Source organism: Topomyia yanbarensis, chromosome 3 (assembly GCF_030247195.1).
Source record: "Topomyia yanbarensis strain Yona2022 chromosome 3, ASM3024719v1, whole genome shotgun sequence".
Taxonomy (NCBI): Eukaryota; Metazoa; Arthropoda; class Insecta; order Diptera; family Culicidae; genus Topomyia; species Topomyia yanbarensis.
In genome coordinates this window covers 400,636,911-400,708,999 of record NC_080672.1, presented here as the reverse complement: position 1 = coordinate 400,708,999, position 72,089 = coordinate 400,636,911, and the positions used below count along the sequence as shown (strand labels likewise).

Sequence of the window (72,089 nt, the reverse complement as noted above, 5' to 3'; positions counted from 1 at the left end):
GTGATTGAAGAAAGGATCAACAGCGTATTTTTGTAGCTGCTATGCTCCCCCGAGATGGACACCAGAGCAGTACAATCGGGTGCTGGACGCACTAACCGACTCGTTAGTCGGACGAACGCCGGTTGTTATAGGAGGAGACTTTAACGCTTGAGCCGTGGAGAGGGGTAGCAGGTTGACCAACAAGGTCCCGCTACCACATTCTGTAAAGACACTCGAGAATCCATCATCGACATAACATTCTGCAGCTCTTCGCTGATGGATAAAATGAATTGGCGAGTTAGTGAGCAGTACACACATAGTGACCACCAAGCGATCCACTACATCATTGGTCGGCAAAATTGTACAGTAACGCAGCGAGTGAGGACTGGCGAGCGGAAGTGGAAAATAATGGAGCTCGACAAGAACCTTTTTGTGGAAGCACTTCGTGCTGACAGCGTCACTCCAATACCGATTGCCGATGAGTTGTCGCAAACAGTAGCGAGGGCATGTGATGTAACAATGGCGAGGAAAATGGAGCCGAGGAACTACCGGCGTCCGGCGTACTAGTGGAGCGATAGGTTCAGCATCCTCCGGGCTGCCTGCCTAAAAGCCAGAATACGCGTTCAGAGAGCAAGGTCTGAAGCAGTCAGAGAAGAGTATAAGGTAACATTCCGGGCGGCCAGGGCCGCTTTTAACCTCGAGATAGTGTTAAGCAAGTCCATCTGCTACAAGGAGCTGTGCAGAGAGGTAGACGCCAACTCCTGGGCCAATGCTTACCGTGTCGTTATGGCCAGGATCAAGGGTCCAGTGACGCCAGTCGAAATGTGCGCCGACAAACTGAAAATTATTGGGGGGGGGGGTGTGTTTTCCCGAAGCACGATCCAACCGCATGACCGCCTACACCGTACGTTGATGCAGAGGGTGGAAATGCTGGTGACAATCGAGTTTCCAACGACGAGGATGATGTCTCTAACGTGGCGCTGAAGACTGCGATCCTGGCGTTTCCGGAAATGTTCAAGATAGTCCTACAGAAATGCCTGGACGATCGCTATTTCCCGGATAGATGGAAGATCCAGAAGCTGGTGTTGCTGCCAAAACCAGGGAAACCACCAGGAGATCCAGCATCGTATCGGCCTATATGCCTGCTGGATACTCTTGGTAAGCTCCTGGAAAGGGTCATCCTCAACAGTCTGACGGCCTACGCTGAAAGTGAGAACGGACTATCGCAGAGGCAGTTCGGGTTCCGGAAAGGGATATCGACGGTAGACACCATCTGCACCGTCATCGCGAGCGCGGAGAAAGCATTGTAGCAAAAGAGAAGAGGTAATCGCTACTGCGCCGTGGTAACGATAGACGTGAAGAACGCGTTCAACAGTGCTAGCTGGGGAGCCATCGCCGTAGCGCTGCATAGAATGCGGGTTCCGGACTATCTGTGCAAGGTTCTGAAAAGTTACTTTCAGAACCGAGTACTGGTCTACGAAACGAACACGGGGCAGAGGTCGATTAGGGTAACGGCGGGAGTACCTCAGGGCTAACGTTAAGTTGCAGCTGCCTCACCGTAAGACCGAGGTAGTGCTGGTCAGCAACCGTAAAAAGATCCAGCGTGTCGAGATCAGCATCGCGGGACAATCCATCCAATCGATGCGTGTGCTGAAGCACCTGGGTGTGATGGTCGACGATCGGTTAAATTACAACAGCCATGTCGGCTATGTATGTGAGAAGGCTGCGAAGACAACTAACGCATTGGCAAGGATCATGCCGAATCACGGAGCAGCAAGAGGCAGCAAGAGACGTCTCCTGGCGGGTGTCTCATCCTCAATACTGAGATATGGCGTACCGGCCTGGGCTGCTGTACTGAACTCAAAGCGGAACCGGACGAAGTTAACAAGCACGTTTCGCTTAATGGCTGTTCGTGTAGCGAGTGCGTACAGATGATATCGTCGGAGGCGGTATGCGTAATTGCCGGGATGATTCCCATCTGCATCACTCTGGCTGTGGATGTGGAATGCTACCACCGGAGAAATGCACGCAATGCAAGGAGACTGGTCCGAGCGGACTCGTTGGCTAAGTGGCAGCAAGAGTGGGAAAACGCCGAGAAAGGAAGGTAGACCCACCGACTCATCCCAAATGAATCTGCTTGGGTACATAGGAATCATGGAGAAGTGAACTTCCATTTGACGCAGTTTTTTTCCGGGCACGGATGTTTCCGGAATTACCTGGATCGGTTTGGACATACTTCGTCACCCCTTTGCCCGGAGTGTGTGGACGTGCAAGAGACACCGGAACACGTGGTATTAGAATGCCCTAGGTTCGAAGAAGTTCGTAGGAGTGTGCCTGGCGTGACAGTGGACAATATCATCGAAGAGATGTGCCACGTCGAGCATATCTGGGACGCTGTCAACATGGTGGTTACGAGTATACTCTCCGAGCTGCAAAGGAAGTGGCGAAGGGACCAACAAAGTAGCGCCATTGCCTAGAACGCCGCCGGCAAACCACTAATCGGGTTTCGAGAGAAATTCCGCCGCCGGGAAACTCTCCGACGGTGTAGATCGGAATCGACGGATCGACCTCCACCCTACCGGGTAACTCGTGAGTAGGCTAGGTCCACCGCCGGGTATTAGACCGAGTAGACCGTTTCGAATAGCTAACAGTGGGTCGTTGGGGCGCCAGTGAACCGGAAGCTATGCTCCAATCGGAGACGCTGGACGGACCTCAGCAGGTTAGAGTAGGCTAGGTCCACCGCCAGGAACTAGACCGAGTAGTCGGAGCTGGGTGCTCAATGGCTCACAGAAAAGTACATCGGTACTCGAGCGCAATCTACCGCCTGGGAATTCACAGTAGGGTAGATTCGCCGCCGTGGACTACCCGACAGAATCAGGACGAAAAGGGGAGCTAATTGGCTCACGCAACAAACACCGGTATCAAGAGAAATCCCGTTGTCGGAGAACTCTCAGTCGGAGTAGGATAATATCCGAGTTGATCTCGACAAAGCTGGGAGCTAAATAGCTCAAGGAAGCGGGTATCCGAGTCGGGGGAAATTCCTCCGTCGAGGAACTATCGGTCGGACACTCCATGTAGATCGTGATAAGGCCGGGAGCTAAATGAGTCACGGAAACTCGAGCGAAATGGCGTAAAAAATAGGGATTGTTTTTATTGGTTAGGCACGAACGTGAGTCGTGAGTCCCACACAAAGCCAATACACTACAAGCCAGGCTTTTGAAGCTTTTTAAACCTTACTATAAAAAAAAAACTTTTTTCCTATATCGACGAACTGAATCGAATTGTATAAGAGATTTGGAAATATTATTTGATTTAAAGATTTTTAGAAACTTGGTAGCGTCGCCCAGAATTTCATTGTTGGCAGATTTTTCATAAACAATTATAACCTAACGAAAGCGTTTTATTATCATTATCAATTATTTTCTCAAAAAGCATATATTGCATCTAAAAATTATTTATTGGATTTTCATTAAACTTTTAATGTACGGAAAGAATTTTGGTAATCTCGTGTGTTCGTCTGGGAGTCATCAAATCCCTCTGGTAGTCGCGCCAACAGTTCTCGAAATTATGCTGAACCTTAAAGCAGATTTCACTATAGATTCTGAAGCTGTTCTAAATACAATGGCGCAAATGCTGAAAGGTCAATGTCATCCACCTTGTCGTACACGTCCATGCTCTCACGGTTAATGCTGCCTTCATGTTCTTCTTTGATACTTGCACTTACAGGTCATGGCACAAATCCCCGACTATGTACGGGGAACGTGCCATTTGAGCCAATATATTCTGATTCCTGATTCCTGACAGGTCATGAGTGTGAAACCCTAATCTTTCGCACTTGCTGATGGTGCTGGCTGTTGATTTTTGAGGTACTGGGCGCAGCTTTTTCAGTTTTCATATGGCCTGAACAGTAGCCACAAATTTGGAAAGCGTTTGGAGTTTAGTTGATGAAACTGTAGACTGCATTTTGGATTTGATTTCCGTGGATGAGTTTTCCCCCCTCTTTCTAAGCATGGTTTTCCATATTGTGCCAATCACAACACTGGCACGAATTTTTTATTTCGTGTGTAAATGTGTGTTACGTTTTCTATTACAGGCCAGATTGATCCAACCGCAAAAAAAATGAGTTTCATGCATTTAAGAGTTAAAAAACTAACCAAGAATGTTCTTTTGATTCGTCTACGCCGAAGTTGAAAGAATCACCTCAGTCGAGGTCGAACTAAGTTTCTGCGCTAGTGCGTTTTATTATCATTTGAAATTCTTCGGATAAATAAATTACAAATTTCGTACCCCCGTTCTAGCGGGGGCTTTTATCATAATTATAAACAATTAGCACTTCCATTTACTGCATCCACATCCTTCGCAATACTTTCAGTGTGCGGTAAACCGAGATCCACCCGTTCACTTGCTGTGCTCAGCAGCAGTCTCCAGACCTGGGGCGTCCTTCTTAGCGATACCGGACAGTAGTTTCTTGATCTCGGCAATCGCCTTACCCGGGTTCAATCCCTTCGGACAGGTCTTGGTACAGTTCATGATCGTGTGGCATCGGTACACACTGAACGGATCCTTCAATTTGTTCAACCGAGCAGCGGTCGATTCGTCACGCGAATCAATGATCCAGCGATAGGCCTGCATCAACACCGCCGGGCCAAGATATTTATCCCCGTTCCACCAATACGATGGACAGGAAGTCGAACAGCAAGCGCACAAGATGCACTCGTACAGACCGTCCAACTTGGCGCGGTCATTCACCGACTGAAGATACTGGGCATCACCCTTCTTCTCCGTTGCTTCATTGCTGTGTTGGAAAAAGTAAAAATGAATTATCAGTGGGTGACCATGGCATGTTGCGAGCAGTATCGAATTAGCAAGGTCTTATCTAAATTGCTCATGTTATCGGCTGATAAATTCTTGAAAATTTTAAAAATATTCAAAGCTTTTGCGATGCACTCTGCTAAATGAAACAAAACAAAAACACTCACTTGCGCTGTAACCACGGCTGAATAGACCGATACTGGTTGTAGAAATTGGTCATATCCGGCACCAAATCCTTAACCACGTACATATGTGGCAATGGATAAATCTTAGTCGGCTTCTCCGGATGATCGGCATCAATCTTACTGATACACGCCAATGTGTTAATTCCTCCGATATTCATGGCACACGAACCACAAATTCCTTCACGGCAAGAGCGCCGGAACGTCAGGGTCGGATCAATTTCGCTCTTGATCTTAATCAGGGCATCCAGCACCATCGGTCCGCATTTACTCAGGTCAACCTCGTACGTCTGAAGAAAAAAGTAGATTCAGTCTTTGTTCCCCTTAAACAAAATAAATATACTTACTTGATTGTAAGGCTTCTCTTCGGGCTTATCCGGGTTCCAGCGGTAAATTTGAAACTTCTTAAGCTTACTAGCAGCTGCATTGTTGGCGACAGCCAGATGAATGTTCCTGATCTAAAAGCAATTAAATGTTTGAGTCTGTCCAATGACGTCGAACAGGTCCGTTGATTTCATGAACGATTAAATGTTTGAAAACAAACGCTGGCATAGTGCCAACTGCGAACCTGGGCCTCAGCTAGATCAACATTAAGGAACTAGCTAGATAAACATTATATAATAAGAAATTTTCAGCCTCTATAATTTGAAAGTAACCAAGGTAGCAAAATTGCACTCACATAATTGCAGAACTGGATTGACTACTCACCTGACCGAATACTCCGCGACAAGCAAGCAACATTTTGAGGTCGCAGTTATTTCGCTACAAATCAATCCTAGCACTGGTGGAGGTATTTCGTTCCGGTCGAACCGAAAAAGCAGCAGCACATACAAAAATCTGACAGTAGGCGATTCACGCGAAACGAAGTGAACGGCACACAACGTCACGCGAGAGAAAATATGCTTTTTTGGGAGAAAGAACGGTGCTCGCTCTTTGATGTAGTGACTGCAGTCACTGCATCGAGCATAGAAAAATATGCTTGCGATTATGCTACACGATGGCAGGTTTGATTGTTTCGAGGGGATGAATACCCGAGTAGGAATATACCAATATACCAATTATACCGTTCAACCAACGTTGGTCTAACCCCAATATTTTTTTAATTCGACCGAACGTTTTATTGATTCTAATAATGGTCACATTTCCATATCAACATTAGAATAGGGCTAATAAGATTTGTAAACAAACTTTTGTTTTGCTGATTTCTCTTAATTTGTTATATTTTCAACACAGAAGACATTTGAAATTGATTCTACCAAGGGTAAAGATGTTGATTCATGTATATCTTTCATGAAATTCAACTCGACAGCATTAGCCCTTTTGAAGAATTGTTATTGATTTGATTATTGAAACAACCAACTTCTTTGTTTGCATTGATCGTATCAACAATATTTATGTATAACAATTACACCAATTTTAAGCAATTAAACAAAATCGCAAATGATGTGTGTTTCAAATTTTATCATCACTGTTATAACATTAAAAAATTCTTTCGATCCAACAAAACAGAATTTGTTAACTAATCCTTTTCTTAAAATATAACAGAATCTTGTTTTAATTGGATAATGTGGAATTTTAAGCAAAAGTCGCCGAATGCGGATATTAGAAAACTTAAGTTGGAAATACCAACATTCGAACAATGTTTCCTATTTAAGATTTGCAGATTGCGAAGTTTGTAGACAAAACTTATTTTAGTTTTAAATCCTCAAAGTCTGAAACTCAGGATAATTTGAAGAACTTCGAATATTTTGTAATTTCATTTAGGCGTCTTACGCACTATAGAAGTTTCGTGAATCCAGTACAGCAAAATTGGTAGGTCGTAGAAATCTAATGTCGTTTTTGCTTGAAGCGGAACGCAATTAGTTTCTAACCCCAACTGCTGTCAAAATATATGAACTGACAGCGGTTGGGGTTAGAACCTGACTCAGTTTCGGGGTAATTGGAAAACGCCATAGGTGATCCAATATAATTTCAAATTACAAACTTCTAGATGTAAAAATAATAAAATTGTTATTAGAAGAAAACTCGACGAAATAGGGTGATAAGTCACCAATCGTGTAGAGGTGTGCGCGGCGAACACCTCTACATTCGTGAAGCTAGCTAGAGCATTTAAAATTTTAAGCCGTCACATGTTTTCGATATGTATATCAGGGCCTTGTGGAGCGTGCAGCTTACAATGAATTTTGTTATTTGAATGGCTGGCGTCCAAAAGGAGCAACCCACATTTTGAATTTTTTACAGGAAATGAAAAAAACTTCCAAATTACCATTGTTGTTGTTGTAAAAATATATTATTTACCCATGTTGCCTAGAAAAAATAAGATCATTACATGTATTACTTTTAAATTCACGAGCATTTTCGTAATTCGGGGGCCTAACCCATGGTCAACTTTGACTGCAAAAATCTAAAAAATATTTTCAAAATTGCGGATTGAGCCATCGCCGTAACATTGTAAGACGAGGATTTTTGATCATGTTAAACTACTGGTTTTTGGAACTGGGTAAACTAAAGTGACCATATGTTTTTGGAATGAATGCGGGACACTCTTAACAAAACCATGTGATATAAAACAAGATCAATTTTTTTCGGTGTGAATGCGGGACAACGAAAATATGGAGTTGAAGTAAAAGTGGTTTTTAGCAAGTTTGTAATAATATATTTAAATTGAAAGAAGAAATTGACCATTTTTTATAATTAATCATATTTCTCAGATGAGTGTATTTTCTTCAGTAACTCTTCGTTTGCAGAAAGCTTCGTATAAAATTTTTCGCATGATTCAGAGAAATTTTGCTTGACTTGTAAAATTACTTTTAATGTGTGAATACTTAATTGGGTTTTTTTCAGAAGTCCAAATTTTGTTAACTAATGAAAAAACACATTCTGTAACTGCATTAGTCCCGGGTAGGCACAGGGCGAAATCGACAATTCGCTTAATTCTACTGAAAGGGATATTATTTGTATGCAAATGTTTGAAAATTTCTAACCATTTATCTGCTGTGTTCACATTCATTTCTTTCCAATGCTTGATCTTACTTTCATCTGCATACCTTTTAACATACGATACCTCGCCGAAAAGATTTCCTTCGTCTGCATCCGCTTCAAGTAAATTATTATTGTTCACGAACTTTGAAATTAGCTCATAACTAGCTTGCACATCCTACCATTCTATGTTAATGTTTAGACAAACCCACTTGAAGCAATCAACGCTGTCGAAATGCATTGTACGAGTTTCCAAATAATTTATACATTTCTGGTAAAAATCATTTACATTTGACTTAAAGTTTGCTGTTCTGGACCATCCATTTTCTTGAAGATTTCTTTTTTGAGCGCGTACAGTTAATGGAAGATATTCCATTTTCAATCTTTCTTCGAGCTTAAATTTAAGGTCTTTGATTTCCGATACAACTTCTGTCATTGTCGAATTATCACCTTTATGGAATATTGCAGCTTGATTGTGTATGAAATAGAGCCACATTTCTGAGCTTTCGTCTTCGAAGAAATTCTGTAATATTCTTGGGCAGTTATCAATGGAAAGAAAATACGACTTCAGTGGCGCAAACAGCTTCAAAACGCGTTCTATCGCTGGTGTTAACGCCAACCACCTAGTTTTGCTATACCCCAACAACTTCATGTATTCGACATCAACTGCTTCGCAAAATTCCTTTAGCAGTTCTACTCTGACCGTAAATATGTGAAAATGACCATAAATTTTAACAATCACCCCTTCAATATCGACTGGAAGTAAATCTGCTGCAGACTGAAGAGTATTGTTCATTATGTGTGCAACGCATCCGACACCAATGATCGGCCTCTTTAGTAAATATTTTAGTTTGCTATATGCGTTGTTCGTCCCTTTCCTTTCTAAACCTCCAAAATTTGTATTCGCATGATCTGCGCAAAGTGCAATGATTTTACCCTGTATATTATGTTTTTAGCTATTTCATATTCTATATATATCTCCGAAATTTCTCCTGGAAGACAGACAAAATCCAACAACTTTACCTGGACGCCTACCTTATAATCGAAGTAACGAATCAGTGAAGGAAATAACTTAAGAAGGACTTTGTGGCTGGAAGCATCGGTGAATATTGTCAAGAAATCAACGCTTTCTAATGTTTTCAGAACTTCACGAACACTTAATGGCGCTAATACATTTTTCACGATTGCTTCAGTTTTGGTGCGAGCACAGGAAAATTTCGGTTCAAATAGCATCCGGATCAATTTCGAAGTACAATCCATCGACTGAAATGTGTGGTTGTGAACTGTGGTGTGATATGCATACACTGCCTCGGCAAGTGCAAGTTCCTTCTCCTTGGATCCGAAATCATACTTCGTAGATTGCAAACTGATGACTCTCATTTCCAACCAGACTACTTGAGGAGCATTGTTTGGGAATAACAATTGATCCAGTCCAAGCGAGAGTTTCGCCTGAGAGCCACCATTGCGGGCCACGCCCATCTTTACCGTAACTTGGGATGAGAAAGGAAGTGTTGATGTGGTACTTACTTAACGGAAGGCCCCGACTCAGTGACACTCCCATAAGTACCACGGATTGGGTAGTGGGTGGGTTGTTAGTCAGGATTCGCTTCAAGCAAGCGATGCGACTGAGACTATATTTTCGTGCATGTTTGAATAGTTTATTGACTGTAGAATACGTAAATCTTCTAGGCGTTTAAACTCTGGCTAATCGTTTATTGAGATTGTTTCGTTGAAAACAACTTGAACGCCAGACGGCCGGCTGTCGGGAGTGTTGTCGACAATGTAAAATGGACCGTAAACAATGAGTTTAAAAGTGGTATGGTGGAACATTCAAAAATTATGTCACGCAAAGATTACCCAACACTAACTAACTCTCTGTCATATTACCACGTTATTTTTCCCCTTGGTCTAATACGAATCAAATTCTTTTAGTATTTCCTTCATTTTGTAGTAGCACTTTAGGCCGCTACTCGCAAAAGTGTTCATGTTCTATGGAATTTCCTACATACATGGCGCAATCGTGCGTAAAACGGCCGATTGCGTCAAAGCACATGACGTGCTCCCCTCCCATTTATGTCACAATTAGTCATATCTCTTCCTCCTAATAGCGTGACAGAATTTATAAATGGTCCTTATTGGTATAATCACAACCATATTAAGATCCCGTAACTTGAAATTTTCCACCACGCTCGAGTTAAACGTTCCGATATTACAATGAGGACGCGAAACCGAAAAAATATAAATGCTGCGTTCCTCAACGATATTAACATCATGCACGAATCAAACACCCCCGTTTTCAAATAGTACGTACTTATTCTTAGATCAATATAATTGACTGATGGGTTAATGGACTAAAAGTAAAGCATTAAATATGACCATAAAACATTTGTTCCTCGTGTCGCAAATTAATGCCGTGATTGCCGCAAATTAATAATTGGATTTGAATTGATCTTGCGAATTCCACCCTTATACATAATTCAAAAGTCATTCACTCAGACAATGCGTATTTCCCACCCGCTTTAAAGACCCAGTGTATTCGTTTCCTAGTTGGTCAAATAAACACTAAACAAAAAAATAAATTAGTTCAGTCTAAAGAAATGTCAGCTCGATTGGCATCAACCGGCGGATACGTGTTCCCTTACAATGCCATCAAATGAAAGTACATTTAAAATTATATACGACAAAATATGTGCAATTCAGAATATACATTTAAAATTACATACGACAAAATATGTGCAATTCAGAATATAACAAAATGAACATCGAAAACAAACGAAATTCGTAAAGCTTAAACTATTGATTGGCGGATATACCACTGTACTAGCGATATGACCGTTTATACCATTTGTCGTGGATTTTAGACTACCATATTTACTGTTAAAATCACCAACCCATGCTCTAAAATAGATAGTAGTTCATCTATGAATGGATTTAGAAATTCAGTAGCCCTTTTGGATTTGCTGGTTCCATAATATATTCCTATGGCCATAGGGAGAATTATAGGAAACTTGTGTACCTTGAAGAGAATTGGCCAAAAGTTTTTAGTACTACTTTTGTGAATTGGTGAACTGTCAATGTTAATAGTCGACGATATTGACAAAGGTCGGTCAAGCTGTTTCAATGCTTTATTTAAGTAGTTTTCAAATACCTGGTGCCAATATTGTCCATTTCCCGACATTTCTACTATGCGTATGTTTCTAGGGGTCCTCATAATGATACGAGTATTACTCGGCAGATTTCAATTCTAGTAGGAGTAGGGGATACCTACAATAGATTTCACTGCGGTTTAAGTAATGTGGAACTCCGTAGACTAGTACCGAATGTCAGCAGCAAGATTCGTCCTGTCAGCTGCAAATGTTTGCCTTGTAAATAATCATGCAATATTGAATATAAATAAGTATTATGGCTGCTATTTTGAATAACAACCCGATGTTCATTAACAATCAGGCTTTCCATAATGTTCGGGGTTTTCAATTGTTACATTATTCACAAGTTTCCATTTTTCCTATATCGCTGCAGTAATCGGCTGTATGTCCCACATTTTCGAGCTTTTATAAATCGTTTATTATTGAAATAATCACACATTATTTTATATGTTTCACTTTATGCTCCAAATGTGAAAACTTTAGGAATGGTTGAATTTATTTACGCATTGCTACAATGATGCAACATATAATCCGACTTCAAGCGATTATTTTTATTGTTATAAACTATCAGTTTGTACGACGCATTACCTACACAATACAATGTGATAAAGGAAACTGTTGGAACTCACGTATATTGATCAGTTTGAGGAATTCTGACGAGTTGCAGCATACATAACATGAATTCATCTGCATGGTTATGCGATTCTGTGATATTAATCGCAATAAGTTCATGTAATATCATTATATGCGAAAAAATATATACATGACCCATACAGATATACGATAATGATTTTAAACAGTCCTTTGCACGATGTAATCCATGCAACCTTATGCGATTTCTAGTTGTTTGGGAAACCCACATTTTGAATTTTTTACAGGAAATGGAAAAAATAACTTCCGCATTTCCAAATTAACATTGTTTTTATTATAAAAATACATTATTTTATTAGTTACCCATGTTACCTAGAAAAAATAAGATCATTACATGTACTACTTTTTAATTCACGAGCATTTTCGTAATTCGGGGGCCTAACCCAGGGGGTACCTAGTACTGGTGTTACCTCCATGGCCAACTTTGACTACAAAAAATCTAAAAAAATATTTTCAAAATAGCGGTGAGCTATCGCCGTAACATTGTAAGACGAGGATTTTTGATCATGTTAAACTACTGGTTTTTGGAACAGGGTAAACATATATGTATATTACAGAGACCACCAGAGCAATATTAATCTCTGGCAAAAAAGTACTATGTTATATACAATTCTTCATTATAGGATACACGGAAGATAATGGAAACGGTAATTAAAATGAGTATGGTAGTTTAATAGTTGAATTATAATGATGGAATATATCAATAGTATTCCCTTTATATGTATAACTTTGAAAATGGTTCCGAAGCTTTCTGGAATGATATTTATTTATACGGGGATAAGTCCCTGTCTATTCGGGTATACTTCGAAATGATGATTTTAGCAACCCGCAATCTAGCATAAACATCAAACCGTTGAATGTCGACAGTCTCTCTCGCATTCATACTCTCGCAGCATAAACCCGACAACATGAAAGAATGACAGTGATGCCGAAAGTACAGATTTATTTTCAATGGTTTAGATTTTTAAAGTAATTTTGATCGAGTTTTTGGTACAGATTTTGTAAACTACGGATCACAGAATTTTGTTATGAAGTACAGACTGGTTCTTCTAATTTTGCATAACAGCAGCGTAGAAACCGGTAAAAAATTGTCCATATAGAAAAATAAAACAGATTGACATATTGATGTTCAACTTCCGATACAGATTCAATTGTGGCAACACTGTAGATGACGTCATCCGTTTGTCGACTTCGCTTCAGAGAAAGAGAGAGCGCAGAGATGCCAGATTTGCAGACAAGTCTGCAAATTCGCAGACTTTTAATTTAAGATGCAGATTTTTTCGATGACGCAGATATTTGCAGATTTTCTAGCTTGGTTGCAGATATTTGCAGATTTTTAAGTTTTGTTGCAGATATTTGCAGATTTTTGAATATTTTGGTTTGGTTACACTAGCTTTCCTGACATTTTTTGTTCTTCCCAGACTTTTAAAATTATTATTGCAGACATTTGAAAAAAGTACCTGGCATCTCTGAGAGAGCGTCCCCAACTCGACGGCGTTGTTCGTCGATTCTCATCATTTGCAGTGCTCGCGTTCGGAACCGTAGGTTGTATTCTTCTGCGTCTTCCGTGAAAATTCCCGTGAAAAGCGGCGGAAAACCGCCGGAACTGTAGTTAATAGTGCCCCACCAGTGAACCGAGTGCTAGTGGAAGGTAATTGTGATATTCTACCCGGCAGAAATGCTTGTTTTGTGCGTTAAAATTGACCTCGAATGTTGCTGCTTCCCAGCGACTGCCTGCGCCCCACACAGTATATAGGATGACGAAGCTTGGGGAAGAAAAAGAAGTAACTGAACTGTTTTGTCTGTACCAGGCAGAGCCGCATTTCGAGGGGGACGGACGGGCTACTGATGGGAAAGGGTTTTAAATCGGAACACATTCGAAAGGTGGCTGGCTTTCTATCGAAGTTGGATTGTGATTTATCTGTAGATAGAAAATAGGACCGGTCAAGCTTCGCTTCAATCGGCAACCGCTCACTTCTATTACCAAGCCATTGATTGTTTTGCTTTCGGGTCCCCTCGAGCATCAAATTTCCGATTCTCGTACGCTGGTGTATTGACATGTTTGAACTTCCCGCGAGTTACCAACGACGGTGATTTATTTTTAAACTACGTATGGTGCGTTTGCTATCTTAAAAGCGTAACTCTTGGATTATTAAATACAAAAATGGGAGGGTAAGTAGCTGTGCTTGGGATTATGCTATTTCGTGTGTTATTGGAATTTTCCATTCAAGTCTTGTTTTCGAGTGGATATTTTATATGTTTATTGTAGACAATCATCCCAACATATCCCTCCGTATTCACCTTTCAAGTCGCTACGTTACATTTTATCGCCTGAATGAATGATAGTGTTGTCTTATCTCAAGTAAATGCACAGCACTCTCAAGTTGTGTCGTTCTGAAATATAAAAATGTTCTGAAATTTACTTAGCTGTATGCGTTTATTGACCTGTTATCGCATCTTTAAAAGTTCGTTAGAAATTATGTATCATCGCTAGCGGAGGAAGGTGTCGATGACGTATTCTTGCCGTTTTTTCTGCAATAAAAATAAAGGCCAAACGATCGCTCCACGGAGCCATCAAGCACACACTTGAGCAAAAAATTTGCATATTTTGTAGAACGTTCGGTCGGTGAACGCATGCGGAATATTCTCATGCTCTTCACTGCTGTCGCTGCCAAAGTAAACTTTGTGGGAGAGATTATCGATCAATTAATAAAACAAGATTCGCGAGGTTTGCGGGGGGCTGGTTCAGCAAACGCATGTGATCTTGATCGCCATTGAGCTGTGGTTAGTGCTATCATTTACTTGCTAGGGTGTAGGGTACGAACTCAGCAAATTATTTCAACTCAGGATAAAACATTTCGGATGTCATAAACTCGTTTGTAAACAGAATCACGTAACAATGTAAACATGGTTTCTCGCATCCACACGCTTCACGTCTTATTCGTGTGTTAGCTGACCGCGAAGGGCTTCGTCTCAAAATTTGAGGTAACGAGTTTATTTATGCTTCGCTTTATCATCTTCCACAAAATTACAGAAGCAAGGTGTTCACAGTCTATAGGTGACGCCAAGCCGAAAACTGGTTTCGTTAAATTTTGGTTCGCCTACTGCCACTGTTGTTTCACCTTAGATTGAGAATCACGTTGGGTAGAAGTGAGTTGATCTTAGATCTAATAAATGAGATCAGACTGTTGTTTGAACTACTTTGAATGTCAATTAGTAACTTTTTGCGCAACAGTTTCACACAACTTAATGAAACGAAATGTTTTTAAAATTCAGAGAAAATTTGTATTCATAATTGGATTGGTAAGACAATTGATAGGATTGAGATGAGCATAAGTCGAATATATTTGTAGCTGTTCCAACTTAGGCAATTAACAATTCTAGAAAGTGTTTTTTAACTATTTCCCTTCGCAGAACCCTACCACAAATGTGTTAGACGTGGTCAATTTATATTCATCAACATGGAATCACAGGCAAAGGAAACGAAAGAAATCCGCACCACTCGGTCACGGTCGAAAACGCCAGGGCTAGTTCTGCGGGAAAAGGCGGATAAAACCGTCAACGGCGATTCCGATTCCTCCAAGGCAGCTGACAAAAAATCGACCAAGGTCCACACCGTCACGTAAGTTTTCTGTAATATAAATAAATGATTTGTGTTTTGAATTCATCTCGTCAGTAACTAGCACCAATTGGGTGTCTAGTTGGACGTTGTATCCAAACTAGTACCCAAATTAGAACAAGTTTTTTTTTAAGTTAGGTCTTGTACGCTTAATGCACAAATTAGTTTGGAAATATTGCAAAACACGAACCCGAATCCACTTTCCATTACAGCATAATTGAGGAAGAACTTAACTCGTCGCAAAAATCCACTGCCACCGAAAGCGGCACCGGAGCACGTTCAACCCGGCAAGCGCGCACCGTCACATCGGACTACTCCTCCGATGATGTTTCTCCGGATAAGGCAGCCTTAAAACAATCGGCCAAATTAATCACCATCACTACGTCGAGTTCCACCACGACGACAGCCAGTTCCGCGTCCAAAAGCAATCAACCGTCAAAGTCTTCCCCCGACAAAAAGGAAGTCCGTCAGAACGAAATCAACCGGGTGCTGGAGAAGTCCCAGACGGCTATCCTACGGACCAGCACCCCGAAAGCATCGTCGAAAACGGCGAAAACCGTCACCCTCACCTCGGATGAGCTAAAACAACATGCTGCCTACAAAGAGTACAAAGAAGCCGGTGAGTATTGGAACAAGTTTCCAAAAACCGATTACACCTACTCGGAACTATCTCCGCACCGGCGAGAGATCCTTCCCGGGGTGGTTGCGATGCCCAACATGTCCCGTCCTGGTTTGAGCAAGCACGGCGAACGGATCAACGTTATGATTCAACGGAATCCCGCCCAGGAGACGTACATTCGCCAGCGCTATGCCTCGTCCAAGTACTCGAGTGGCGGAGTTTCCGGGGGTAGCTTTGCCCATGCTGATCCGTACGATTCCGGAGAAGAACAGCTGGATTTGTCGCATGTTTCCAAGTCCAACAGCTACCGGAATAGCTACTGGAAGTCGTCTGCTACGTCCCAGGTACAGATCGAGCACCAATCGATCGTACACCGGTTCTTCCTGGCGATTGTGAACTTTTTCTACAGCAGTGTCCACTCGGTATCCAGGGTGTTCAATCGATCCGAACACAATCTATACTACACCAGAATTGAGGATGAAAGAGGTGTGAATCGTCTATCTTATCAAATGATTAGTTATTTCATGAGTTCATTTTCGTAGGTTTCTTCGTCAAAACGTACTCGTTCTTCACGGCACTAACTACGAGTATTTTCAAAAAAGTCTACCTACTGATCTCATCGGTCCTATTTCTGGACACATGGCTGCTTCAAACAGCGGCAAGCGACGTGCAACAGGGACGTCGCAAGCGCAAGTTCCTGCTTCTGCTGTTGATCCTGCTACCGTTCCTGTTGTTTGGAGGTGAGTTTTTCCTACTACATCGTTTTAACCAACCCATTCGTAAATGTCGATTTTTTCTTATCCCCAAACACCCGAACAGGAATTTATCTCTACCTTGATCCCACTCCGCTTCGCTCTCTCCGCGAGAACCTAGCAAATCCTTTGTTGAACTATGACTTCAAACTAGATCTGCCCGATACCGATGCGGCCAAGTTGTATGCCCTCGAAAAGTGGGACAGTGTCACCCAGTTTACCGAGTATTATTTCGATAATTTGAAACTGTTCTCCGCGAATGCAATCGAAGAGATTCAGAAAATTTGGCAGGAGAATGTCAACAACCTGTTCTAATCTGTTCCATGTTTTTTACTCATTTCAAGCTTAGATTTAAATATATTGTTTCGAGTTGTGTTTTAAATAGCTTCCCTTGCCAGTAATTGTTCGATTTTGAGTCCTCCGATCCCCAAGTGCCATCTTGAAACATCCTCTTCCTTCCACGTCGTCCTGAAAAATATACCTACCTACCTAGCCTAGAGAGCATCAAAGCGTCAAGCGACGGTACTTATCACATACACCAGCAACGGAACAACGCAACTTTACTCTCTACTGAACATACATTGAACATGAACAATTATACATACACGATTATTATTTGCCATTCACCGAGAAGGATAGAGAAAACCATCACAGTTTCAAGATTAGGATTTAGGATTAAATTTGTCACCTAAAAAGTGAATTGTATTTGTTCAGCTTCCGTTTGTTTTACTTTCTCGAGTAAAACAATTGTCGATTAACTCATATCGCAAGTATGCAACTTGTCCAATCAGAGCAATAAATTAAAAGATAAAGTAAAATAATCGTTTGTGTTTTTATTCTGTCAGACGAATTCAGTTCGGAAGCAAGCAAGAATTGCCCAAAGGTAAGCATCCTAGTCGATAAGTTACTGCAATGTTGCTCTCTATCCTTCTCTGAGTGATGAGTGTGTATTGGCAAATTGGCGAGTTGCGCTGTTTTTAGTTGTGGTTTTTTGACTCACCGACCATTGAGAAGGATAGGCAGCAACGATTGTGAACATTGTTACGAAGAATGGATTTTAAAGGACACCTTTCTCGATAGTCAGCTTTGCACGAATAACGTCCCGGCTCACATTCGAGTCCTTAAACCAAGCATTCAGCGATAATTTCGAAATAATGGAATTTAATAACCGTCCCAATTACTACTGCATAAAGTTTGCCCACATCCGAGTATTCTCTTATACGAAAGGCCGGAAAAATTGTTAGAGCAAATTGGTCTTTCGTAAAAAATTGTCGCCTTCTGACGTGTCCAGAGAAAATGTTTTCTCATTGCCCGGGATATAGCTGTTTAAAGGGACCCAAGCTATGGCAATCTTGCAAAATTTTTCGGGTAAAAACCAAGACATTTCGGTATTTTTCCCAGCCGCGAAACGATGAAGTAATGGTCTATGAACAAAGTGGCGATGACCCAACGGATGTACACTGAATAGCAGCTATTGAGGTGAGGGAAGCTAAAATTGGTTTGGAGCGAAAAATCACTGACCATGAGACAATCGGCGTTATTTTTTGTGTCTAGTAAGTTGTATTTGTCAGTCCTCGGCGGTGAACTAACCCTACTCCGACTGAGAGTTCCTCGACGGAAGAATTTCTCCCGATCCCGATATCCGCTTTCTTGAGCCATTTAGCTCCCTGCTTTATCGAAATCTACTCGGACATTATCCGGCAATGAAACTACCCTACTCAGACCGAGATTTCCTCGGTGGCAGAATTTCTCTCGGTACCGATGTCTGTTTCGTGAGTCAATTAGCTCCCAGCCAATTGGAATCTCTGCTGTGAATTGCTCGGCGGTGAATTTATTCCGATACCGATGCTTGTTTTCGTGAGCCACTCAGCTGCCTGCTTTATCGCGATCTAGTCCCCGGTGGTGAATCTAGCCTATTCAACGGGCCAGCCAGTAGGTACCATGGTTTGTCATGCGATTCCGGGTGGAGCGTAGCTTCCGGTTCATTAGCGCACTCCCGACCCGCTGTTAACTGTTCGACGCGATCTACTCGAACTAGTCCCCGGCGGTAGATCTAGCCTACTCACGTGTTACCCGGTAGAGTGTCGAGGTCAATCCAGCGATTTCGGTGAAGCCTGGCGTCCGATTCGCTGGTGCCCCGATGGTCCGAACCAAGTGCTACGTCGCGTACTACTCAGCTGGTCCCCAGCGGCGTCGTTGTTTTGTTGGTCCTTTCGCCACTTCCTCTACAGCTCGGAGAGCATACTCGTCACTACTGTGTTAACCGCATCCCAGATATGCTTATCGTGGCACATCTCTTCGATGATATTATCGGCTGTCACGCCGGGCATACCCCTTCGAACCTATGGCATACGAAGACTACTTGTTCTGACGTCATAAATTCTGGGCAAAGAGGTGACGAAGCATGTCCAAACCAATGCCGTCACTTCCGGAAGCATCCGTGTCCGAACAAAAACTGCGTCAAGAGGAATGTCACATCTCCATGCTTCCTATGCACCCACAACGAAACATTTGGGATGAGTCGGTAGGTCCACCTAACTTTCTCCGCGATGTCCTGCTCTTGCTGCCACTTAGATAGCGAGCTTTCTCTGACTAGTCTCCTTGCATTTCGTGTATTCCGCGTCCTCTTCCAGAGAGATGCAGTTGGGGATCATCCCGACAATGACGCATACCGCCTCCGGCGATATCGTTCTGTACGCGTTCTCGACACGAACAGCCGTTGGGCGCAACTTGCCTGTCAACTTCGTTCGGTTCCGTTTTGAGTTCAGTGCAGCAGCCCAGGCCGGAACGCCATACCTCAGTAATGAGGATGAGACACCCACCAGGAGACAGTTGTCTTTGCAGCCTTCTCACGTACACAGTTGACATGTCTGTTGTAATTTAATCAATCGTCGACCTTCACACCCAGGTGCCTCAGCGCACGCATCGATGGAATTTAGTTTCCGCCAACACTATCTCCGTCTTGTGGTGAGCCAGCTGCAACTTGACATCAGCCATTCAGGTTTCCATAATGTCTATTGTCTTTGCTGTAAACATCTCTACTTCCTCGTGGGTCTCGCCGGTTATCGTCAGGACAACGTAATCTGCAAAGCTGACGATCTTGACTCCCCTGAGCAGTTATCCATTCACCTCTGCCTTATGTTCGTCTCGTAGACCAGTACACGGTTCTGAAAGTAACTGCATTCTGTGCAGCGCTACGGCGATAGCTACTCAGCTGTCGCTGTTGAACACACTCTTCACGTCGATCGTTACCTCGTGTCCTTTGTTTCGAAGCTTTCTCTGCGCTCGCGGTGACTGTGCGATTGACGTCCACCGTCGAGATCCCTTTCCGGAATCCGAACTGCCTCTACGATAGTCGGTTCTTACTTTCAGCATATTTTTTCAGCCTGTTGAGGCTGATCCTTTCCAGAAGCTTATAAAGAGTATCCAGCATGCATATAGCATGGTTGTAGCAGCAACACCAGCTTCTGGATCTTCCATCTGTCCGGAAGGTAGCCTTCGTCCAGGCATTTTTGTAGTACTATCTTAACCCTCAAAAAGGCACGCGGGTCTTCCAGGCCCGGCGGCTATCGATTTCTTAGTTACAAAGCGTTATGCATGCAGTAAGAGCTTGAACATGGAAATTCCCTTAACTGATGCTAAAATTCATCGAAAAAGTAAGATATTACGGAAATATCACATATGGTGTGCTTCATAGATTCGTATAAACTTTTTACAGGCACAAAAAGGCAAGGGGGCCTAGCAGGCTCGCTAGGTATTTCGACATCATCTGTGCATACTGGTGATGCAAATAATATTCCTGGCACGTATGTTTGCATCCAAAAATCATTTTTTTTTATGGATTCATTTCAGTTTTTACAAGTATTTCCTAAGCTTTGACGAACTTATCTTTGATCAAGTTAAAACACATTTACCATTTATTAGTATCATGTAATTTTTCTCACGTAAACGCTTTTCAATGCACCCAGAACTGTGCATGCATACTAGACCGGCAATTTTTTTTTAACTTTTTTGGGACACTGCTAAATCAAGTGATTAGCTCTACAAACCATATGTCACTTATGAGCTTTTTCCTATACATCTAATTCACTCACAAGAGTTTAGAAGTTTTTATAGTGTCATATATGGAAAATCGAAAACAAGAAATCAAAATTCAAAACAAATTCTCACAGTTACTCTGCATGCCTCAAAACTTCAGGTGGTGTAGCTTTTTCATGTGCGAGAACGAGAGGTAGCATTTAACATTATATTACAAAAACAAATTACCACAAAGTTGCAGCCTTCTGCAATGTTAATCCTTTTATCTTCAGTTGTGTACCTGAGGATTTTAGGCCAAACAAGATGGTATTGACATTTTTTACTGAATTTATGGTTTCCATATTCATATATGTTTGCATAGAAACTTAAAAGTTCTTGTGAGTAAACCAAAAGCATCCGAACAAGTTTGTATTTGGAATGAGGCCACAATTTTGAATTTTTTCCTGCCAGAAAATGAAGTGAATGAATGTTTTCCAAGGACAAAGTTCTCCATTTTTAGCCTGTGGTAAAACAAGATATTGCTCGACAAATTCGAAAAGTGGTAATTATTTATTTACATAATTTAGCTTTTGGCTTCACCCAATGCTTACTCTAGTTAATCCCAGGAGTGAGTATTTATCGGGGATTCGTATTTTTATGAGAATTTGACTTTATTAGTATCTAGTATAGCTAATAACTACAGGCGTGAGCTTTAATTTTGAATCCTTTAAAATATTCTGAAACAACCTATCAGTTCTTCATTTTTCGCTTATATGTTGTTTTTTCACAGTCTATTCTTCATTGTCAAATAAATTCAAATAGAGAAATCATTCAAACACTTGAAAAGTTTGTATTACTGCATAAAATAGATCTATATGCTTTGGATTTTTCATGCTTTTACTGTACGAGGGTATAAAATTTTATCGGGCCTTAGAGGCCTTTTAGTGTTAGGATTTTAGCTTGCCTTCACAAGGGTTCAAAATGTCCGAAAACGCCAGGATCGCGGTCGTCAGTGATACTTAGTATACCGTCTGGACCGGGAGCTTTTTTCGTTTTTAGCCCTTTTGCCACTATAATGAGCTCGTCGTTGGAGACTCGATTGTCACCAGCATTTCCAACGTCTGTATCAACATACGGTATGGGCAGCCATGTGGCCATAAAAATTTCCGCTTTGTCAGCGCACATTTCTGTTGGCGTCGTTGGACTCTTGATCTTGGCTATCACAACACTACAAACGCTGCCCCAGGGGTTAGCGTCTACTTCTCTGCACAACTCCTAGTAGCAGGTGGACTTGTTTAGGGGAGCACGTCGTTTGGCTTAAGTTCGTTTGGCATAAGTTCATTTGGCATAACAGCAGGTGACACATGAATTCGTTTGGCATAATGTTCATTTGTCATAATGGTCATTTGGCATAATGGTCGTTTGGCATAATTTGAAAAATATATTGAAATTTCTGTTATATTTAATGTTGACGCCTAATGTTGCTACGCCACATCGCTTTAAGTATGGTACTTAAACTAGTTGATAGCCCCTATGTTTGAGTAACCCGGGCAAACGAGTGGGTCGTAGGTTTGCTGGTGAGCGGTCGCCGCTTCTGACGGTGGGTCGATGAGCACCTCGCCCCCCTTGGTCTCGGTTATGCGATATTGCCAAGGGCTATTTGGTATATAGATTCGAAGAACTGCTCATGTTTGAAAGAAGGAAAAATCCCAAAGCCATTATGCTAAATGAACATTATGCCAAACGAACGTATGTGTCACCTACTGTTATGCCAAATGAACATTATGTCAAATGAACTTATGCCAAATGAACTTATGCCAAACGAACTTATGCCAAACGACGTGCTCCCCTTGTGTAGCACTATCTCGCGCGTAAAAGCGGCCCTGGCCGCGCCTAATATTACTTTACACTCTTCTCTGATTGCCTCAGATCTTGCTTTCTGAGCGCGTCTTCTGGCTTTTAGGCAGGCGACCCGGAGTATACTGAGCCTTTCGTTCCAGTAGTACGCTGGACGCCAGTAGTTCCTCGGCTCCATTTTTCTCGGCTTGGTTACATCACATGCCCTCGCTACTGTTTCCGGCAGCTCATCGGCACTCGGAATTGGAATGACGCTGTCAGCATGAAGTGCTTCCACAAAGAGATCCTTGTCGAAGTCCTTTATTTTCCACTTCCGCTCGTCACTCCTCGCTCTCGGCGTTACCATACAATTTTGACGACCAATGGTGTAGTGCAGTGGTCTTCAACCTTTTTCGTTCCATGTACCCCTTTACGAATATTGATCACCATAATGTACCCCTTTCTGAAAATTGCTCACCACGCACTGAAAAAAATATTGGTGAAAGTGAGAGTGTTGCGCTCTTAGCAAAAATCAACCAACACCTACTGTTAGGTTGAAAGTAAAACTTTTAAAATAATCAAGAATAAATTAATTAAAAATAATGTGTGTTACCCTGTCAGAAAGAAAAGATCTTCAATTGGATGTAAACCATAATTCTAGAAAAACATGTGAAAAGAGCCTAAGTGCAAATGAGAGTTTCTATTTGTTTACTTTCTCCTGCGTCAATAACTCGGCCGCTTTTATTTTTGCCCCTTAAGTCTTGTCATACTATGTTAGAAGAAATCTTAGTCTTTCGATGTGTACTGAAACAATGTTGTTTAAAACTTTACAACATTGTTGATAACGCCATAATAATCCAAAGAGAAAGTAAACACAGAAAACGTGTTCCTTAGCACTCTCATTAAGCATCTTAATTCTTGACATACTGAAACAATATGTAAAGACAAATATCCGACGGAAATGTTAGGATAACAATTTACCATTTAATAAATTGGGGTAAACCCTGTATTTATGCATAGGTGCATATAATCTAACTTAAATTAAGTAATATTTTTTGTGTTTCGGATTCTCCTCGTCAGTTAATAATCTTTCTCTTTCGCAGGGTAGCCACGGATACGTTTCACCAAATACAAATATTTGGTTTCACTTTGAACAATGGTTGACTCCGCAAGTGCCACTTTTTGTTGCGTGATAAGTTCTGCTGGTAACGATTTGTTTCGGTATCGGAGAACGTACGCCACCGCTCGCGTACGTTTCCTCGCTAGGGCCGAAGAATATATGCAGAGGTAGAATCATGACCACCTTGATCGAATATTCTGAAAAGTAGTAGCGAGAAATGCGTATCTGGTCCATGTGTGGAAACAAGGCCGTCAAACGTGTCTCTGTGTTCTCCTTCAGTTTTAACGGTAACTGCTGGTCCCATTCGGTTTCGGCTTTCCATGCCACCGGAACGTATCGCAGACGAAGAAGAAACACAATATTTAAGTCTAGCCAAACGAACTGATCACGACCTGCTACGTGGTGTTGGGTTAGCCGTCTCAATCGTCACTGTCGTGGGGAACGTGAAGACGTCTTCTTCAGGTCTCTTGTATATATCTAGCTTGCATTCCATGGGACAGTTTTTGTCCGGTTGGCGCATGTCTACGAAACTGACTCGCTCTCTCCGATCCGCTCGAGAGCCTTTTTGGAATCTGACAACCAGTTGTGCAGGTGGAACCCACCAAGGGCGTGGACGAGCCCAGCATATATCGCTATTTTCACCGCTTCCTCCACGTTGTCTGAACTGTCCAAATAATCTTCGACATAATGTTTCCAAGTTGTGGCATCAACAACCAGGAAATCTCAGGCAAGTTCTTCTCCATTCCCGTTCGTAACATGTTGCGCTGGACATGGTAAACACACAGTCCCAAAGTGCTATCCATCACATACACTGTCGGTTCCATACTTGGGGCATTCTGCTAAAGGGTCCGTTGAACACGTCTCTTTTCGTCGAATTTTAACTTGGAGGAATATCTCTTTTAAATCTGCGTAGAGAGCGATTCGTCCGTACCAATGCTCCTGCCAATCCCTGAGTCTTTCTAAATTCGTCGCTCCAAGCACTGCAACCGTCGATTTCCTTCGGATAACTATCAAGAAACTTCAAGAATTCATCTCTTCACATTAGTCTTATCTTGAACCGCTGTCCGACACGCTCCGTCGTTTTCTGTAGTTCGTATGTTTTACTTCTCCTACATCCTACAGCCTCACTAAAAAGAACTGTTTAACGAGATCTTGCAGTAATCTGGCACTTGCAGATCTGAAAGCTGCGGGCACTATTCAAATATGTGTCTTGTTTCCCGTACACAGTCCACCCGAGTCGCAATCTCGTCGAAATCAGTTGTACAGGCTGCCTTTCTCGTATTTTGTGTATGGCAGTCACTTGAGCATAGTCGCTAACGATAAGAATGCAAGGAAATGCATTCTCGTAGTCATTGATCTGAAGACCTTTATCACAGAGGCTCTCAGGCTAGATCAAGATTATCCCAAGGCATACATATTGGGCACACGTTACTCGATGCTTCGCCACATTGGCTTCAGCACAAATCTTTATCACAATACGCTGAGACTCGATCTCGATTCGTCTCACGTTAGCCGCCCTCTGCAGATACAGTGGGAGCCAATTTCCTCTAACACGCAATTCCATTACAATCTCTTCGTCGACCAATTGAATGATATTTCAACTCTTTATACAGATATTCAGCGGCCCATTTAAAATGGGTATCAATTCGTACAAGTGTGTTTCTAGTAGGATAATGCTAAATTTTCTGGGGATTGATAATTACTCTAAAAACCTTCATATAACCTGGCAGTCGCGCTAGTGCACTGAGTGCACGCTGCTCTGAAAACCTAGCGAAATCATCTTAGAGCAGCTGCGGCTGCTCGTTCAGTAAGCCATTAGCGCGACTTCCGGAGGGATAATCAAGCTCTACCCTGCTAGTAGATAATGTCCTACTCGTTCTATCCAAGCGTATCTTAAATTTCACGAACTTTTAAACATGTTCTTTCTTTCATCGCTCACAGCCTACCTCCTGGCGGATGAAGACCAAACGATCGTCCTGCCGGCATCGAAACGTGCCTCATTTGCCCTGTCCTCGCTATCCAACGTCCTACCATCAATGAGCGGTGAAGATTTTGACAGCTTCAAAGCCAATCTGTTCCAGAAGCTAGACTGGCGAGAGTCCAGTTTCTCCTGGCGATCGCTACTACGTTCCTTCAGCTTCAGCTTCTGGAGCTCTTCTGGATCGGGGCCACAGTACGAGAAACTGCGAAGTAATTTACAGAATACCCTGAGCAGGGAAGAGTATGACAGTCTTATGCAGCATATCGATGCGTACATAGAGGGACTGCTGACGGAAAAGTATTTACAAAAGGAGCAACAGGAAGCGCAGGCAAAGCAAAGACTAAATCCGGAAGTGACGCTACACATTGCCAATACGGTACAACAGAACCTGAGAGAGTACAACTACAAACTAAGTCAGGACGATGTGGACCGCGTTGCTGAGAAAGTGAGGATTGAGTTGCTCGCTAGTTACCCGAATGTGTTCAGTCGAGATACAGCAGAAGCAGATGACCGTACTAAACGAGAAGCGACAGTGGAAGTATCTAAGGAAACGCTAGTTGAGCTGCAAAGATTAATTAAACAGGAAATCAGCATTACGAATAATAATTTTGTAATCAGTGATCAACAGTTGGAGGAAGTTCTTCTGAAGACTTTATCCTCAAGCAGACTTGTGGAGTTGATAGATTCTAGAGTTCTATTACAGACGAAAGATTCTAAAAAACAACATGAAAGTCAAGCAGCTTTGATTGAGAATTTGAAAAATGAAATCACCGAAATCAAAACTCATTTCACGGAGAAACTGCTTGCTAGTAGCTTGATGGTGGAGGATAATTTGAAATCACTTAGGGAAAATCAGGACAGGATTGCCGATCAGGTTCACAGTTATCGGATCGAAAATGATGAAAAGTATGTTCGGTTGCTGGCTAGTATTGACGAGCGCTTAGCTGCTGCGCAGCAGGAGCAGTTCGCTGGATTGAATACTATTATCAAGAAGAATATTATTACTATTCTTGGGCTGAACGTGCAGGAAGATTTCACCGACGAGGATCTTAAAACCTGGATTAGCAATCTATTCGTAGCGAAGGACTATCTGGAGAGTCGTCTGAAAGAGTATCAAGAGGGGGTCAGCGCTTTGATTCAGCAGGAGATGGAAAGATCTGCTGTAACGTTGATGAAGGACATAAGTGAAAAGATACAGACGGAAGTACTTGCCTCGATCCAGTCGTTCAAGAATGAAGTAAACATTGATGCAAAAGCTGGCGGAATACCGTCCGAGAATTGTGGGGGTGGTGGCGGTATTACGGAAGACCACGTGCGAAGGATTGTCCGGGATGCTCTCCGTATCTACGATGCGGATAAAACGGGACTAGTAGACTACGCGCTTGAGTCCGCCGGTGGACAAATTCTGTCCACCAGGTGTACGGAAAGCTATCAGACGCACTCGGCGCAGATTTCGATATTTGGGATTCCACTGTGGTATCCGACCAACACACCGAGGACCGTCATTTCGCCCACCATGCAGCCTGGACAGTGTTGGGCCTTCTCCGGGTTTCCCGGGTATCTTGGTGAGTAGAGATGTGTCGATTTGCTTAGAGTAGAGTTTCATAGCGGATAGCGGCATTAGGGCAAGATATTACTGCAAACTCCTGTAAGCTGATAGAAAATTGAATTATTCGTCGATTCCGTTTAAAAGTAACTAGAAGTTTGTAAAACAGGTTAAGGTAAACAAGGTATCAAATAACACAATTGGAAATGCATACAGTATAAAAAAACGTAGTACAGATATGTAATAAATACGCCAAACCGTTCCATCGGAGTTTGCTTGATAGTTTTTCAAGTTTCTAGTCGTTGTACAATTTTCATCTATTCCATTACCATTCCTAATTACCTATTGGACCATAAATGCTAATACAAAATTGTGACGTAACGCTTATTTCTCTCTTGGTTACTTCCAGTCATCCAGCTGAATAGCGACGTTCTCGTGACTGGCTTCTCGCTGGAACATATCTCTAAACTGCTTGCACCAAATGGACAAATTGATTCCGCTCCGATGAATTTCTCCGTTTGGGTAGGTCTCACCGTGTTGTGCATGCAAATCGTAGACAGTAGACGTGTATTTTGCCTGCCGACCGTAGAAAACCCAGCTGTTATCTGTGTGCATGCCTCCACTATTCTTTCTTCAACGTTCATTACTAGTTTTTTTCGGCATCATTTAGCGACATTAGCTGCATGACAACAACCGGTTGTGTCACCGTTTAATAATTTTTCTATTTGATTTAATCTAGGGCCTCGCCAACGAAAACGATCCTCATCCGATCCTGTTGGGTAACTACGTGTACGAGGACAACGGAGCCGCGCTGCAATACTTCCCGGTTGACAACCCGAATCGGCGGGAGCTGCGAGGACGAGCATTTCGTATTGTCGAGTTGCGCATCGAGTCCAACCATGGCAATGAGAACTACACGTGTCTGTATCGGTTCCGGGTGCACGGCGAAAGGCTGTGAGTGGAAACGTACAGTTGATTTTAGGTGGGGTCTCGGGGGTCGCTGTAAATAACTGGGGAGGAAGAAGTTTTAATTTTTATTTATTTATATTTTTAGTGGATAAGTCGATTTAACCACCTTCTTTTTTGTTGGGCTTAAGTTGTTTTTTTATTAGTTTTAGGAAGTATGCAAGATGATGGTGCAATAACTACCACTTTGGAATAGTTACGTATGTTCCCGTTTGGGGGAACAAGTGAGCACTTAATCAGGAACCAAATGTTAGAAGTTTAAGTGTGTAAAATTAGAAGCTTTGTTTCATCTTATTATTCTAACTAATGTTCTTTGAAAACTTCTACTTTTGTAGATATTTTCAAAGAATTTTCATCTGTCACTCACTCTTTGCTTTCCTTTACTACTATTAAAACCTAAACCCTACGTTAGATTTTATCTAGTTTGCATGAATGGAATTTAATGCTTTGGTGTGATGTTGTTTATTGTTTAAAAAAGGCTAAACGAACGTAACTTGCGTTTATGTTGCAATTAGAACTAAAAAAGTTTTAAGATTCAACTGAGAAAGTCTCGTTTTTCCCTAACTTTTGCACAACCTCCACTGTATTCGAGTCGTTGTAAGACTACTAATAGATTTTCAGGAAAATTTTCTCGACGGTGTGCAGCAAGACTGCGTTTTTCGTTTTCAAAGATGGCAGTTTTTCGAGACTTCCTTAGTTGAACTTTATGGCAGAAATTTATCGATTCTAGTACACACTTTGGGATATACAGTTTAAAAAGAAATATGGAGTAAAGTTTGACATAGCGCAAAGTGACATCAGTAGCAGAGCAAGTGCAATGAGCCTATTGACAGTATGATTTCCTTCTAATCGAAACTGAAATACATGACTGGTTCATGCGAACAGTGTAATTTAGTCAAGGTTTATTTTGACGGACTATAAGACCACCTTGGCCAATTCATGCATCGTGTTTAAACTCAGTGTATTTTATTAATCCACTCTTTATGCAACACTGTGTCATTACCATCGTTTTGATGTATACCATGTAACCAAAATGAATAAACTCCATTTCATGATCGTCACTTGTGAAGCACGAATTGCGAGCAGCGACGCCAGTTTTGCAAAAAAAAAACTGAATCGTGTGAAAAGCGGCGTAGACTCAGGTGATTCGCATTTCTAATGCCAAAAGATCCTGACTCCTACGGTAGCAGACAAAGGGTTAAATCGCCGGTAAACTCTAAGCTTGCTCATATGACCTTTTCCACGCTTTTCTAAACTTTCTTCTTTCAACTCCTTGCTCTCCCTTGAGTACTACGGCTCTTAATATTGAAAAATACACTTCCTGTCCCTTGCTAATTAAACAACAGTTTCGCGTCGTCGCCTTCTTGCGAAAATTTTCAACCTGTCACTGCAGTGAGATGCAAATTCTCTTTCCTTTCTCCAATTCACAAAAGGCGTGTTCAACTATCGAGGTATCACGTCCTCAAGTACCTGCTCGAAATTATTTCGAGGTCATCATGAACGACGCATGCTTCGCCTGTTGTAAAAAATACTTCGACACCGAACAACATGGATTCTTCTCGAAACAATCTGTCGCAACAAATCTAGTGCTATTCACATCACTCTGTTTGTGTAACATGAATGCCGGTACTCATCTGCCATCTACTTGGATCTCAAGGCTGCTTTCGATAGAGTTGACCACTGAATTCCGCTTAAAGATCTCATCTTCAGCTATCGTTGCATGGTTCAGGTCATACTTAACGAACCACACTGTCCGCGTAAAAATTAGATCACTACCCTCGGAACATTTTTCGAATCTGTCTAGGGTTCCACAAAGCAGCAACTTGGTACCGCTTTTGTTTTCAATCTTCATTAATACTGTTGCTTTGTTACTGCCACCTAACTGCGGTTTATTTTTTGCTGATGATACAAAATTATTCAAGATCACTGGCCTTACTTCTTGGACTTCTTGGAACTTTAGCGTATCCTGGATACTTTCGTTGCGTGGTGTTTGTCGAACTTGCTGACGTTAAGCATAGACAAATGTCACATTATTTCCTACCATCTGAAGTTGAAACACAAACACCTTGAACTATCCTATCTCTGAACGCTCCCTCACACACGTACAACACATCAAGGACCTAGGTGTTATCCTGGACAGGGATAGCGTCAATACGATGACATCATTTCCCGAGCTAATCGGCAATAAGGTTTCATAAAAAAAACATCCGGCCGATTATCCTGCTCCCCTGCGTTGGGAAACCTAACACAACGGCTTATGACCTACATCGAAGAAAACTCATCTTGACCAGCACCATTTCGCTTTCCGCAAGGATGAAGGGACAGAAGCCTATCTTGGAGGGTTTGAAGTAATCCTGCGGTAGACCACGGCAGACGATCTGAATGCCGACTTAGCTATACTGGACTTCGCCAAGGTCTACAATACAGTTTACCGCGAGGGGGATATGCGGCAACTAACTTGCTGGGGAGTCTCCTGGAATTTTGTGAACTACATCAAGGATTACCTCAACAATCGTGTTTTCCGAGTGTGGAAGAAAACGGTGTACCGGTAGGGATCCGTCCTCGCTGTCACCTGAATCCTCTTTGCATCCCTGCCGTTTGTCTGCCGACGACATCACAATTGTCGTGGTGGGAAGATCCACCGCTCGATTGAGGATAAAGCTCCGAGCTGCAGTAAACGCCGACTGAAGATGGGCTGAAGCAACGTAGCCGCCGCCAAATGTTCAGTATCCCACTGTTGCAATTCCCTTTACCTAGCCACTAACAGACCGATCAAATTTGGACATGGTATCACGCTGGAACGCCCTGTACATAGACATTGGGATTCTACGGTATAGAATTAGGCAGCCATAACTTGAACGGACTTATGAGGATCTTTGTTCCCCTGTGCAACGGAACGACTCGGTTAGCTTCTAAACTTACTACTGAGCGCTCCCGCCGAAGCAGCCTGTGTCGAAGCTAGCATCCTCCTTTTTCGGTGAACGGCCGCCAACGTCATACTAAGACGCGCTCTTGGATTTCTCAAAAGGACTTCTGGTAGCACTTCTACTCTCCTCTTGAAAGTGGCTCAAAAAAAAAAATTCCTAGAACACAGCGGCACAGATCTGCCAGAAATAACACGCCTCCATAGGACCCGGGACCGGCTCTGGTACACGAGAAACCCGAACACCACCATCAACCTACCCAGGTCGCTACGAGCAGGTCCTCCCCCCGAAATCGCTCAGTTAAAATACCGAGAGCTGATGAACTTACTATTCCCGAACCACGTTCGGATCTACACTGACGCTTCCAAGCTGTAAGAAAGAGTTTGAATGGGATCTGCGGAACTGGTCTGGCCTACCGCCTCCCCACAAGCTGCTCCGTTTTCTCGGTAGAAGTTGCTGTCATTAGTCTAGTGATTGCAAGAAGACCAGAGGGAAGGCCGACCATCATTGTAGCCACCCTTACCTTAGATATAGAAAACACCTGCGATCCGTCAACCACGATATGCTGGGTGTCTACTACGGGATCAACGGGAATGAGGAAGCGGATTCAGTGGGAGACAGGTTTCGAAGATTACTGACCGAATTGGTCCCATCAACAGATATTATCTCCCACTGCAATTCAAAAAACATGGCACGCTTAATTAGCCACTGGAGGAGCCAACTCTAACCTCCAAATAATCCAGGGAGAGCCGGAACTATGGATCAACCGGGGCAACAGGCTCGAGCAGAGCCCTCTCCCGCCTGCACGTTGATCAAAACCAAGATATCTCACTCACGTACGATCACGCGAACAGACCCACGCCCGCCCCCCTTCTGCCTGGTAGGCCAAACCAGGCTCACCGTCGAACATCTGGGGCCCTATTCTCACAGTCACGTCACCTAGTGACTAGAAGGAAATTTTGTTCTAGTCACCAAGTGACGTGACTGTGAGAATAGGCCCCCTAGTCGATTGTTCAAAATTCAAATACTATCGAAACATCCACCAACTACCGTCTTCAATCCAAGACATTCTGGCCGACAATCTAACAAGTGCGGAGATAAATATCTCATCCTTGAGAAATGTCGAGCTGCTCGAGAAACTCCCACGGACTCTTGGCTACATCCGGTCCTGCGTACTTCAAAACCCAAAGCACTTCAGTATCTACCCTCGAAAATCAGGTAAAACACCGAACACCGTTGAAAATGACGGAAATCGTGTCGTTAGAGACGGATTCTACTTCTTCACATGAATCTTTTAATATAATCGTGATACGTGTTGTTTTTCGTTACGAGGCTTTTTGCCTCTGCAAAGGAGTTGAATGTTATCAGTATCACTTGTCTTGTATGATGTAGCTGTATGTGTGAAACTTCTGTTTCCTTTTCACCTTGATCAATTGTTCCACCTCGCGCACTGTTGGTCTAAGACGTGTTCTGTCTATTGGCTATTTTCGGCAAATTTGAGACTAAGAGAAAACGAAAGCAATGAAATTGAAAGACGGATAGGTATTCTAGAGCTAATCAGTTATAAACTTAGAACGGAAAACTAGGACTAGGCAGGCTCATATGGACATGATCGAAAGGAAATGTGAAGAGTGCTTTGCCTTCTGCTAAGTAGGAGTTGGTCGTTGCACCCAAGTCTATCGCATGGTCTTTGATAGAGCATAACTCATCATCATGTTTTACCGCCGACACCGGCGAAAAATTGCCACTGTGTTAGTTGTTCTCGCTGCATTCTTACATAAATAGTCGGCGTGGCTATTGAAATTTGACCGATCGTCGACCATCACGCCCAGGGGCTTTAGCGCATGCAACGATAGAATTGACGATCCACCGGCACTGGTCACGACATGTTGAATTTTTCTGTTATGGTTGCTGACCAGCAATACCTCCGTTTTGTGGTGAATCAACTACAACTATGTAGCACTACGGTGATAGCCACTCAGCTGGCGCTGTTGAACGCGTTGTTCACATCGATCTACCGTTGAAACCCCTTTTCGGAATCCAAACTGCCCTTACTTTCAGCGTAGTTCGCCAGCCTGTTCATAATGACTTTTTAGGAGTTTTTCAAGAGTATCCAGCAGTTCTGTGGGCGTATCGGTTGCTAGATCTCCTGGTGACTTCCCTGGTTTTGGCGGGTAGATGGAAGATCCAGCACCATCATCTTCTGGATCTTCCATCGACCTGCTAGGTAGCCTTTGTCCAGGCATTGCTATAGTACTGTCCTGAACATGTTCAGAAACGCCAGGATCGCGGTCTTCAGTGTCACGTTGGGGTTACTGTCCGAACCGGATGCTTTCTTCGATTTAAGTCTTTATTCCACGGTATGGAACCGGTCGCTGGAGACCCGATAGTCACCAACATTTCCACCGTCTGCATCGACGCACGACGTAATTATGGCCATACGGTTGGGTGGTGCTTCGGCAAGAGATGCTCCACGATATTCTTTAATTTGTTAGAGCACCTTTCAGCCGGCGTCGTTTGACCCTTGATCGTGGCTAACATGACACGGGAAGCGTTGTTCCAGAGGTTCGCGTCTACTTCTCTGCACAGCTCCTTATAGACGGAGAATTTGCTCAACACTATCTCACGTTTAAATGCGGTCCTGACCGTCCGGAATGCCGGATCCGGATCTTCTCTAGCTGTCTCTGATCATGCTATCCGAACGTGTCTTCTGGCTTTTAGGCAGGCAGCACGGAGGGTCATTCCACCAAAACGCCGGATGTTGGCAGTTTCCCGGCTCCAATTACCTCGGCATTGCTACGTCAAATTTTCTCGTTGGTGCTTCTGACAGCTTATCGGCGTTTGGAATTGAAGTGGTACTGTCTGCATGAAGTGCTTCTACCCTTATCAAAGTCCTCCGCCCCGATACAGTTCCACCGACCAGTGGTGGTCGTTATGTGTGTACTAGTTAGCAAGTCATGCTATCCATCAGCAACGAACTGCGTTACATCGATGATGGATCACCGATCGTCTTTACGGAATGTGCCAGCGGAGCCTTCGTTGCACAGCCTTACATCCAACTTCGCCAGAGCTTCCACCAAGCTGTAACCTCTTTCGTTGGCCAGCCTGCTACCTCACTCCAAGGCCCAAGCGTTATAGTCTTCTCCTATAACAACATGCGTTCGTCCGACTAACGAGTCGGATGGTGCGTCCAGCATCCGATTGTACTACACTGTTGTCCACCTTGAGGAACATAACAGATACATACGAATAGACCATTGATCCTGGCGATCACGAAGCCACAGGCTTTCATATCACCTATTTATTTTACTCACGAGTCTTCCACAATTAATTCGGAGTTTGCCTTGATTAATCTATTCAGCTCCCGACTTTCCTCTTGTTTTCCGCCATTCTTTCCATCTTTTATATATTATTTATATTATATTTCCTGATTGTACATCATATTATCATGATTTACTCTGTTCCACAATATTCCGCCACGTCACTCGGTCAGTTGCTGCTTGTCTCCAACCTCTCAGGTTACCCGATACTCGCCAGGTTCTATTCCACTTGGTCCAGCCACCGGGAACGCTGCGCTCCTCTCCGTCTTGTACCTGCCGGGTTGGAGGTGAAAACCAACTTGGTGGGGTTGTTGTCCGGCAACCTCACAAGATCCTCCGCCCACCGTACCCTTCCAGATTTAGTTACTTTCTGGATACTTGGCTCACCATAGTTCCGCGCTAGTTCGTGGTTCATCCTTCTCCTCCACACGCCATCCTCCTGCACACAACCGAAGATCGTTCTCAGCACCCTTCTTTCGAAGACTTCGAGTGCTTGCAGATCCTCATCGAGTATTGTCCACGTTTCGTTCCCGTAGAGAACCACCGGTCTAATCAGTGTGTTGTACATGGCGCATTTCGTGCGGTGGTGAAGCTTCCCGTATCTCAAAGTTTTGTGGAGCCCATAGTAAGCACGAATTCCAGAGATAATACGCCTTCTGATCTCCCGGCTGGTGTTATTGTCCGCAGTCACCAATGAGCCTAGATAGATGAACTTGTCAACCACCTCGAACTCGTCGCCGTCGATCGTAACGCTACTGCCCAAGCGTTCCCTATCGCGATCGGTTCCTCCAGCCAGTATGTACTTCGCCTTAGACACATTTATCTTCAGTCCTACTCGTGCTGCTTCGCGCTTCAGTCGGGTATACAGATCTGCTCCCGTCTCCTTGTTTCTACTATGTCCACGTCGTCAGCGAAGCACACGAACTGTCCGGACCTCGTGAAAATCGTGCCCCACATGTTGAACCCCGCTCTTCGCATTACACCTTCCAGCGCTATATTGAACAGCAGACAGGACAACCCATCGCCTTGTCTTAGTCCCCTGCGTGTTTCAAACGGACCCGAGAGGCCGCCCGAATTTTTGACACAACACCTTACACCATCCATCGTAGCCTTAATCAGTCTTGTCAGCTTCCCAGGGAAGCCGTTCTCGTCCATCATTTTCCATAGCTCCACACGGTCCACCGTGTCATATGCGGCTTTAAATTCGATGAACAGGTGATGTGTCGGGACCTGGTATTCACGGCATTTTTGGAGAATTCGCCGTATAGTAAGAATTTGGTCGAATCTGTGATAGCACTTTGTAAGCGTCATTTGTCACTGTGATCGCTCTGTAGTTTTCACAGTCCAATTTGTCGCCTTTCTTGTATATCGGGGTGATGACCCCTTCCTTCCACTCCTCCGGTAGCTGTTCTCTGCCCCAGATTCTTTCGATTATTCGGTGCATGCATTCCGGCAGTTTCTCCGGACCCACCTTGAAGAGTTCCGCTCCTAGACCATCCTTACCAGCTGCCTTGTTGTTCTTGAGCTGTTGAATAGCCTCGTTAACCTCACTATGAAGTGGGCGCCGGTACATCCCCATCGGCTGCGATACTGACATAATCGTCCTCCTCGAACGCCCGATTGTCCGCCTGCACACCATTCAGATGTTCATTGTAGTGCTGCCTCCACCTTTCGGCCACCTCACGTTCGTCCGTCAAGATGCCACCTTGCTTGTCTCTACACATTTCGGCTCGCGGCACAAAACCGTTGCGAGAGTCATTCAGCTTCTTGAGCAGCTCTATCTTCTCTTTCTCTCAGACTCTTCCAGGCGGCGCTATTTGTCCTGATAAAGACGAGTCTGCTGTTTTCGCTTCCGTCGATATGACTCCACGTTCTGACGAGTGGCTTGAAGCTTCTCGTCCATTATCCCTTGGCACTCGCCATCGAACCAATCGATCCATCGACTCCTCTGTACGTATCCCAGGACGCTCTCCGCAGTGCTGCTTATGGCTGCTTTAGTCCTGGTCCAGCAGTCCTCAAAGGGAGCATCGATGAGCTCCTCCTCCGGTGGCAGCGCTGCTTCAAGATGCTGCGCGTACGTTGTCGCGACGTTGGTTTCCCTCAGTCGGTCCAGGTTATACCGCGGCGGGCGCCGGTATCTTACACTATTCACTACGGATAGTTTTGGACGCAGTTTAACCATCACCAGATAGTGGTCCGAGTCGATGCTAGCGCCCCGTTAGGTCCTTACGTCGATAATGTTCGAGAAGTGCCGTCCGTCAATCAGAACATGATCACTTTGCGTCTCTGTTTATTGCGGTGATCTCCAGGTGTATTGGTGCAGGAGGCGGAGCTGGAAGAAGGTGCTCCCTATGGCCATGTTTTTAGAGGTGGCGAAATCGATTAGTCTTAGGCCGTTCTCGTTCGTCTGCTGGTGGACGCTGAACCTTCCAATTACCGGTCTGTATTGCACCTCCTGGCCAACCTGAGCATTAAGGTCGCCGATGACGATCTTGACATCATGGCTTGGGCAGCGATCGTATTCACGCTCCAGCTGCGCGTAGAATTCGTCCTTGTCGTTATCGCTACTTCCGAGGTGGGGACTACGCACCTTAATTATGCTGATGTTGAAGAACCGGCCGTTGATACTCAACCTGCACATTCTGTCGCTGACCGGCCACCATCCGATCACATGCTTTTGCATCTCCTCCACCATCGTAAAAACTGTTCCCAGCTCGTGTGTTTTGCCGCAGCTCTGGTAGATGGTGTGGTTCCCGCGAAAGACCCGCACCGTAGACTCCTTCCAACACACCTCCTGCAGCGCCACAATGTCGAACTTGTGGTCATTCACTATGTCGGCAAGTATGCGAGTTTTCCCGATAAAGTTAAGCGACCTGCAGTTCCATGTCCCAAGTTTCCAGTCTCTTGTCCGTTTCCGTTGCGTACGTCTATGCCAATTTTGTCCATCCGAAATTTCTTGTTCAACTTCCTGAACATGCTATTTTTATGGGCGGCTAGCTAGGCCTCCCCCTAACCTTGCAGCACGGCGGAAGGATCACGGGAGGAGCGAGATTTGAGCTATGCGCTTATTTAAAGGCTATCACTGTTGGTTGAGTGGTAAGCGTGATAGCCACTTTGCTTCTTTTACGTCGTTTCAATCCTCTGCGTCCAGCGGTGAATTACCGCAAACCATTTAGATCCTGATTCCATAGGCTATTTAGCTTCGATTTCCGTGAGCTATTTATATCCCAGTTTTGTCGCGATCTACTCGGATAGTCCCTGGAGGTGAACTCACGTTACTCCGACTGAGAGTTCTTCGGTGGCGGAATTTTTCCCCATACCGACACTTGTTTCCTTGAGCAGTGGTGGGATTTCTCTAGGCACCGATGTCCGTTTAGTGAGTCAATTATCCCCGACTGTGGACTGGCCAGCTGATTGTGGTAGAGATGAGAGTCATGATCAGGCAGGATGATTTTAAATTTAGTTGCTTGATTTCTGTTCACAGTTCGTTCAGTGATTGCCTCGCATAGCGCTGAGATTGAGTTCTCTTCTGTTTGTATAGAGAGACTCCGGAAGTGCGAATTTTCGTAGAGATCTGCGCATTTATCACACATCTAATATAGATTTTTCTTGTGCGAAGTACAATAATTCAACAAAGAATGAGGTACAGTTGGAGTGTCTGAGCAACCTGTCAGGTGAACGACACTGTTGGCTGAGTGGTAAGCGTGATAGCCACTAACTTCAGTGGGTCTGAGTTCAATCCCAGCCGATGTCGTTGAGATTTTCTGAGCTGAATAATTTATGGTCATGTCTTCCTTTGGAAGGGTCGTATAGCCGTTGGTTCCGGATGGGTCAATATCTAGGGTCCAGATTCTGGAGCACCTCTCTGGTGACTGGTACTCAGTGCATACAAAGGTCCACAGAAAATGAACAAAAAAATCCTGTCAGGTGGAAAACACCTCCATAGAAACCATGATAAACAACGTGATCAATTCCGATGACCGTTTCAGAGCACTTTCCGTAGATCATTGTTACATTTTCTAGTTATCTATTTGGAAATGGTTCCTAAACCAATGTCCTGATCAAGTGGTACCGCGATAGTAGTTTGTTAGATCATTTTGCTCTATTTGGCATGTGCACTAACAATCTGATGCAAAGTCCGTCGTAACGGGGTTGGTATGCTAAAAGTCATAGCTTTGCTTTGTGTTCGAAGGAAATTCCGAATCTTCGATCCAGTTCAGAACTGTTCGAATGAATATTTGGATATTGCTTGTGGCACTGAAAACTGGATTCTAACGGCGCTGCGCACTTCCCAGTCTTCGCTTGAATTCTTCTCATAGACTGATTAGTTTGACTGGTCTGTCTATGAAAATAACATCTCTATCACTTGAAATACATGTGTTTTGTCAGCTCACCGTTTTAAGATCACTCGCACTTTGAAAGTTCAGAAGTCCAGGTTAGTAGGTGGGTAGTGCGCAATAATAATATCAAAATCATTGCCTTATGCCAACGGCGCATCAGAAGAGCTGGTGAGACATTTAGTTTTCATTGAAAATAAAAAAAATCACCAATAGGTATGAAATTTGGAGTTGAATGTTTCTATAGAACCAGTCCTTAGACAAATAAAGTAGATATAAAAATCACAGTCGATCATACAAAATGAATTGCACAAATTATACCATAATTTCTAAAAGCATTTCGCACAGACACTGCACCACAGAATCACCTTAGAATTTTAATGTTCCATTTACGTTTACGTTGTTGAACTCATTCACGGAAGTGTTGCTACTTAAGCTCTTATCAGTTGACCAGTACCTACCAGTAAACAAAAATCAACTGTGTAGAAGAGTACAATCCAGATACTGAAATCGTATGGACTACTTGTTCGCTCAGATTCTTAGCTTAATTTAAGTTCGCAGGATATATTACATTAACATTGTTAGAGTCTAAGATTGATGTGAAACGAAAGTGTCTACTTACGATTGCCTTAATATCTAGGTTAAGTAGTTCTAAGTTAGCCATAATTATATTAGACTTGAGTTCTAGTTATGTAAATCGAATACTAATATCGTAGATTAATCGCAATCCCACAGTATACTCTCTCTATTTTACTCGGTTTAGTCAGTTTTCAAAATGATCCAGAATTATTCACCATAATCGACCGTTTTCAGTACATCGACAATTACCATTTTAAGTCCCAAAGTCACTAGTTATCAGTGTTAAGTTACATTAATTACCAATGAGTCAATTTCGTAATAAACCATATGTATTTCTTTAGTGTGTTTGTTTGCTCGTTCTAATTCGTATCAATTACTACTAATCGTTTTAGCATAAAACCCAGTACAAAGTAAACGGTTAATTGTGTGCTAACCCGTTCGTAAGCTAAACGTCAACGAATTCCATTTCGCAGTATCAAAATTTGTTGTTTACGAGTTATAACTTATTCGCCATTCAAAACGTTTTTTTTTATCGGGGTAGCTTTTTATGTAACAGCACCGCATTTTGTTCATTTTACATCCTATATTTCTGGCTCACTGCAGCAGTGAGTCAATTTATTAATAAAGAAACCTAATGTATGCAATTTTAGCGTCCAGCCCACTTCCTTATCTCTTAAAACCGTCCGAAAATGACCTTTCCAGCGTGTGTGATAAAATGATTTTCTTTTTCTTTCAATGACCACCTTTTACTACCACGCCGACTGACTGATTGTGTGTAGGCGGGTGTGTAGGAGCAGGTACGGTACTAACCATTTGACCTAAACTGTACAAAACGAAAGAAGCCCCTGGTTTCTGCCTGCTTGCGAGAAGCATCGAGCAACCTTTTCCAACCCTTCCCCCTTGGTTTGTTGAAAATGTGGTGTTTATTTTTAGATAACCTATTTTCACCTGTCGTCCCACTGCAGCAAATGTGACACTTCATACCGGTCGTGAGTTTTCCTTATGTCTTTCTCGCACTAAAAAATAGTCGGTAGCTAAAGTTTCTGGAAATAGCTTCCGGTATTTTATTTTTTCAATGAATCATTAATATTTCTTTTCAGTTGCTTGGTAACTTCCGTACTGTTGCAGGATTCGAAGCTATACTGTCTTCACTAAAAGGTAGGAAATTAATGTATCCTACCGGGGAAGCCAGAGCAGTGCTTGATCTTATGAGGATGGAGTGAATGGAGTACCATAATTGCAGCAATTAGTTAGTTTGGCAGAGAATGTCGACAGTCGTGAGTGGCATGCGATAATTGAAGCATTAACGAAGTTTTTATAGCTCTTATGGATAAGCAAACTAAAATACAGTCAGTCGTCACAAGTGAATTATTTGTGGTAGAACTCAGAACTGATAACATCCCAGGGAAAGCTTGAAAGAGTAACGAAATTAAACTCATGTCCACCGCGCTGAAGGTAATGTTTCAGTTGTGTGCCTCATCTTTCATTCGATCGATGCAGCGCATTCATTCAGTTATTTTTGGATCAAATTCAACTTCAGTTGTAAACTGAATTGGATTTCATTGCAGGGTCTGAGCGGAATAAAGGAATAAAAATGCACCAAACATAGACTGCGCAGTTTACTTATGCTCTAAAAGATAAATAACGCCGAATTCGGCCGTCGATTTGTTCCTAGGTTCTGCCCCAAATGGAAGAACGGCGTGTCCAAAAAAAAGAACGCGAACAGTGGCACATTTGACAAATACAAAACAGATCCAAGATAATCTGCATGAGCTGTAGGCATGATTGTGCAATACAGTTCTTGGCGGCGAACCCTCTGGAAACCTCCAAAAGCCTCAGCGGCGTAGTAGAGGGGTGTGGGGACAGCCTACCCCCCCCCCCCCACCCCCTGAAATGTTTTATTTAATTTATGAAAAATTGATGACGTTCGACAATAATGTGCCTAATATTTTAAATAGATTTCCCTAAATTTTTTCTGCAAATGTTATTTTCTGAGAATATTTGCTTGTAATGAAAATTGGTGACAGACCTCGGCACCTACCTTTTGGCTCGCTATGGAGGCTAGGTCTACCACCGAGAACTATATGGAGTCGATCGCGACGAATCGGGGAGCTAAATGGCTCACATGGTATCGAGAGAAATTCTTTCATCGGGAAACTCCTAGTCGGAGTAGGGTAGTTTCACCGCCGGGAAATATCCGAGTATATCTCGATGGCTTCTGGGAGCTAAATGCCTTCAGGAAACGGGTATCAGTTTCGGGGCGAATTCCGCTGTCGGGGTATTCTAAGTCGGATTAAGGCAAGTTTACCGCCGGGGACTATTCGAACCGTGTAGATCGCAACAAAGCTGGGGAAAACAAAGCTCTCGAAGGCGGTGCTTAATGGCTCACCGACTCGAGAGATAAATAGCTTGCGAAAACGGAAGCTGAAAGGCACGCGAAAGCAGAGCTAAATGGCTTGTAGTAACCTACCGCTAGGTAATATCCAAGTCGAGCTCGAGGCTGAACGGCTCAAGTACGCAGAGGATGTATATAGCGTAATAGATGGAGAGAATGACGGAAAGCAGAGTAATGTCGGGAACCAAATGGATGAAATAGTTGTAATTTTTATAGTTGAATTATGATGATGGAATGTACCTGTGCTACATTTGATTATTAAAGGGCGAACACGAAATTATTGCGACACATTCAACAGGGCATAACTTTGTTACCATTGGGTAAGAATCAACCAAATTTTGCACACTTTCTCATTGATGGGTATTGTTTACATGCTGTCAAACTCGAAGTCGTGTTTTTCGATTCAACGAAAATGGGAGTGAACCAACGCGAGTCGAGAGAATAATTTCCTGACCTCTCGCACCGGCAGTTGGGAAAAATGTTGAACATTTACCATTCAACCGTCTCCAGAGTGTTGAAGCGGTTCCAGGAGCGGTTGACGTTGGACCACGGCAAAGGAGCTGGAAGAAAACCGGGACCGGAGAACAAAAAGACGGAGGGAAAGGTGAAGCGGATGATTAAAGCAAATCCCAACACTTCAAGCCGTGATTTGGCTAAAAAGATCGGCATGTCGCAGAGCTACGTCCAGAATGCAAAGAAGAAAGCTGGACTACATACATAGAAGGTACAGAACTTCCCAAACCGCGATGAGCGGCAACAATCGACGGCTAAAACTCGGGCACGGAAGCTCTACGAGAAGATGCTGACAAAATATGGCTGCTGTGTGATGGACGACGAAACGTATATAAAAGCCGATTTTAAGCAAATTCCGAGGTTGAAGTTTTTCACCGGCAAGAGCAAGTTCTATGTGGACGACAAATTTAAGAAGAAGAAAATGTCGAAGTTAGCCTCCAAATATCTCATTTGGCAGGCCATCTGCTCTTGCGGACTGAAGAGTGAGCCTTTCGTGACAAAGGGCACAGTAAATGGCGACATCTACAAATCTGAGTGCCTCGAGAAGCGCCTTTTGCCGTTCTTGCAGCAGCACGACGAAGCTCCGCTATTTTGGCCAGATTTGGCATCATGTCACTATTCTAAAAGTGTCCTGGAGTGGTATGAGGCCAATTCTGTCCATTTTGTTCCAAAGGACATGAATCCGCCAAACTGTCCGGAGCTGCGCCCGGTGGAGCAGTACTGGGCAATGATGAAGCGGGAACTTCGGAAGAGCAAGAAGATAGTCAAAGACGAGAAGGACATGTTAAGAAAATGGAAAAAAAAACTGAGGAACTGGTACCGGATGACACTGTAAAGACTTTGATGGAGGGCATCAAGCGAAAATGCAATCAATTTTACACTCAAGGCTCCATCGATTAACTTTTCTTTTGATTTTTGAAGTAAATATATGTATAAAACTACCCTAAAATTTTGGTATGATTTTAAACATTATAAGATAATTGGCATGACATTTTCGGTGTCGTAATATTTTCGTGTTCGCCCTTTATGTCGGCACAAAAATACATTTAAAGTTAAACCAAAACTCAATGTATCGAAACCAAAAGCAGTGCGAAATAATAGCACCACAGACAAATGGTTGTCATCGCGAATTGAAGAGCCCCTCGCATCGACAATTCCAAAACATCGCAAGAGACAAGTGCGACGACACCTAAACACGTTCCGCCAACGTGAATCTTCCTCAAACTGTATCCGTCACCGAAGAACGAAACAAAAAAGGGAGACAAAGCATCTCCATTCTCGTTGACAAAAGGCATTACTTCTAGCTGGCAAAGGTGGCACAAGTACACGCTGATCAATGTAGGTCGGTTAGTCAGAGTGACAGCGAGTGCATGAGAGTAAACTGCTTTAATCGTCAAAGAAGAGTCACGCAAAGGTGGACTAAAGTGCACCCAATCAACGGCACGTAACCAGTAGTCAGTGCCATGATGTTATATTCCTCGACAGAAAGCAGCAGTGCCTAGTCATCGAACCGATCTCACCCGTGGTTGGAACGGCAAGTGGTCCACCTCGGTAGAACCTGGAAGAGGGCGAAACAACCACGTCAGGTGCACGCAATTCTCCAGGATTCAGTAAATGTCATCTGAATACGATCTTTCTGTAGGGGCGAAACACAGACAACGCCACAGTTCGACCCAAAGCATCTCCAGTAGGTCAAGACCCACGATTGCCACGTGCAACGAGCGACGTGGCGACGATCGACGATCCCCTGTTGTGATTGCGCATCGTCGATCGAGGCCACGCGCATCGATCGACGATGCGCAATCACAACAGGGGATCGACGAGTAAGTCCTGTTGATAATACTGCAGGAAGCATCTGAAATGCAAATTATATGCCACTTTACTGCATGCACTAATGCTTACAGGTTACCTGGGTAGGGCTCCTTGTTGTGCCGGACCTGAGAATCGACAAGAACAAACTGCTGGCTGGCACGCCATCTTCCGCAGAACAGTAGGGACACCCAATTGTTCGGTTGAGGCAAGTGAGAATCGGAAAGCGGATTACGGAACGAGTAAAGGAAACCCCAAGGTGGCGCGGGAATCAACAGCACGTAGGAAGTCGTCAGAATCCGCGGTGATCCGACGGGAGAAAGCGAGGACGGTGAAGATGTGCGAAAAGTGGAAGTACGGGAAGTCGTGCGAGGCGGTATAGAAAAGGCGGTGACCGCACACGGCCGAAGGCCCGCTGTGAGTACATAGAGTTAAGAATCAAGTGCACCCCACAATGGGGACATTAAGTTAGATGGACAGGAGAGCAGGATCCCCACAATAAATGTCTAAGATGCGATAATTGAGTTGTTTGATTCAATTTGATTTGGTTTTTGGAGCTAGCCCGTCCCTTTTGTTATACCTGTAGTATACGCAATATGGTGAGTAATATGTAATTTGGAAATAGTTTACAACGTTTTTGGCGGGGCATTTATTTATACGTGTAACTAATACAAGAAGATGTATCCGATAGCGAAGTAGACGTACGATTGTGCAATAAAATTTCCGTTAGCAAATTGTGGAGAGACGAGAAGGAGGCTATCATCGGGGTCACATTCTCCAATCCCTGACTGATGGCGAATATGGACTGGAGAGTGTACGAGGAGTGATTCGTTATCGCATCGACCAACGAAACCCGGCTGCAGCACGGAGAAGGATGATCGGCGAGGCGAAAGTGGAAGACGAAAGCCCTCAAGAAAGAAAGTCTTCGTTGAGGCACTTCGGTCGAACAGCAGGGCCGAGAACGTTGATGCGGTTAATATAACAAGAACGATTGTGACGGCTTGTGGTGCCACACCTGGAGCTACACAGAAGACTCAGAGCCAGAAGTCGAGCTCAGAGAGTAGGATCGGAGCAGGAGACATCAACCGCGTTTCGGGAAGCTAGGGCCACTTTAAAACAAGAGATCAAGCTTAGAAAGCCAGGTTGCCATAAGGAACTGTGCCGAGAAGTAGACGCCAATCCCTGGGGAGACGCACACCGAGTCGTGATGGCGAAAATGAAGGGCCAGTCGATGTCAGCTGAAATGTATCCTGGTGAACTAAAGAAAATCGTTGGGGATCTCTTCCCGCAGCACGATCCAGCTACCTGCCCACTGACACCGTACTGCGAAGAAGAAGAAGCAAACACGGCCGATTGGTTATTGACTAACGATGAGCTCGGGGAAGCATCGAAGAAAACCCCGGTCCGGATGGAATACCAAACGTGGTGATGAAAGCTGCGATCATGGCATACCCGGACACGTTCAGGATGATGCTCCAGAAGTGTGTAGATGAAGGTGACTTCCCCGGTACAGTTACGGCTACAGAAGCTGGTGTTGCTGACAAAGCCAGCGATCTACCGGGCGATCCGGTCTTGTATAGTCCTATATGTCTGCTGGATACACTCGGGAAATTTCTGGACTCCTTCTTAACAGGCTGACGAAATGCACGGAGAGCGAGCGCGGTATGTCCAAGATGCAGTTGGGATTCCGCAAAGGAGCATCGACAGTGGATACAATTCGGTCAGTACTCGGGAATGTGGAGAAGGCATCTAAAAGGAAGCGAAAAGGAGATCGATACAGCTCTACTGGGAAGTGATCGACGCAGCACTGCACAGAATGAAGGTCCTCGACTACCTATGCCATATCCCGAAGAGCTACTTCCAGAGCAAAGTGCTGCTGCTGTACGAGACGAACGAAGGACAGAAGTCAAAGCGAGTGTTCCTCAGGGCTCCATTCTCGGTCCAACTCTTTGGAATGTCAAGACCCCATCGTACATCCGATGGGGTTTTGACATTGCGGCTCAGGAAAGTGAAAATCGTGGGTTTCGCGTACGACGTGTCACTAACGGTGATGGGTGAGACACTTGAAGAAGTGGAGCTGTTTGTGACGGAGATCAAGAACTGGATGAACGGGGTCAAGCTGCAGATAGCTCACCTCAAGACGGAGGTGCATGCACTGAAGCAATTCAGCTTCAACAATCATGTTGACTACGTCGGCGAAGACAACGAACGCAATAGCAAGGATCATGCCAAACGTCAGCGAACCAGCAGCATGAGATATCTGCTACCTAGTGTTTCGTTATCGATACTGCGATATGGGGATCCTGCCTGGGGTGTTGCGCTAAAAACCAAACGGAATCACGAAAAACTGAACAGTACGTTCCGGCCTCATGGCTGTACGAGTCGCGAGAGAACAATATCGTCGGAGGCAGTATGCGTTATCGCCGGGATGATCCCCATCTGCATCACCCTGGCGGAGGATATCGAGTGCTACAATCGCAGAAACTCCGGAAATGTGAGGAAGATGGTGAGAACCGTTTCTATGGCGAGATGGTAGCAGGAATGGGATAATGTGGAGAAGGGAAGGTGGACCTACCGACTCATCCCAAACCTGTTGGCGTGGGTTAATAGAAAGCACGGACTGGTGAGCACGCAACGTCACTATTGTGTCCGGAGTACGAGAACGTCGAAGAGACACCGGAGCACGTGGTCTTTGTATGTTCTAGGTTCGAAGTGACGCGCAGGGAAATGCTTGAAATGGGAGGACTGGACATCAACCCGGATAATGTCGTCTACTGAATGACAAGCGACGTAAACACGTGGAACGGCGGGAGTAGGCTAGATCCACCGTCGGGGACCAGTCGAGTAGACTGCGACAGAGCGCTGGGTATGGGTCGTCGAGGTGCCAGTTAGCCGGGCACAACGCTCCACCCGAAATCGCCAGGCCGACTACGGCATCCTGTCGGGTGGCCCGATAGATATAGAGAAAACCAAGGAAGAATTGATATCGGGAGAACTTCTTTCGCCGGGGAACTCTCCGTCGGTGTATACTCGATACACCGCCGGGGTCTAGACTGAGTAGATCGCGACGAGACACCACCAGTCGCGGGTCGTCGGGGCACCAGCGAACCAGACGCCCTGCTCCACCGGAATTGCTGAACTGACCTCGGCACCCGGTTGGTGTGCTCGCTTTCGGGAGAACTTCTCTTGTCGGGGAACTCTCCGTCGGGCTAGGCTAGGTCCATCGTCATGGACTAGACCGAGAAGTCGCGAACAAGTCGGTAGCTCAACAAGAAAGTGCTGCTAAACGGTACAAATGAGCCGAAGGGATCAGTAAATTAGAAAGTCTGAAGTTTGCCGCTCAGATTATCCTCGTAGGGTAAGGGAAGAGCACAAATTCTCGACCCACGGCTAGCTGTCCTACTGGAAGAACTAACTACTAAGTAGTTGGATTAGAGTATGTACTGTACACATACAACCTCTCCCCGAAGTAATGCCGCAAGGGGAGTGTTGGGGAGGATTCAGGTTCCGTCCAAAAGTAGTTGTTTTAGTGGGTCGGGTGGCTGCCCAAATCCGTTCCCTAATTTATTGGTTTTTGTACATTTTTCCTGCTCAGGGTGGTTTTGAACATTTTTCGGCCTTTAAGGGCTGTGGCAAACAGTACCTAATGTTTGATATTTTTTTGAAGAAGTAATATGACTTAGACAAGTGCGCTATTCTGCAAAATGTTTTTTAAGGTATCATCTATAAAATAAAAATTTTCGAGTGCAAGGTGTCAAATATGGCGTCCAAAATGGTGGCTTTCTCGGAACAAGATTTTTCGAATCTGCGGGTATTCTCGTTTTTGAACCATTCAACCAATCAACTTTGTGTTTTTCCCGCCTAGAAGAAGACAACATTATCGGGCGCTGTAACCTACAAAATCGCAATATTTTGATTATAACCGATTTTTTATAGCCGGCCAAAGCGGAAAAATCATGCGAAAAAACGATATTTTATTTTCAAGTGACCGCCACTTTGTTTATGTATCTAATTTGTTCATGTTTTTTTTAAGCCGTGTGGTGTCCGGCGGGCTGAAATCTTTTTGCACTATTTCAACCAAGAATAGAACCTCTGGGAACTGCTCCCATGTCGTAAGAGGCGACTAACAACATGCTAGGAGTTCCTAGGCCGACGTTTTGCTCCGTACCGAAGACTTAATCTGGACGGACCTTAAGGTTTTCCATATTACCCTCTTTCCAGTCTGTATTTAGTGAATCACTGACATATACTCACCTTCTCTGATTCGCCTTTCTTGATTGTGTACCAACGTTTTAAGTTTCTTCTGGCGGTTGTATATTAGCCGTAAATGACGAAATCTAATTCTACACTAAGTAACAGAATATATTAATATACCGGCACTTCCACGCCAAGGTTTAACTTCCAAAGCTTTGGTTTAAAAACCGTTTTTAAAAAATGGAAACTTTCATGTAGGAAATTTATTGAATTGGCCTAAGATGGAGCTGTCGAATTTCACAAAAAGCTTTTTATGTTGCAAGTGATCTGTAGTTGTGTTAAATTAGGTATTTTTCTATTATATTTGGAACCGTCTACCGACAAATCTACATTTACGAATACCTCCAAAAGTGACTCCTTGAGGTCTCATGAAGGCCTGACACTAGCTTTATGATACTTTTGCTTTTCTAAACAGTAATAAAAATCTCAACATTCAAGAACTTCACTTTGTCAGAAAATGTAGGGCCATCGGAAGCTAAAACTTCGTAAAATCGCACTCCTGGTCCTTTTTTCAGTGCAGTACTCTACGTCACTCGTTCAAATTTGCACCGCTCTTATGGTAGTCGGTATTTGCTAGTATTACTGTTCTCCCATCCATTCTGGTAGTCAAACGGTGGGATAGCAAAATTCTTACAAGTTTCCTATCTCATGCCTCCACGCGAGTCTAAGTCTATTGATGACATTTGGTCCTTAGACCGCAGAATGAGAGGGTGCGAACAGAATGAGAGGGTGCGAACAGATCTAGTCGAGAAAACATTGCCGTAAAAATGAATAGTTGATCGGAAATTAGCCCCAATACGACTAATCTGACTAGTATCTATGAACACGGGTCAATACGTATTGAAAATTCGCCGCGTCTGTTTTTATGAACCTAATTTAAAGCTCCGTTATTGCTAACAAGCCCGTGCATCAGGTTAACAATCCTTTATATTTCCCTTCAGTGTTCGGTATTATCGCTCGTATACTTGTATTCCACAAACAATCCGATATGGAAAATAAGAAATACTTTCCTTGATTTATAACATCTCTCGCTATTTTTGCCTGTATAATGTGTTATCACTCGGTAGTTTTCAAGCCAATAAATATATCGTAGAGAAGAAGTAGCGAATTCTGTCCAAATACTGTTGCAATAAATAGTGATCCGGCCCATTACGCGGATAAGATTAGCTTTTCTAGGCAATACTCCCACGGTCGGCCGTGTGGAGTTCAAATTGCTTTTGTTTAGGGAACATAGTATACTCTCGGTAGCCGGCTGCCCAGAGTTTAAAAATAACCAAAAACTAAACAAGATCATCTCTTTTTCGAGTGATCGTGCACTCGAAGACTAACTAAACAACTACCTAATAAAACATGCTTTACAGGTCGCATCGTTTGCTTGGAGCGAATCCTAGACCTGATACCCTTCCAAACCACCAACTCCGCGACACCTATGGAAGAGTCTGATGAATCGTCGTCCTTCCGTTAAGTAGGTGGAGCATCAACACTTCCCGTCTACCTTATCCTTTATCCTTCCCCGTGAACGATGGAGATGGGGGCGGCCGGCAATGATGGCTATCATGCTGTTGAGGTTTTAATATGGGTCGGATTGGTATGAATTCCTACTTACCACTTCCTAAGCAACTCTTATTAGATAATCAGCAGTCAAACATGATGAAGTCAGTGTGCAATCCGCCAAAATCATCGTCACAACGCAACGCAACGCAACGCAACGTATCTAATTTGTTCATGTTTTTTAGGTTGGAGCGCCTCTACGGAATGTAATATTCAAGGTCGTTTTAGTTTGCTGCTTGAAGACGATGAAGTGCGAACTGCATCGTGCCAGCAGATGAGGTTAGTTTTCAAAACACCTTTTGCTGGAGCCGCCAATTTGGACGCCATTTTGAAACCTTAATAAACATTTTGCAGAATAGCGCACATGTCTAAGTCATTTTATTTCTTCATCAAAAATTATCAAACATTAGGTACTTTTTGCACAATTATAAAGGACGATCCCCTTAAAAAAAGAAAGCACTTACCCAGTCAAAAAGGGCAAGTTGCTGGCTAACGGGGGGCTATTTTTGCCAACTCGGAAGCGCTAATTGCCCTTCAATTTACCAGCAAATTGCTGGCAATTAGGGGGCTATTTCAAATGCAACATTTGGGCGATTTGCCGCCGTCATTTTTTGGCCGCTCTACTCGCCGTTAAATCACCCCCAAATCGCCCACGGAGCGCGCCATTTAATCGCCCTTAATTGCCTAATATGAAAATTACAAATAATACTAATTTTCGGATTCACTATCTACTCACATAAACTTAATAGTATACTATAGTATATAGGTTATCACCACCAAACTATAGAAAGAATCAATGGTGAAATTGGTATTGCACACCAAAACTTACCACAATCTGAGACTTTAGGTCAGAGATCTTGCTCCACTATAATTACACACGATTCCAGAGTTTCCCACACTCTTGGCTAAATGAAGTGCACTAGACAAATAAAATACAAGCGAGAACACGCCAATTGTTTGAAAAAACAATTTTAAGCTTAATCCAAACATGAACCGCCATGTTAGAAAAACCCAAAATACATCCAAGTCAATTTCAGTCGCCTGAAAATTTGACTAAGTATTGAAATCGCCTTTAAATCGCATTCGCAAATTGCATTTGTTCCTAGGGGCAATTAGGCGAGTTGAGTCAAACGTCAAACTGTTTAATTCGCCTGACCATGCTCGTCCGCATTTTTTTTGACCGGGTATGGTCGGTGTTAAGTCAGCCCGGATTAAGTCGCAAAACATCAAAAAATTAGATAATGATAACACTGGTTAAAGAATTTCTTCAGCTACATTCGACCTTTGCCAGATTTGAAATATGTAACCATAAACAAAAATTATGGCAACAAATAGTTTTCAATTATAACGTAGAGGATTCTGCGATTCAAACTTTAAACCCATTTTTCTCGAAATCAATATTGTCAGTCCGGTCTGACTTAACACCGACCATGTATATCCACAGACATTTTCCGATCTCGACGAACTGAGTCGATTGGTATAATGAGATGAATAGAGGGACTGAGATGAATTCGGGAGTGTCTACCCTACCTATAAATTTTGTAAGCCATGGACAGACTTGTTATAAACACTTCAACACACAATGAGGGCTGATATTCCTCCCTCAGGATGAGGTAGAAAAGAATGATGCAACGGGAGCATCTCTAGCGTTGTGTGTGAGGACCCGAAAAATGAGAGAGTTCCTCTCTTGCTCAACGAAATGATGTAGATAAATATTTTATTACGCATGGGATATTTGCTCCGTGGAGGAGAGTGGGCCACACCTCATGATGATTCAAGAGGAGTTTGTGATGTCCTCACACGCCTTGTGAGGAGGTAATGATTAGTTGCTATGAGGTTTTGTTATATGGGTTTGATGCGTGTGCAAAGTTTATTTCTGATGTATATTTTTGTTTTTGAAATGAATGTATAGTTAAGCGTTGCATGAAGCAATTCAACTGTTTAAATATATACATAGTTTTCAAATATGTATAGGGTCATGAGCCTCTTTTCGCCCTATTACAATTAGCTCTTAACCCATTTGAAACCATTGGTTAGAGTAGCGTTTGCCATATATTTGTACTATCTTTTGACTTAAATGGTAGTACGATATTTTGGGCACCAGATTAGAGTTTTCGTTGCACTCAAACAGAAGTATTCCATCATTCTCGGGCCATTTATTATTTTACTAGTGGTTCTTAGGAACGAAGCCAACGTGTTGGTGCCAATTTATAGAAATTTCATCGATTGTAGGCCTCGTAAGTGATAAAATAGTACAGTACCCTCCTTAAGGGGCCATAATTTAGGAAGAAGTACTCGTTTAGGAAGAAGTAGTTAGGTATCAAAAATTGCTAGGTTTTTTGACGTATGGCACCTAGGGTTCGTCGCGGTTGCGGTTATTACCGCAACCGCGCGGTGTTTACCGCACCCGCACCGCAAAAACAGCGGTGCGGTGAGACACTTTTTCTCGCGGATGCGGTGCGGGAAATGAGCTTTTACCGCGCGGTATTACCGCAAACGCACTTCAAAAAATAATTGATAAAGTCTGCAGTCTGCATTAAAAAGTGAATTAAAGCTATGACTTTTACCGTTTAAGAAGGACGCAACTAGATTGATTTTCTGAACGAATACTTAGCAATGTCATTATTAGGAACATCTCTCTCTCTCTCTCTCTCTCTCTCTCTCTCTCTCTCTCTCTCTCTCTCTCTCTCTCTCTCAGAACGTTGGAGTTTTATTTATTACCCTACAATAGAGAAACATGATAAACATTTAATTGCTCTAATTTCCATAGACTTGACAATGATTTGAAAAGAAATCTGAATATAATCTGTATTCGACCCATCGCTACTTGATTTTTCACATTTTGGTCATTCAAACTAGAGGTGTGCGCCGCCGCGCCACGCCGCCGCCGCCGATGATTTTTACACGCCGCCGATTTCAGGAAAAAATGGTCAGCGCGCCGATTGCCTTTTTTGTGCTGCGCCGCCGATCATATTTAAGCTCGCGCCGAGTCCATATTTGACCTGAATGTGATGAGTGAAAGAATTTTGGTATACTCTTTGTAAAACGATAATCTTATTGGATGTAATACTTTTGTGTGATTCTTACCATTACCAATCTTAAGGCAGGATATTGTAGTCCATATGGAAACCAAGGTGCTTTCGAACCGCACGGCAATTCAACTGTCTGCGGTTTGCTTATGAACTGTGAATTTATATAGTGTTCCGCGGTTAAACGATTGGACATGCGAATATCAGCCGAATAGGTCGGTAAGAGGTATTAAGATATTCAGAGGTTAAGCAATATACTTGTACTGATCATTTCTTGTTTTACCAATCAATCAACCGATATGATAATGGAATAGCCTGGACAGTATTTTTTCTGACTTCCTACTCGCATACTCATCCGGAACGCAGCAATCAATAGTCAGTCAGTGGAAACCATAATAGTTCCTACTGTCGAATTCTCAGTAGTTAAAGACACAGTAGAATCACCATTCTACTCAAATTTGCACGCAAGCAAGGCTCGTATAGCGATTGCTGAACATCTACTGGCGATGTTGAAAACAGGCCATGGGCACGTCACGTCATGCCTTCGATATAGTATTTCAAGCCGTACGATTTTTAACTTTGGTCTGGCAGTCCAGAGGGTAAGGCGTTGGTGTCGTATAAGCCACCCGTCGTGTGTTCGAGCTTCCGCCAGGAAGGATTCTTAGAAGTCAGTAGCCTCGTAAAACTAGCCATGCAATAGCCCTGCACATTCCTAAAACCTGGCTGCAAAGCCTGCCGAAATGAAACTTGGAACGGAAAACTAGTGCTAGACATACTTCTGTCAGCATAATGGAAGGATTTCTGTAAGTTTACAACTGGTTCTCTCTAGAAAATTCATCCGCCTTTCAATTTTCTTATCTTTTGTTTCTCTTTTCCTTTAAATTACCGAAAAGGCCTACAAAATCGATACAGTAGAACTTTGCCGTAATCGAAACTTAGTACCATATTGGCCTATTGTTCGAAAGTGATTCGATGTTTAACCTGTATTAGAAGCCGCACCATTTTGTAATTTTTTCACGCTAAGGATCTTTTTTCAACGAGATACGGGGCAAAATATTGAGTGCGGTGTGTCAAACGACAGGCACGTAGCCAGAGGGGGGGCTAGGGGGCTAAAGCCCCCCCCGAAAATTTTCAAAAATAAATTTAAGAAACAACCTGTTTTTCGGTGACTCTTAAACAAAATGTATCTTGTTTGGTTTCAACAAATTAATGCGAGAATTGTGAGGAAGATTGCTATTTCGAACCACCGAAGACAGCGGTCAGGATATCTACTCAGTATGCTGAGTGTGATAAAACAGTTCCCTTCATGTTGTGTGACTCGTCGGAAGAACAAAAGAAATTGTTACTTTAATTCTTGCTGTGGGGATCTGTCGAATGATTGAGTCGCAGAAGCAAGAAGTAGTGCTCCAGCCAAATACGGAGGCTATTGACTTCCGGTCTTTTCGCATAAGATCGATCTTATGCGAAAAGACCTGAAGTCAATAGCCTCCGTATTTGGCTGGAGCAACATTCATGATGTGAAATATTTGCTGAAGGTGAATATGGAGGTTATGCTTACGAACATCGCCTTTAACGAGTTTAACCTTGTCAGGCGTTCAGTACTGATGCCAGTTAACAAATTAGCCCAGCGAAACCAGTCATTTTGCATAACAACTTGAAACATGTGGTTGATCCTCATATATATGGACGATGAGAAAATCATTGCTCGGCTACAAGATCTGATACCACTTACTTGGACCGTGGCTATTAAAAGGCTCCTGTCACATTTGAAAAAAAAAATGGTATTTATTATAAAGGACACATCTAGGAAGTAATTCCCTATATATTAAATGGTGTTTTTGTGGTGAAAATTTAGGTGAACAGACATATTTCCTCCAACCTGACCCTGCACGTAAAAACTGAATGCGATAGTATTATTTTACACATTATATCTTTGCATATACATAGTCTCCAAAACCATTTCCTGAAAAACAAACATTTGCCAAATTTTGGCTGCTGTTCGGATAATATTGACGGCAAAAACTGCGTCTAGTATCTCAAAATCAATGGTCGGCACCATCATTGAGGAAGTCGACACTCGTGACCCGTCAGAAATTCGCGAACATGGACGTGGCAGTAACCACTATGATGATAAGGAAGTGTACGAGATAGAAATGAACAACCACCGCGACACTGTTGGTTAGGAAAAATATTTCCCAGCCTAGTAAATAGTTCTCCACACGCAATCGTTAGTTGTTCGCACGAGATCTGTAGGACAACCATTTACGTTTTATCACTTTCATTGTTCACATAATGGAAATATATTGAAGACACAAGGCTTCATTTAGCTAATGCATTGAACCGAATAAAATAAACGAAATATATAATAAAATGCAGAAGTTTTATAGAAAAGTGAGCTCAAAAACTGTCCCAAAATGAGAACTTTATCGCTAGTGGTTGTGTCTAACAAAACTCAGATATCATGTTATATATTAGCCAGAATAAAGTTAGTTAAAGCATAAGCAAATTGAATTTCTGTAATAGGTTAGTGCACTGTACACTTAGTAGAAACATCAGGCATCTCACTCAAGCGTGCTAGACAAAAACATTTCCGTTAGTTGATGACAATATAGTCGAGAAGACAGTTTTTGTTTTCGCGTCATTTTAATGCAATAGTAAAGTATTTCGGTTGACACTCAATTTCATTTTATGCGGAGAATGCGTTCCGTATTTAAACATTATTAGACCGCAAATTAGTGATATTTTAAACAATCGAACAATAAGCAAGAAAAACACCAAAAAATAAACAAGCCAAAAAGTGGTAAAACAGTGGTTTTTCTGAGGTGTTCATCAACCCACGAATTGTATACCGTCGTATATTACTAATGTTTTTGACATACAGAAACGTACATAGTAGCGGTAGGACTATCTGTTGTAATTTTATCCTTACTTTTAAACGGATGTCAATTGATGCTAAACCACATATTAGTCAATCAGTCATAATAAACTTAATGTTGTAAGCAGTAGCATTTCTGTTTCTTTCGATGGTTTCCAATTAATGTCCATGTAAGTCTAAAAACGACGTGACGATAAAGTGAAAAAACATCAGTAGCCTATCACGAAGAGCGACTAAAATGTTGTAACTAGTTGAGTCTACAGTCAATAAGTTGGGATTAATGTTTCGATTTCATGTTTTCGTTTTATTTGTGTTCGTTATGAAATAAAATGAGAGAGATGAGCAGAGATCACGAAGAAAAAGAGAGAGAAAATAATAAATAAATTGAAATCGACCCAAGAGCAGCTGTTCTATATTTTCTGGGCACTCAACTACAGAACAACAGAAATCATCAAAGAAAGTTGGCCTTACGTTACTCTTCGGCAGAGGTGAAGTAAGTGCGATGTATACCCGTCCATGTGTCGGAATAAAAAGATGCTGAAATTATTGAGCTTGTTCATATTAATAATATCTAGTTCTTTTTTCCAATCTAAAGTTTTATTTGAAACGGCTCAATGCGTTAGCACAACTGAGCCGTGGGTCAATAAGTAAAAATTAAAAAAAATCTAAGAATGTCGGTCTGCCAGATCTTGTTGACGCAGTTTGCTGCTGCGTGTTGAGATCTTTTTCCTTGGTGGTGAGGCCGCTTGGGGGTCATTCAGTCTGCCTTCTCTCGCGTTATCGTTCCCGTCCATGTCGTCATCGGTACTGCTTTCTTGCTGTTCACGATCAGAGGTTCTTATTTGTTTCTTGTTCTTATGGGTCGCTGTTGTATATCCGTCTTCATCGGTATTTGCTTCTTTATTGGCGATGCTAGTTGTTGGTTTGGGAGCGGTTGTCGTGGTCGTTGTACCTGCATTATTGGGTAATTGGATCGTTGTTTTAGGTTTATCTGAAGGTATCGGTGGCTGCTAGTTAGAGTTGGCTGTAGTAGATGAGTTTTGACTAGTTGCTTCGGCGCATGTTTTTCCGTAGTAGGCTGTATAGTTACAGAATTGGCATGTTGGGGTCTGCCCGGGATATGTGATTAGCGTTGTTTGCTTATAGGTCACGCCATCCTTCGGTGATTTGCATTCGATAGTCATGTAAGAAGGTATTGGTTTAGTCACTCGCATTCTCACAATACGAACGCCGTTGGGAATGCCGGTGAAAAAATTTTTCTAGGTATCATTCGTAATAGATTCTACTACTCCATTTGCGACATGATTCGTTTGATGAAATCTTCCTTCGTGCGCGGGGCCAAATCATGGATACGCACGTCCACCATGTCGTTTTTCATATGCACGGGGATCTTGATTCTGGTGTTATTAAATTCGACCTCGTGTTGCATGTTGTTCTTTGCAATGAAGTTTTCGGCCTGTGCTAAGCTTCTAAACGTGATCAAAACACAGTTTTTTACGTGATGTAGCTGAATCTAGGTAACTTCAGCGAGATTAAGCTCAATTTTCACTTTAACTAATTGTTCCACTTCCTGAACTGTTCGTGTTATCCCGTAGCACAGACACTTTTGCTTCATTTGGCAAACTCATTTCACTCCGCAGCCAGGAGCAACGATACAATTTGTATGTGCACTGATATAGAACAATAGCTAGCTTGATTCACTGGTGCCTATAGTCTGCTAAAGCGTAGCAATTTTTTTTGCTTCTGCTTTTTGCGACGTCAGAAGATAGACATTCTAGTTATTTTGGTAATACATTTAACAAATTTCACGTACCGTCAAGTCACCAGTTACCGTGCGTTTAGGTGGATTTGACGTGACTTCTAACTCTGTTTTTTATCAAAATGAAAACCGCTCTCATAGTCATCGTAAAAATACCTATCTAAATACGTCACAATTTAGAAATAATATAAAACTATTAGCAACAAAACGAGAATAAGTAGTTTGTTTGGCATCAGTGCACGTTATATGATCAACTTACCATGTATTTAAAATTTTGATTCAACTTTAGTTGGAATATTTCAATAAAACGAGAGGATTTGGGATCTGGATCTCTCCGATAGATTCAAGGAGCTAGTTCTTTAAATTTCGTGATTTTGAAACAGCACGGTGAACGAAATATGCACGGCGACTGGCGACTTGAAGGAAAATTAGAAGATATTAGTAATCAGTGTTTTCGTTCGATTTGTAGACAATTTTCTTTAATAAATTAAATTGTGGGCAGTTTCCTTCAGTTTATTTAATCATTTAAATTTATATTTTGATCCTATTGATCACCAAAAATCCTCTAATCTCTAATCTACCAGACCAAGGCTAGTCTTGAAAATAGTTTCATTTAAATAGAACTGGTAATACTCGCAGAACGCAAGACAAAGAAAATAGAAGTTGAACCGTCTCTGGGCATCTACAAATCGCTCGCTAAATCAGAAGATTTTGTGCGAATTTCGACATTCTCTTCGTTCGAACATTTTATGGATATTTTTCTACTCATTTCGGTTTAGCATCTTCTACGCCTTTTAAAGGTGTAGCTTGGAACACCTAGTGTTTTCCAGCACCGTCAAGCATTGTCATATTCGGTTAGCGCATAAACACTGTGAACTCTAGAATATACTTTGTTGTAACGAGAGTAAGTACTATAACCTTTCTTGTGACAATGAACATATTTTTAGGATTGTCTTAGATTTGAAATTCATTTCATTATGAGCTTTTCAAAATTTAATTTAGTTTCTAGTGACTATATCAAATTGTCAGAATTAAAAGCTTTATGCAATTTTTTTTAAGCCCCTCCCGAAACAAAATCCTGGCTACGGGCCTGTCAAACGATGAGAGTAGCCCAAAAAATGTTCCGTTAATTTCTATTTCAATATTTCAGCAAGAAACATTATTGATTATCCGTAGGATCTCGTGCACGTGACTTTCTATTGAGAGTGGAGACCTTCTTTCGTGGTGGGGATACAGTTGACTACTAGTCTTCATAGTTAAAGCTGTATTGGTGCCGACGGTCGGATGTTGTATTTTGCTTCTTGCATTTGCGCGTGAGCAACGTCGCCTTTTTATTAACGTCCTCGCCGATAGTGCTAACAGTTAGTTTTGGGGTGCTGGATGCTGTTTAGCAGTTGTCATTATGTCCTGAACAACTGTCACAGATTTGGGAACCCTTTGTAGGTATTTGTATGGAGAACACTGTTTAGATCGGTATATCGTAGATGAGTCGGTAATTCGCTGAGATGCATTCTCGTTTGTATCTGTATCTTTGTATTGCGCAAGAATTGTTCATGGTGTGGCGTCTGATGTTAATACATGCGCGTAGGAATTTGTATGTAATGGGGACATAGCGTGGTTTATTTAATAGTTCCGTGATTTTTAGTTGAATAGTCGATCCGCATTCTCAGATTATTGTAAAAAAAATTGAAAGACCCACAGCTCGAAAAAAATGAGTAGGCCTTGCATCGAGCGGTCGTGGAAAAACTTGTTGCTGTCACAATTCTCGTTTTTTTACCGAAGTTGAATTTTTAGCGAAAAATTGAGTACTCAAGTTCATCATGGAGATTGATTACTTGCTGTTCATGCTTTATGGACGAAGAAATGGATTTCACACAGCCTGGAAGAAATACTTCAAAAGACCTGGTAGAATTACTGCAGAGATTCGATTGTCCTGTTAATGGTAGAAGGAAAACAACCCCATTCGGATCGGCTAGAGGCAGCAGATTTGACTATGCTTTCGACTCGGAATGGACTACTAATATTGCTGTTCTGGATATCTCCATTGGGGTTTTCGATTGATGTGCACCGGTGTAGTGGAGTGCACTGGTTTTGCACTTTCTAGCAGAAGTGTCAATGGAACATACCCAGTTTTCAGCACTTCTACTAGAATGTGCAAAAATGGTGCAGTTTCAGTGCACTCCACTACACCGGTGTCAGTCAATCGAAAATCACACATGTAATGTGCCTTCGTCTGTCTCCATTGATTACTTTGTGTTAATCTAAATCCACGTTGTCGATCACCGCACCGCTTCACGGGGACGAAGACGGAAATATATTCATGAACAGACCGAGGCTCACATAATGCATGCTAATGTTTGTTGAACAGTTTCTTGTGGTAAAGCGGAGGTGTGAATAGGGTAAAGCGGTTTGGGGGTGGATGACTATGCCCCGACTTTGTACACAATAATCTATTCTAATTTATTGCTGTATTGGTTAGGAATATATGATTTGGGTGAAAATTTGTGTCTTCCGTCAATTTTCCCTGGATTACAAAAATATTTAAGAAAGATGTTAATCGAGATATGGTATGTAACTTGACCGTAGAAGACGGATGCTGATTAGAATGACCTGTAATGCTCACGATGGAAACTCACCTTACTAAATATATACAAAACAAAAAAACAAAGCCGGCTTCTTCTTTAAATTCTATGAAAGCGAGTAGCAGAAGCTGATTAAGTTTTTGAATAAGAGCCGCTCTAGGTTCACTCGAAACCATTAATTTTATATGCGTTTTGTAGACATTAGGGCGACTTGAATCCAAAACCGAGCGAATAAAGGCGCTATAATCTAGGCTCACTAGCCAAGGCAGGGCTAAATACCTCTGTCGCATCCCAAACCAAAGGAGTGACATTAACCCTCTTAGCAAAGTCGCTCCCAACGATTTATCAAACCCCCACTAAATTGAAACGGTTGTCCACGTTTCTTCCTTATTTAAGGTTCGAAATGCTCCGTTGATTGAATTCTCCATTAAATGAATAATTTGATTGCCGTATAATTTTGAATCATCTTTATTTTGTACGCTGCACAGTTGGCCTGGCCGAACGTCTTCAATTTTCCAGGATCCCTACATGTATTGGCTGTGTATGTGTAGACTAGACTAGACTAGACTAGAATAGTCGATCCGCATTCTCAGCATAAAGAAATTTCTCCAAGCATCAGGTGTAATAAATTCTATTTCTCCGTATTGCCACATGCCTTTTTCAATTAGCTTAGAAGGGGTATGTGGTCATGTCACCTTACCTATGTATTGTCATTTTTCATATACGCGAGAATCTTAATCCCTATGCTGTCACGAAAGGCAAAACGAATATGTCTGTTCGGTCTGACATGTTGAATGAGATCAGTATGGCACTGCACAGGTAGATGGTAAACTACCAAATTTTCACATTTAGAAAATGTTCCGCTTCACGAAAGCTCAGTCGTGTAGAACAATATTCAAAGTCAACGATCGCAGCGTAGGGTCGGATGAACGATCCTAAACCAACTTTACTCATTATGGCAGTAATAAATACGTTTCCTTTGGTCTCGAGATAACGGTAGTTGTCGTTCACTTCACTCTGTTGTAGGTCTGGCTTAGGCAGAAGTACAAATGAGACTGAAGACCAGCTATTGTTATTTTATCTCAGAGGAATATTTATTAAAATGAATGGCATAAAACTGTTCATGCTTTCTGAAACTGTGTTAGAATCGATATTCGTAACGGTTGGCATTCCAAGCATTAGAAGCGGTGATTTAAATTTATCTTTAGTAATCGCAATTTTTGGTACTGCTAAAAATATTTACTTTTATTTTATTCCATTTTCTCAAACAAAATTAATTTCCGGTTGAAAACACAATGTCATCATAGCAAGATGATTGAGCAAATTACTACTTCCTATCCAAATCAAAAAATATCCCACGCCGCCTTGCGCCGCCGCCGCCGCCGATGATTTTAGCGAACGGCGTCACGCCGACACGCCGCCGCCGCCGGCCCAAATCACACCAACGCCGCCGATAACAACATTTTTCATCGGCGCACACCTCTAATTCAAACATGATAAAGCATACTGTTACTAAGAAATAAAATCTATAAGCTGTGTCCAATATAATTTGGCACCATTATTTTAACGACATATTTTGACTATTTATTTTATACTTCAAAGAAAAAAATTACAAATAAACCTTTTCAAATACATAAAACGCAAAATCCAATCATTGAAAAACAATTGAATTTTACTGTCAAATCCAATTACAAAATGCATCCTTCTTCTTTCTTTGCACTTTGAAGGCAATACATTCGTTAAAAAATCGGTTAACATGTTATTTAAAAAATAATAATGACGTTGTAAAGCACTCCCGTAGGTACCTGGGCAATGATGTGAGAAAGAACTCTGCGAAATTTCTAAACGATTAGTATAGGAGGTTTTAAGTTAGTGTGTACACCGCATTTTTTCGAGTTTCCTCCTGAAAATTCAATGCCACTCACCCAATTTTTAATACTTTGCAATGAAAATTTACAAATGTCAATCAATCTGTTTAAAACATTATTTATCTTCTGGGGGATTATTTAGTGAAATCAGTATCAAAATAAGAAGCTTCATTCGTAACCCAACTTTGTACCGGGAAACAAGTGCTTTTTGTTCTCTCCGGTGTGGTTTAGTTTTTCGGTGGTACGAAGGTGCTTGCTGTGGCAGAGGCTGCAGTAAAGCATTACTAATAAACAGTCCCGCGAGTGATAATTGTTACCTGCGATATCAGTTAAAGTAGTGCAGTGAAGTGCGTTACTAAACATTTTTCTTGCCTGAAAGACGGCTTTGTTTAGACGAGCTATATCAGCTCTACTGTGTGAAGGTCACGCGGGTGACGGATAAAACAAACGAAGGATCAATTCACCTACCAGCTCGTCAGGAACCAACTGGTGAAGTGTTTCGTTTTTTACTTTTCTTATCGATTTTTTTCTTTTTATTGCTTTTGATTTTTTATTTTGATTTAAGTTAAACAGTGCGGTCGAGCGTGTTGCTCCCGCAACAAAATGGAACAAACAGAAGGATCACCCTCCGAAGAGGAATATTATGAAGAAGAAGAACGTATATCTGATACTGAGACAGATAATGTTATGGTCGATCCACTTCCCCCACTTTCCCCCAATGTCTCACAGCCCCCCCGAGTCAAGGTTTACCAGGATGGATCCGCTGGTCCTTGGGTGGTATACTTTCGGCCCAAAAATAAACCGTTAAACAGCATAACTGTTGCACGGGAGCTGACAAAACGTTACTCGGCCGTAACCGAGATTAAAAAGGTTCAGTCAGATAAACTGCGCGTAGTCGTTACTGACTTGAAACAGGCCAATGATATCGTTAGCAATAGCCTCTTTACGCTGGAGTATCGCGTCTACATCCCTTCTCGTGATGTGGAGATCGACGGTGTGGTAAGTGATGCGGGTCTAACTGTCGATGATCTGATGAATGATGGGGCTGGCCGCTTTAAGGACCCTAACCTTCAATCAGTTAAGATTTTGGAGTGCAAGCAATTGCACTCAAAGTCCATCGAAGATGGTAATTACTATCCATCAGACTCGTTTCGCGTAACCTTCGCCGGATCTGCACTTCCGAGCTACGTTGAAGTGGGAGGAGCTCGTCTACCTGTACGCCTGTTTGTACCGCGGGTCATGAATTGTTCCAATTGCAAGCAGCTAGGTCACACGGCCACCTACTGTAGCAACAAGCAACGGTGCGGTAAATGTGGGGAACGCCATGCGGATGATACTTGCAGTAGCCCCGCTGAGAAGTGTGTTTACTGTGGGGAGAATCCGCATGCACTTTTGACATGCCCAACGTACAAACTTCGCGCGGATAAACTGAAGCGATCCGCCAAAGATCGCTCCAGACGCTCTTATGCAGAAATGCTTAAAAGAGCTGTTCCACTTATCTCCGAAAACCCATTCGCTCTCTTGCCAACTGACGATAACGCCTCTAACGACCCTTGCGAGGGGCATTCTTTGGCTTCGCTTGGAAACTCTAGGAAAAGACCTAATCAAAACTCACCTGAACTTCCTCGTAAGGGTCCTAGGTTGTCCCAAACAAGGGTACAAAATAAAAATAATTCATCAACTGGAAGTGCTGGTACAAATCCGAAGATAATACCTCCTGGTTTTGGGAAATTGAGATACAACCAGGAGTTCCCAGCACTCCCCGGGGCACCAAAAATCCCAAGTGCTCCAATTTTACAGTCAGAAACTCAACCTAAAACGGGATTTCTTAAATTTTCTGACATTGTGGACTGGATATTCACAGCAGTGCAGTAAAATTTCATTTCATTCAATCGAAACTGAATGAACGCAGTCAATCAGTCGTCTACGGTAGCATTCATATTCATTTAACGCATCAGATGCTGTTGATCTGAAGGTCGGTTCATAGCTCTTCACTCACCGTCGCTTTCAAATGAGTCGCAATTCATAGTCAACCTCCTTCGTTTGATCCTCTCAAATGAATAGATCCGCTTTCAATTTACCCAGTGAGCACCAGTCAAATGAGATCCAGGTAAGCCTAAGACAAGAAGAGACAACTGGCTTCGTGTTTTTGGTTATCTTGCCTTTCTTGTGCCAGATGACAGATGAGTGTAAGCAGCTATCGAGGTTGGCAGTGCAGCCAATTTCTTTGTCATATTTAGATATGTTGCTATAATACACATAATAATGACCGTTTTATTAACACACATTTCGCCAACATTTATCTGGAACTAATCAATCCAACATTTTTATCACATACTTCTTGTTTCTAGCAAATTTGGCCAGCATAACAGCCTATTCATCAGAATCAAATTTGCAACAAAAATATAATAGAGATGAACGTACTACCAAATACGTTTTTCATTGCAACCAGTTCCAACAAGCTGTTATTACTAGATTCATTATATTCTGTCTGAAATCTGCGAATTTAAGAAATTTTGAAAAATAATTATGCAATATGCTATAATTATTGTACGAAGCTGTCAAAGTCATTGCTAAAATCAAATATGTAATTCAGCAATTTTCTTTGCACCTCTACCAATATTTTCCTGTTCCGATGACAAGGTGAAGGGGTAAAACACTTCCACACTGGTTCTATAGGAACACATTACGAGCACAGTCTACAGACACGAGAATAGTCGATGTTCTCTATCAGAAAAAATTCGAAAAGATTTTGCTCGACATGAATGCTATAAACAAGTCATATCGATGGTGGGTTTATTGAAGTAACCAAAAGTCGCCATATTGGATCGATTGCAAAATGTCCTCAATCATCAGTTTACGTCAACTACTGACCAGGACTACTTGTACTTGCAAAAGCGATGTAGACATATATTGATTATGGTTTCGCTTTAGTGGTTACCGAAAAACCGCCATCTTTGTTTTCATGATGGTCTAAATTCATAAATTCCGGTGTTTTATGACTATTTTAAATGATACCCATATTGATAGTTGTTTTCACTGTTTCTTGGTAACCAAAGGCCGTCATCTTGGATTTCAAATAGGCCTCACCTCTTTTTAAATGGTATCCATGTTGCCCTCATCTCTGATTTTAAAATGACTTTAACCATCGAGCTTGAACTTGAGCTTGACTTTATACGACCACCCCTGGCTGCCACCCGTTATCGATCTGGACTAGCTGAAGTTGCACAGGGAATCAGAAGGTAATTATGCTTGGGATTAGGAAAACATCTTTCAATGTGCAACTCTTGGTAATCCTAAAGTGTTTATTGATCAAAACCGGCATCGGCCAGGCCCGAAAGTAGATCGCAGAAGGAACGTTCGTCCGGCCTACAGCAAGTGCTTTTGCTAGAGGCCGTATATACTACTGCGTACTCCACAAGTATCACGGAAGGAGGACATTTGTTAGTAACTAGATATCGACCCATCAACTCATGGACCGCAAACCAACGGCCTTACATCCCTTCCGAAGGAAGAATTTTCAGAAAAATCTCTACGACCTCGGCTGGGATTGAACCCAGACCAACTGGGATGGGTGGCTGTCACGCTTACCACTCAACCAACTGCGCTTTCGTTTAAAATGACTTTAACCATCGATTTCCGTTATCTATCATCTTGGACCTTTAACGAGTTCGACCTTTTACTCTTAAGACAAGACAAGGCAACTAGTAATACGATTTCTGTATATTTCTGTATTTTGATAGTACGGCCATCTCTATATAAATTTTAGTGGCAAATTTGATTCTGATAAATAGGCTGTTATGCTGGCCAAATTTGCTAGAAACATGTAGTATGTGATAAAAATGTTGGATTGATTAGTTCCATTTTGGAAAATTAAGAGTTAATAAAACGGTCATTATTATGTGCTATAATAAGCAATATATCTAAATATGACAAAGAAATTGGCTGCACTGCCAACCTCGCTAGCTGCATACAGTCATCTGTCAACAATCATTCAGCAGGATAAAAGAAAGGTGAGAAACTAAAAATACAGAGACAACTGCTCCAAGATTAGGAGAAAGAAAGGGTCGGTACATTTGTCATTTTTGAGTGAATTTGTTTAAACTTGTAAAATTAAGCATGCCCACCGGGCCGCTGGTAGTAAACATAATCATCCGGACGAGCCTCCCGGTTCTTTGGCGAGCGGTGAAAAGAGAGAAAAGGCCGGGTTTTACATTTTTATCTCGAAACTACTGATAAAAAATAGTTATTACCAAATCAAAACAATACTCGAAAAAATGACAACCTCACTCATACAGAGAAAAAATGTTCCTACCTGTATCCGTCTTGAGTTGTCTCGTCTTATCATAGCCTTTACCCTATATGTATTTATTATCTTGGTCGGAGTTATTTTCATCTCAGTGAGTGTTCATTCATATTCATTTGTGAGTGGTTCATTGGAATGGTTCACTTCCATTAACTGAGACCATGCTAATGTGAGGTAGGTTTTCAATAGAAACTAAACAGGCAAAAACGTCAAATGACCAGAACCTGTTATTCAATTGACAGTGAACTCTGAGCGACTCAAACGAAGACGGCAGCAGAACTCAACTGATATAGCGGTGGTATGCTTACAGTGAAAGGCTCGCAGTTTCAATTGAAACGAATATTTTCGTTTGAAATTGATATTTTACCGCACTGATTCACAGCTTTCAACATTACCGATCCTATGAAAAGCTTGCTGGTTGCTATTCTACCAACAGTAAGAACATTTTTAAAACAGTTGACTGAACAATGGCCCCTCCTTACAGCGATCGTATCCTTCGATGGCTAACTTATTAGACGGAATCAGGGATCTGATCACTGTTTTACAGTGGAACTGCAGAAGTATTATCCCCAAAATTGATTCATTAAAACACTTGCTAAATTACAATCATTGTGATGCATTTTCCCTATGTGAAACATGGCTAACTTCTAATATAAACCTCAACTTCCACGATTTTAACATTATCCGCTTGGATCGAGAAGACTCATATGGGGGGGTACTTTTAGGGATCAAAAAGTGCTACTCCTTCAATCGAATCAACCTCCCTTCGACGCCAGGCATTGAAGTTGTCGCTTGTCAAACAACAATCAAAGGCAAAGATCTTTGCATTGCTTCTATTTACATTCCTCCTAGGGCCATGATGGGATATCGAAGATTCTCCAACGTGATTGAACACCTTCCCTCGCCCCGCCTGCTTCTTGGAGACTTTAACTCTCACGGTACGGGGTGGGGCTGTCTATACGACGATAATCGATCTTCGACAATTCAAGACCTTTGTGACAACTTCAATATGACAATTCTGAACACAGGGGAAATGACACGAATTCCTAGACCACCTGCGCAAGCAAGTGCACTGGACATATCTTTATGCTCGACATCACTACGGTTAGATTGCAAGTGGAAGGTAATATCTGATCCCCACGGTAGTGACCACTTACCAATTGTAATTGCAATCACCACTGGTTCAAGACCATCGACACCAATCAATGTTCCCTATGACCTCACACGAAACATTGATTGGAAGAGCTACGCTGCTGAGATATCCAAAACTATCGATTCAACACAGATACTTCCCCCGGAGGAAGAATATAAGTTTTTGTCCAACTCGATTCTCGATAGCGCGATTCAAACTCAGACGAAACGAGTACCCGACGTGAACACCCAAAAACGTTCTCCCAACCCGTGGTGGGACAAAGAGTGCTCAGACGTGTACGCGGAGAAAGCTGCCGCGTATAAAACCTTCCGGAACGACGGTTTAGTTGCTAGTTATCGAGTATACGCGATATTAGAAAAGCGAATGAAAAATTTAATGAAAGCTAAGAAACGCAGTTATTGGCGCCGGTTTGTCCACGGGTTAACAAGAGAAACATCGATGAGCACTCTTTGGGGCACGGCCCGACGTATGCGAAACCGAAACAGTACTAAAGAGAGCGTGGAATATTCAAACCGTTGGATATTCGATTTCGCCAAGAAGGTTTGTCCGGATTCCGCCCCGGCACAGAAAATCTACCGCGCCGCGTCGCCTTACAATACCGCGAACGAAACACCGTTTACGATGGTGGAGTTCTCACTTGCTCTTTTATCATGTAACAATAAAGCCCCGGGGCCAGATAGAATTAAATTCAACTTATTGAAGAATCTGCCAGACTCTGCCAAAAGACGCTTGTTGAATTTATTTAATAGGTTTCTTGAGGGTAACATTGTCCCACATGACTGGAGACAGGTGAGGGTCATCGCCATCCAAAAACCAGGAAAACCAGCCTCCGACCACAATTCGTATCGTCCGATTGCAATGCTGTCCTGTATCCGGAAGTTGTTCGAGAAAATGATCCTGTTTCGGCTCGACAATTGGATCGAAACAAATGGCTTACTGTCAGATACACAATTTGGCTTCCGCAAAGGCAAAGGGACGAACGATTGCCTTGCGTTGCTCTCAACAGAAATTCAAATGGCATATGCTAACAAAGAGCAGATGGCATCAGTATTCTTGGATATTAAGGGGGCTTTCGATTCAGTTTCGATCAACATTCTTTATGAGAAGTTGCACCAGCATGGTCTTTCGCCAATTTTAAATAACTTTTTGCTAAACCTGTTGTCTGAAAAACAAATGCATTTCTCGCATGGCGATTTATCGACATCACGATTTAGCTACATGGGCCTTCCCCAGGGCTCATGTCTAAGCCCTCTCCTCTACAATTTTTACGTGAATGACATTGACGAATGTCTTGTCAATTCCTGCACGCTAAGGCAGCTTGCAGATGACGGTGTGGTCTCTATTACAGGTCCTAAAGCCGTCGACTTGCAAGGACCACTGCAAGATACCTTGGACAATTTGTCTGCATGGGCTCTCCAACTGGGTATCGAGTTCTCCACGGAGAAAACTGAGCTAGTCGTATTTTCTAGAAAGCGTGAACCAGCGCAACTACAGCTTCAATTAATGGATCAAACTATTGCTCAGGCTTCAACATTCAAATATCTCGGGGTATGGTTCGACTCTAAAGGTACCTGGGGATGTCACATTAGGTATCTGAAACAGAAGTGCCAACAAAGGATCAACTTTTTCCGTACAATAACTGGAACATGGTGGGGTGCCCATCCAGGAGACCTAATCAGGTTGTACCAAACAACGATATTATCAGTGTTGGAGTACGGATGTTTCTGCTTTCGCTCCGCTGCGAACATACACTTCATCAAACTGGAGCGAATCCAGTATCGTTGCTTGCGTATTGCCTTGGGTTGCATGCACTCGACCCATACGATGAGTCTCGAAGTGCTGGCGGGCGTTCTTCCGCTGAAAAATCGATTCTGGGACCTCTCATATCGATTGCTCATTCGATGCGATATTCTGAACCCATTGGTGATTGCAAATTGCGAAAGGCTTGTCGAGCTTAATTCTCAGACCCGATTCATGTCCTTGTACTTCGATTACATGGCACAGAACATCAATTCATCTACATATAACGTCAACCGTGCTCATCTCTTAGATACTTCTGATCCAACTGTATTTTTCGATACATCCATGAAGGAAGAGATTTATGGAATTCCGGATCATATTCGCCCACAAGTGGTCCCAAATATTTTCTATAACAAATACCATCAAGTCGACTGCGCCAAAATGTTCTACACTGACGGATCAATTCTCGACGGGTCCACAGGCTTCGGTATCTTCAACGAAAATCTTGCTGCCTCATTCAAACTCAATGATCCTGCTTCAATTTACGTCGCAGAATTAGCTGCCATTCAGTATACTCTCGGGATCATTGACACCCTGCCCTCAGACCATTACTTCATCGTTTCGGATAGTCTCAGCTCCATTGAGGCCATCCGTGCGGCGAAGCCTGGAAAGCACTCACCGTATTTCCTGGGGAAAATACGGGAATATCTGAGTGCTTTATCTGAAAAATCTTACCAGATTACCTTGGTTTGGGTCCCGTCACATTGTTCTATTGCGGGCAATGAGAAGGCGGACTCTTTAGCCAAGGTGGGCGCATTAGAAGGCGACACTTACGAAAGACCAATTTGCTTCAATGAATTTTTCAGTATCTCTCGTCAGAGGACGCTCGATAGTTGGCAAACCTCATGGAGCAATGGGCATCTGGGACGGTGGCTACATTCCATTATCCCGAAGGTATCAACGAATGCTTGGTTTAAGGGGTTGGATGTGAACCGGGACTTTATTCGTACGATGTCAAGGATCATGTCCAACCATTACTCGTTTGATGCGCATCTCCGTCGTATAGGGCTTGCTGAAAATAATCATTGTGTTTGTGAGAACGGCTATCACGACATCGAGCATGTTGTTTGGCTGTGCGCAGAGTACTGTGTTGCCAGGTCCCAACTAATAGATTCCCTTCGGGCCCGAGGTAGATCACCCTATGTGCCAGTCCGGGACGTCCTGGCAAGCCGTGACCACCCCTATATTTTTCTTATCTATATCTTTTTGAAAACCATTGATGTCCAAGTTTAATACATTTTACCCTCTCTCATTCACAGTAGAATCTCACCAACCTATCCCTGTATCTACAATATGGCATTGCTTCACGAGTCTTCGATGCACACTCTTCTTGATAACCGTCTATCCAGAACATCATGACATACCGCACATGCAGATGATATAGAGTGCCAATAATTATCCGAAATATCGACCCTCCCCTCGCCCCTGCGATTACAGGCTGGAAACTACAACACTACAACAAAGTGTGCATATCCGCCACAATGATCAATCAGCAAACGACGATGTCAATTACACAATATGTATCCCACTTCCTACCTTTTTCCTTTACTTACATAAGAGGGGAGCAAGCCGCCCCTAAATACGGCTTTCCCTTCCCCCACTAACATGTGACATGTAATATAAAAAAAATGAATTATCGGCCTCGTTAAGCTACAGCATTTGGGCCTAAATAAACGTATTTTAAGATAAAAAAAAAAATAAGAAGCTTCGTCTTCTGCTCCGAATATAGGGAAAAAAGGTAAACCTCTTACAAACCTATAACTAAACTATTTATGGAGAAGCGTTTCGAGTTCGAAAACAAAATTTGTGAATCTGATTGAATTGGTATGAAAGCTGTAAAATGTTCGTATTTAAGCGCAACGAAAACTCGAATCGAGTGTTCCAATTATTGCCTTACCTTTTAAACCAATGCGTTGAACAAAGATGGGAAAAACTGCTCTAACCAACGGCTACAAATTAGTAGGGTGATAATAGAAACAGGCCGAAAATAGGCTCATCACCCTAGCGTTGAAAGATAATCAGAATAGCATAAAATTTTCGACTATATATAATTTTGCCTGTCGATAATTATCTCATTTTAAAAATGTATTGCCCATTGGAAATTAATCCGCACAAACTTTCTACTTTGACATTTAGTAATAAATAAACACAAACAACTATTTTTTAAAAACTTCATTACTTGGAAACTAACCGGCCAAAACAATAATAGAGATAAAAACGAAACTATTTGATAAAAACATTTTTTTTTTAAATTTTATTGAGAAAGAACGCTAGAATAGAATCGAATATTTTGCACCCATTTTACTTGGACGCGATTTCATGTTGTATTAGATTTCAAAATCAAAATATTTATCTTCTATTATGGTGTTATTGAGTTTGAAGAATAGGATTGATTTTAAATTTTCCGAGCTTAGTGTTGTCTGATCGTTAGTATTTTACCAAAGTCACTGAATCCTCGCTCAATTGAAACCTGTGTACAAGAAGTGCTCAAGGCCGTTTGCCACAGTAGAGTCAAAACTGGGTCCTCCAGCCTCTTACATTCCCACCACATGATGATATCTAGAGAAAATTTTCAATAGGACGTAAGTAACATTGAGAGCCTCTCTTTGTTTACTTTCTCTTTCGTTTATTACGACGTCATTACGACACTTGGTACTAATTTTCCAGTACATATCGAAAGCCGACGGTTTTTACTACAATATTATGCAAAGAGTAGAGTAGTAAATGTTGAAATGGCCGAGTAATGAACAGAAGAGAATGACCTCAAAGAGAATCTCTCATTGTTACTTACGTCCTATTGAAAATTTTCTCTAGATATCCATATTCCACG

General features: G+C 42.6%; 2 protein-coding genes across 3 annotated transcripts; one reads left to right on the top strand and one right to left on the bottom strand.

Moving 5' to 3' along the window:
• Positions 1 to 4,196: 4,196 nt before the first annotated feature.
• LOC131691387 (succinate dehydrogenase [ubiquinone] iron-sulfur subunit, mitochondrial-like) lies at positions 4,197 to 5,844 on the bottom strand. Its single transcript, XM_058977732.1, has 4 exons — positions 5,682 to 5,844; positions 5,321 to 5,431; positions 4,959 to 5,263; positions 4,197 to 4,774 (listed from the first exon to the last, which is right to left on the bottom strand). The coding sequence occupies exons 1-4, from the start codon at positions 5,712 to 5,714 to the stop codon at positions 4,378 to 4,380; spliced, it is 846 nt and encodes a 281-aa protein (XP_058833715.1). The 5' UTR covers positions 5,715 to 5,844; the 3' UTR covers positions 4,197 to 4,377.
• Positions 5,845 to 13,247: 7,403 nt separating this feature from the next.
• On the top strand, positions 13,248 to 28,698 carry LOC131694222 (klaroid protein-like). 2 transcript variants are annotated; one of them, XM_058982740.1, is made up of 7 exons: positions 13,248 to 13,400; positions 15,164 to 15,371; positions 15,581 to 16,473; positions 16,530 to 16,727; positions 25,654 to 27,258; positions 27,649 to 27,761; positions 27,979 to 28,698. In XM_058982740.1, the coding sequence occupies exons 2-7, from the start codon at positions 15,211 to 15,213 to the stop codon at positions 28,195 to 28,197; spliced, it is 3,189 nt and encodes a 1,062-aa protein (XP_058838723.1). In that variant the 5' UTR covers positions 13,248 to 13,400; positions 15,164 to 15,210; the 3' UTR covers positions 28,198 to 28,698. The 2 variants fall into 2 exon arrangements, with proteins under 2 accessions (XP_058838723.1, XP_058838724.1); XM_058982741.1 differs by lacking the exon at positions 27,649 to 27,761 and having other exon boundaries at positions 27,979 to 28,161.
• The last annotated feature ends 43,391 nt before the right edge of the window (positions 28,699 to 72,089 follow it).

Bases quoted from the DNA above. Each gene is read 5' to 3' on its own strand.
- LOC131691387 (XM_058977732.1), bottom strand. From the start codon at position 5,714: ATGTTGCTTGCTTGTCGCGGAGTATTCGGTCAG. The intron at 5,432-5,681 runs GTGAGTAGTCAA...AATTGCTTTTAG, and splicing joins GTCGCGGAGTATTCGGTCAG to ATCAGGAACATTCATCTGGC. The intron at 5,264-5,320 runs GTAAGTATATTT...TTTTTTCTTCAG, and splicing joins AAGAGAAGCCTTACAATCAA to ACGTACGAGGTTGACCTGAG.
- LOC131694222 (XM_058982740.1), top strand. From the start codon at position 15,211: ATGGAATCACAGGCAAAGGAAACGAAAGAAATCCGCACCACTCGGTCA. The intron at 15,372-15,580 runs GTAAGTTTTCTG...TTTCCATTACAG, and splicing joins ACCAAGGTCCACACCGTCAC to CATAATTGAGGAAGAACTTA. The intron at 16,474-16,529 runs GTGTGAATCGTC...TCATTTTCGTAG, and splicing joins CAGAATTGAGGATGAAAGAG to GTTTCTTCGTCAAAACGTAC.